We start from the raw sequence: 69,232 nt of genomic DNA, 5'->3' as shown, positions 1-69,232 counted from the left end.
GGGTTGGGAAGGGGTATTGTGCAGGAGACCCGGGGATCATTGAAAAGGAGAGGCGAAGGGAGGAGGGGACAGACAGAGAAGGGAGGGGAGGAGGCAGCAGGGCGAAGAGAGGCAGTCAGGGAACCTTGAAGACAAGGGTACTCAGCCAGAGTCACAGCCATGGGATGGTGGGAGAAGGAGAGAGTGAGGAACAGTCTGAGACTGAGGACCAGAGAGGGGCCTGGGTGGCGGGGAGGGGGGGGGGGGGGGGGGGGGGGGGGGGCCCGAGGGGGCTGCAGCGCTCTCTCTTCATCCCAGGCTCGCAGATATCAGACAGAAATGAGATTCTAGCTGCAGCCCTTCTGGGACCCATCCTGCCTTTTCATTTACGGGGAATAAGTAAAGAAATGACTGGAGGAGGTGCCACCACGATATTATTATTATTTGGCAATTGCAGCAGAAACGTCTCCACTGGGAGCTTAAAGCCCATCAGGATGGGTATGTAATGGCTGGCCACCTTCATCAGGCACAGTGCCTGCAAGCCTTCCCCCCAGGGCCGTATTTCACCCTGGGGCCCTGCGGCCCGGACACGCCCGCAGTCCTGCAGTGAGCTGCAGGGTGGAGGCAAAACACCCGCCACTGGGCGTCTCTCCGGCAAGCCTAGCCCTGGTTCCACCCAGCTCCACAACACAGCCCCAAGAAGAGACACTGAGGCACAGGAGGCTTCTTAACCCCTTTCTGGACCGCCAGATCCCTCATTTGTACCGGCTTTCCCCACCCGCTCAGGGGCTACCTGGGACCCGAGTTGACCTTGGGCTTGTGGAATGACAGTTTCAGGGCCTCCTTGAAGAAGAGAGAAATGGATATCCGTGCCTTCCTGTAGTCCACTCCCCCAGTGAAAACGTTCTCTTTTGATTTTTGTCTGAAATAGTTCTTTGTTGTCTAAGACTAGGAGGGTACAGTGGGGAGCGGGCGGTGGCAGTGGGAGGGGCCAGGGCCCTTGCAGGGAACAGAGGAATGATGTCAACATGCTGCTGAGTGTAGAGGCTGTCATCACCAGCCTTTACAAGGCGCATGGAAGTGAGGTGCAGGGTTACGTAGGGTGCCGTTCATAAGGGCCCAACCCCGGCAGTGCCTCCTGAGCTCAGCCCAGGGGCTGGGTGGCCATGCCCTCCTCCAAGGGGGAGCAGCCGCTGCCACCCTTGGCACACATTGTACCTGGAGTGGCCTCTCCCTCCCGTGCAGTTGTGACCACTCATCCCTCAAGGCCCAGCCCAGATGCCACCTCCTCTCGGAAGCCTGCTCTGAGCCTTCCAGCCCAGGTCTCCCGCCTTCCCTGCATCGCCCGAAGTCCGCTCAGAAATGACCTCCTGTGGTGGAAGAAGTCCTCCATGCCCCCTGACTCTGGCCTCTTCTCCAAACACACTGGAAGCTCCTAAAGGGCAGAGTGGCCTCGTCCTGGTTCCTGTGAAGAGCCCTTGGCCGGTCCCTCTGTTCGTTTCACAGCAGGAGCCTCACGACTCAGCACTTCGCACCCGGCCTCCTGGCCCTGAGCACCCAGAGCCGCTGCCTCATTCCCCTTCATGGCCCTTGGTCCCCAGCACTACATATTTTAGCTCTGTTTTGGTTTATTGTCTGTTTCTCCTGACTATAATGTAAACTCTATCAGGGTGACTATTTTTGTCTGTTTCCTTCTCTGCGGTATCCCCAGCATCTGGAACAGCGTCCAGCACAGAGTAGGTGCTTAGCAAATGTTCATTACACTCAGCTCTTTCCAGAGGGATTTATGCAGTAGAGTCTTTTCTTGCCTTGATCCATACACACGCAGCAACCAAGTGGGTGATTTGTTCTGCACCGGAAAGGGCAGGGGAGGAGGGAGGTCTTTCCTACCGCTTTGGGGCCTTACCTTTTTCCTGGAAAATCTGGAAACTAGTAGCATCTCTCCATAGAATTCTCTTTACCCAGAGCATAAGCCCTCAGAGAGCTCCAAGAACAAATATTTTTTGCTCACATCTTTTTTTGGAGAGCATTCAAAGAACACCCACCTTTCTGAGAGGAGAGAAGTAAGTGACTCCAATGTCGCCATTCAGCAAGTCAGTGGTCCAGCCAGAGCCACCTGGGATGCCAGGCCAGGGCGCTGATGCCCACACTGGCTCTCTCTGCCACCCGCTGAGGCTGAGAGAGGCAAAAGACCAGGAAATGGGCTGACTTTGGAGTTTTGGTCCAAAACTGAGGCTGGGGCTCTGAGGAAGGCCTCAGGCCTGGGAGCTTCTGCACAAATATAACTGGTTCTCAGGCTGGAGCCAGTGCTCTCACCTGGAGGCTTGTGAGCGCCTCGCCTCCTGGGCCCTGGGCATGGGGTTCAGTAGGAATCTGCATTCCTGACACATGCTGATGCGGCCAGGAGGAGGACCCGCTTTGAGAACCACTGGCCTGGAAAAAACACTGCCAGCTCTTCCTCGGCTCACACTGGGAATTAGACTGTATGAGGGACTTTGCTTTTTATTCATCCTTAGGCATCGTTACGAACATTTAAAAACCTGTAGGGATTATTTTTGTAATAGTTTTTAGAGTTTTAAAAGACAATGGACTATGCGTGCATGGTGCGAATGGCAATTATCTACTCAACCTAACAAGCATTTATTATGTGCCTACTGTGTGCAGGCCAAAATGTTCAATGAATAAGAGGCAATCCCCATTGTCTAGACACAGAGCCGTGATGGGGAGTGAGACAATAACACGGCATTAATAGAAAGGAGGAGGAGCCGTGTTAGAGGTGTTTACAGATACAGTGGGGACACAGGTGGTAATTAATTCCACCTGAAGAGTCAGGAAACACAGCCAGAGGAAAGGTAGCATTTTTGCTCAGCCTTGAAGGACCCCAGCCGAGGAGAACAGCATGAACACCGCCTGGAGAAAGGCGGGATCTGCATTTTTAAAGAACTGGACCAAAAAGCTGGGGTGCTGGGTAGCCTCAGTGATGGGGGTTGGAAGACACTGGAGGTGGGCCAGAAAAAGCAGGTGGTAGGCAGGTGCTGGAAGTCCCTGTCTAAGTGGCTGTGACTTCACAGAAGGCCCTCAAAGTCCTGAAGCAGAAAGAGGAGCCGTGAGGCATTCAGAAACAAGGCTAAGGGTGGCTGGGCTGGCAGGACGAGGATCAGGGAGGCTGGAAGCCAGGGAGAACACAGGTGCGGACATCGCAGAGAGGGGTGAGGGGGTCCTGGGTTGGGGACAGTGGAGCAGCAGCACTAGGAACAGACATTATTGACTCCTGGCCTGAGGGAGGAGGAGGAGACGGAGGGGTCGATGCGCCCTGAGCTTCGTGGCTCAGCCACAGGAACATGCCAGCGCCAGGACCTGCATCATGTGGTCCCACCCTATTTCCCCAGCCACAGCGTGTTGGTCCATGTCCAGGCACCTAATCCAATTAGACGGCAAATGGGGGAACAGCACCGAGATTCTGCCGGAGACCTACTCTAGAGGATTCTTTGCAAAATATGTGTCACTAAGGCCTCAGCCTTAATCCCTGCACCCTCTTGGTCCCAGCACAGGACTGGGGACTCAGCCTGGTAGTCAGAGAAAAGGAGGGCAGAAAGGGCTAGTGCAATCCAGGAGGACTGCCTAGAGGAGACAGCTGGATTTAGACAGGCAGAAGGAAGAGCACAAGCCATGCAGGAGCACAGGACCAGGCAGGACCTCAAAGTCCATCTCTTCCTCTGCAGCTCTCTTGGGGGAGGAGCCCCAGTGCAGCCCAGCACCTCTGGGAAGGGGCTCCAACTCCTTCCTCCTCACCCCTCTAGCCTGAGGTCCTGAGAGTAGCTCTGGTAGGGAGTGTGTGGCCTCTCAGCAGATGAGGAAATAAGCTCAGGGAGAGCAGTATCTTAGTTCCTTGTGTGTTGCTGTAACAGAATACCACAGACCTGGTAATTGATGAACAATAGAAGTTTATATGGTTCATGGTGCTAGAGGCTGAGAAGTCCAATATCAAGGTGCTGGCATCTGGTGAGGGTCTCCATGCTGCGTCATCCCATAGCCGAAGATGGAAGGACAGGAGGGCACAAGACAGCAGAGTAAGAGGGGGCTGCCTTTATAACAAGCCCACTCCCAGAATAACTATACCCCTCCTTCGATAATGACATTAATCCGTTCACAAGGGCAGAGCTTTCATGGCCTAAGCACCTCTTAAAGGCCCCACCTTTCAACACCGTTACATTGGTGATTAAGTTTCCAACACATGAACTTTGGGGGACACATTCAAACCCTAGCAAGCAGCAACTCACCTCAGGTCACAGAGCCAGTTAGTGGTCCTGCAGGACCCCACATTCAGGCCTGTTTGTCCTGGGGAAGTGGCCAGGCTGAGCAGACCTCCGTGTGGCAAAATCTCCCAGTCTATATGGGACACAGAGGACTGGCCCAGAAACGCTGACTCAGAGCCCTGTGTGGACTTCCGCGGGCACCGAGCCTGAGAAGCCCAGCACTGCTGGTGCGCCCCTCCTAGAAACTCCTTCCACCCCAGCCTGCGGTAGGGGTCAGGAAGTTAGCAGCACAGCAGTCTCACAGCCTCGGATAACCTTCCTGCTCCCACTTCCAGCTACCCCCCATCTGGCCTGGGGGTGGGTGGGGGTGTTCTCTAAATCCTCCTTCCAGAGTGCCAGGCACAAGCTGCCCAGAAACATGGGGAAAGAGGGAAAGGGGAGAGAAAGGAGGCTCTCCTCGTGCCAGGCCGGTGCCTGTAGACCACTCCTTGGTGGCAGGGAGCCACGGCCATGTCACAGTGGAAGTGACAGCAGTGACAGGGACCTAGTCTGATGCAGTGGGGTGCAGATGCATGGGAGCATGCTGCAGCGGAGGAGCACACAGATGCCCCTACAGCTGGAGTCTCCCTAGCTCAGGACCAACCCCACTCAGGGTCACAGCGGGAAACTCCAGCTCCTCTGTTTCCCGCCTCCCTCTGTACCAAACTCTGTTCTCCTTCCCACCGCACACTCCGTCCTTCTTTCTTTTCTCGTCCTCCCGTCTCTCTCCCACCTCCCTCAGTTCCTCTGCTTCCCTGCCCCTCCCCTCCCCCCCCCCCCATGGATGTTTTTCCTTTGGGTTAAGCATTGCCTCTTTGTAAGTCCCCCTGGGGAAGTCCTCCGCTTGTTTCAGTAACTTCCCTGGAAGGACACAAATGAGAACACAAAATGGGGAGATGAGGAACATCTCCCTCTATTCTCCCATGTGGCCTCTTGAGCCCTGCCTTGGGACTGCAGTGACACAAGAAGAAGCTAGAAAAAAGAAAGTGGAGGCTGGGAAGTGGAGAAAGCGTCAGCACCTGCCCACAGGAAGGGGTGGGGACGGGCAGGGGGAAAACCGGGCTGACTCCAAATTTCAGCCCAAGAAGTGCCCAGAGCCCCACTCTCTGGCAGGGGCAGGGATCTGGGAAAGCCAGCTTCCTCCACACCCCTGGCTCTCCCTTGAGCCTGAAGAATATGTATCACCTGCCTAATGGGGCACAGCAGGTGGAATGGGGTTACAAGGTGTCCATGAAGCCATTCCCCACCATGCACAGCAAGCAGATGTGGCAAGCCTGCGGCGGGAACTGGCCCACGATCCCTGTCACCACACCGTCCCCATCCTGGGGAGCCTGAGGCCACTGCTGTTCATTCCCCAAGGGCTGCTCTCAGTGGCACGCCCAGCCCCAGCCGGCTCAGCTCAGAAACTGTGAAAGATCCCCTATGTCACATGCCAGCTGAACGTGGCCTGCAGGCTGAACGTACTGTCCCGCACACTCGCACTGCCATTTTTCAGATGTCTAAAAATGCTCTTGTGATTAATAAACGCAAATGCATCCAAAACGTTGCTGAACCCATAGTGGATTTTTGTCATTGTGAATTTCCTACACCGTGACTGGTACTGAAAGCGCAGTTCAAAGTTTTTACTTTCCAACAAAGTGATGCTGGGTTTTATTCTTCTTTGGTTTGCTTTTTAACGTTTTTATTCTGGAGAATTTAAACGCACACACGCACAAACAAGAACAGAGAATCGGGGAGCCCCAGACACCCCTCGCCCAGCATCAGCAGCCCTCAGCTCCCGGCTGGGCTCTACACCCCAGCCACATCCCCTCCCTGGTTATTTTGAAGCAAATCCTGGACACCATATCATTTCCTATTTCAATCTTCTACTGTACACCTCTAAAAGATAAAGACTTTATTATTATTTTTAGATGGAGTTTCGCTCTTGTTGCCCAGGTTGGAGTGCAATGGCATGATCTCGGCTCACCACAACCTCCGCCTCCCGGGTTTTAAGTGATTCTCCTGCCTTAGCCTCCCGAGTAGCTGGGATTAGGACATGGGCCACCACATCTGGCTAATTTTTGTATTTTTGATAGAGACAGGGTTTCTCCATGTTGGTCAGGCTGGTCTTGAACGCCTGACTTCAGGTGATCCACCTGCCTAGGCTTCCCAAAGTGCTGGGATTACTTTGGATTACTTCCCAAGGTGAGCCATTGTGCCCGGCCAGGACTTTATTTTTAAACAGAGTCAAAATACCATTATACCACTTCAAAAAAAAATGCTTAATGGTAATTCTTTCACATCCAGTCAGTGTTCAAAGCGGTTGAGACTTTTTTTGTCAACCATGGATCTTCATGCTTGAAAAGGCGGGAGCCACTGGCCTGTGTGTCCCTCTCATTTGGTTGTAACTGTGCCTGCCTCTGATTCCTCACCCAGCCTTCTCCCATCATGGGGTGTAGGAACAATCTTGGGCCAGAATCTGGGTCAGAATCCTCTTCCCTTCCAAAGCCCCAGGAGAGATGTGAGTCAGGGCCGCTGCTGCGGGTTCCATAGGGCCGTTCCATAAACGTGTTCCGTCTAATTGAGCTCCACTTTGACGCTGCAACACAGGCGTTGATCGAAGTCCTCAGCCCAGAGCACAGTGGACAGCAGTGAGTATCCCACCCCCAGCAGGAGCAGACACACAGGGAGAGAGGGTCCAGGTCCAGCCCAGGGGTGGGGACAGTCAGCTTCTCCCTCTAACTGTCCAGAACAAAGCCCACAGCCCCAGCTATTCTGCAGAAGGTCTTTGCCTGCCTGACCTCTGTGCCTAAACAGCCTCCTCTCCACTCTGCATATAAATGCCACCTCCTCCAGGGAGCCCTCCTGGAGCCCATCTACCATGAAAGGCCCACTGACCTTTATCTCCTGTGGCCTCTGGACTTTGTCTGGCCCATCCTTTACTGAGGTTGTGAATCATTTGCTTCTCCTCTGATGTAACTACGAGGCCCTGAAGGGCAGGGACGGGGCCTTGTCCATCTCCATATTCCCCATGGAAAGCTCTCAGCAACTGCTAACAGCTGAACAAACAGCAGACCATCTTTCTACCTGGGGACGTGTCTTCCTTGCTGAGGTATTTCCACCCTTATTGATTTTTCCTACTCCTTTGATCATTTTCTTCCTTTTCAAGCCAGAGCGTCTTGCCCACAAACCCATTTATTTTGTAAGCTCTTATTAAGCATCATTGCGTCCCAGGTGCAGGGCTACGCAGTCACTCCACTGTCGGTGAGGCCGGCAGGGGTGCAGTGACACGAACAGCGTCATGCGTGTGTAGGTATGGGTGCAGGCAGCTTCTCCAGACCCTCCACACATGGATTGGGTCCTGCAAACCCTGGGTTCACACAACCCCAGGCCTGACTCTGCTTCCCATCCAGGTGTTGGCAACTCAAACCCGAATCAGACATGTGGTCCCATCCTTGGTGGAGATGACATTTAGGCTGAAGAAAGATTTTCACATCCGTGTCTCACTCAATTCTCAGGTCAACCCAGGAAGTGAGGGATTGGGCAAGACTAACATGCCCAGTCATCAGAAGATGAAAGTGAAACACAGAGAGGTTATGCCTTGTCCAAAGGGCATGCAGCGCCACAGGGAGGGAGAGCACCTGAACCTGAATCCAGCTTCAACATATTTCAGGGTCCACGAAGCTGGCCTCCAGGAGACCCCACGTCCACAATGCTTGGTCTGGTCCCCTCCCAAGCCCTTTGTCATCACTCAGAAAACTCCCTCCTCCCTGTGTCTGGTGCTAAGAGAGTTGGGAGGGGCCTCCAAATCTCCCAGCATGGCGTACCCCTTCCTTATATTAATATTACAGTTGAAGTAACCGAGTCAAGATGGGGAAACGATCACCTGAGGTTGGGAGTTCGAGACCAGCCTGACCAACATGGAGAAACCCCGTCTCTATGTAAAATACAAAATTAGCTGGGCGTGGTGGCACATGCCTATAATCCCAGCTACTCAGGAGGTTGAGGCAGGAGAATTGCCTGAACCTGGGAGGCGGAGGTTGTGGTGAGCCGAGATCGTACCATTGCACTCCAGCCTGGGCAACAAGAGTGAAACTCCGTCTCAAAAAAAAAAAAAAAAAAGATGGGGAAATGCCTCAGCATGAATTGAGCACCTACTAGACACACCAGGCTCTTGGCATCCATTGTTTATTTAATGCTCACCGTGCCCCAGCAAGGCAGACCTTGGCCCCATGATCTACATGAAAAGGGGCTCCTGCCAAGCCGAGTCCTAGTATTTTTGCAAACTCATTGGCCAGAAATGGGAACGAACTTCTGTGTCAAGGCTGTCAGCACTTCTCTGATTCGTTTTGTGGAAAGACAGCTCTTCTGTTCTGAGAAAAATAATTTAGCAGATTTTTTTGTGTAAACGTGCAGCTAAACTCCTCTTTTGGACTGGAGAGGGTGGATTTGATGAGAAGCACATGATTTTGGAGGCAATGTGTTCTTTCTCTCGCTCTCTCTCAGCTCAGCAGAGGTTGGGGATGTGGACCCTGGCTCACAGGGTTAGGGCCAAAGGCACTCTCACTATAGGTGTAAGTGGCCCCTTGGTATCGGTCCAATCCAAGGTGAGAGCTACCCAGCAGGAGAAGGGTTGGAGAGGTGTCTGTGGAGGCAGGATCAGGGCACCTGCCAGCCAACTTTTCTTTACACTGGCTAAGCCCTAAGTAAAGCTTGTTTAAATCCCAGAGCCTGGTCTTTGCCAGGCTTTCCAAATTAACGGAGTTAGGCTGTGTCGCAGCGTGGAAGGAAGGGGTTGAGGAGGAAGGAATTGACCTGAAAATGTCCACAGTGAAGAGGTGGTAGACAGAGACCAGGAGCAGCTGTCAGTGGGAGCAAGATGCTGGCAGAGCTGCCACCATGGATTTTGGGAGACGTGCAAGAATTCCTTGGGGATCCCCAGAAATGCTTTGGAAAGGAACCTGGAAAAGACTGGACTTGCCACACAGCAGTAATGAGAGGGACTCAGAGTATCATCGCACTGAAAATCGAAGCCCCCATAGACTGGAGAAGCTGGACACATCTGGGTCACTAATGATGAGAAAACTGAGGCCCCTGAGGCCAGATGCATTGCCCAAGACTCTCCCAAAGCCCTTGCTCTTTTGGCTGGAACAAGAAGGCAGCTCTCCTGCCTCAGCCCTGCCAGTTCCTCAGGAGAACCAGTTTCCCCCAGGCTGAGTGGCTGGTTGGCCCAGTTCCCTTGGTCACCATCTCCTTGCCTCTCAATCAGAGGTTCCTCCAACAAAGGAAGGCATGAAGTTCTTAGCGGGGCAGCCCGCCCTGACTCGTGTGTTTGCCCTCCACCCTGGCTCTGATTGACTTTTTACTGCCCTGCCTGTCCAAGCAATAATTAGGAGTCCTTTTTCCATATTAAGCAGCTGCTGTCATCACCACTTCACAGCCCTCCTAATCACATTTCTCCTTCTCTTCATCCTGGAGGCAGGTTTCTGACAAGTGCTGTTTCCATTCCCTGCAAAAAAAAAAAAAAAAATTAGAAGGATGTTGGAGATGGAGCCTGAAAAGGTGGGGATGGAGGTCACAGGTCTGGGGGTGGCTTTCTTGGAATATGAACAAGTCCAGCTCTGACTTCCAAGGCAGACTCAGCCTGGATGGAACAAAAGTCACATCCTGCAGAGGAACTAAGAGGGATGCTCATGAACCCATGGCCCCCAAACTTGCCTGTTCCTAATACCTGAATCTCCTCATTATAGATTTATCCTTTTGAATAGGGATTGTTAGAAATACAGATATTTGGGGGCCAGGCTCAGTGGCTCACGCCTGTAACCCCAGCACTTTGGGAGGCTGAGGTAGGCAGATTTACCTGAGGTCAGGAGTTCAAAACCAACCTGGCCAACACGGTGAAACCCCATCTCCACTAAAAATACAAAAATTAGCTGGGTATGGTAACACACACCTGTAGTCCCAGCTACTCGGCAGGCTGAGGCAGGAGAATCACTTGAACCCAGGAGGCGGAGGTTACAGTGAGCCGAGATTGTGCCATTGCACTTCAGCCTGTTTGACAGAACTGGACCTGTCTCAGAAATAAAAATAAAAATTACAGATACTCCTGGAGGGAGACTCGTCAAACTTAGAATGATTTCTGGTGGCCCCTGTGTGGATCCTGTGTCCTTGCCCACTTCACTGCTCTGCAATGGATCACAGGTGTGCTGTCCCCGCAAACTACATTTCCCAGACTCCCTGCCTGCTGGCTTCCTGTCAGATTAGACCAATAGAAGCCACTGGCTGGAGGCTGGTGGGAGGGAGAAGAGGAGAAGCCAGGACATTTCTTCCCCCTCCTCTGATCTGTGGTATCTCTGCCAGTGGCTGTTTATTGGCTTTCAGAGTTTGTCTCTCCACAGTTCCAGTTCCAGTTCCACTCTGGGAGGCCCCTGAGCAGCCCCTTCTCTGTGTCCCAGCTCCCACTGGGCAGCCCAGCTCCCAGGCCATCCCTGTTCCTCCAGCCTCGGGTGGAACAGGTTGCTGCCATTAGCAATCTTGAGGTCCTTCCCATCTCCTGCTCAGCTCCTCCAGCACCTCTGTAATTCTTTTTGCATATTATATTCCCCGGTTGAACTGCCTGGTGAAAGCTCTGTTTTCCTGCTTGGACTGCCACTGATAGAGCTTCTCACCATTAAAATATTCATCACGGAACTATTGATGCTACCTCCCCTAACATGTGTCTCTTCCTCCATTTTCTCCAGCTCAGTAAACACCACCACCATCCACACCACACTCAAGTAGAAACCTAAACATCACCCTTGATTCTTTCATTACCAAATCTGCTTCCAAGTATATATTCTGAATATTGGGTTTCCATCATCACCATCCTCCCTCCCCTGGACTGCAGCCTCCCGACGGGGGTCCCTGCTTCTCTTGTTTCCTCCCACAATCTGCTTTCCACCCCAACCCAGACCATGTCCTCTCCTCCCCATCTAACGTCCCTGAATGGCATCCCCTTCAAACTATCCAGGGTTAATAAGGATGTGTGCCCCCTGTGGAACACCCCCTGCTCCTGGCTATCTTAGAAAAGAAATGGGAGGGCTCAGAAGTGATGACAGGCGACTCTAGATTTGGAAAACAGTTAAGAGGCATTTATTGGTGGGAACAGCCTGAGCAGAACACCCGCAAAGTCTCCCCCATTACCACTGAGAAGGAACCTGACTTTTTTCCCATTTTTGGCCATTTGAGACTCAAAGTCCAGGTCCAAGCCAGGTTATATGGCAAATCCTAGCTGAGAGAGAGGGAGAAAGGTTGAGCCCAGCCTCTCTGGCTCTCTCCTTCTCCCCCCAGCTGGGAGGAAGGGAGGCTGCAGACGGTCAGGGCATGATAAGTGTCCTCATGTGGCCCTTGGGGACTTGTGGGATCGCTTCTCTCTCCCCTCCCTACAGCTCATCCACCCACCCCACTCCCACCCCGGGCCCACTCCACACCACACAGAATGTCAGTTTCTAGAACACGGCCAAGCTCTTTCCTGCCTGTAGCTTCCCAGCAGGGCTGCTCCTCGTGGAGGAGTGGCGCCTATGGCCCTGGCTGCCCACAGTCCTCTTGCTCACTCCACTGTCCCTGCTGGAGAGAGCAGTAGGGAGAGTGGGAGGGGCAGGCCTTGCCACAGTTTGGCTGTGTGGGGTGACCCTGATCCAGCCTTCCGGCCAGCACACATGAGAACCCTCAGGGTTGTCAGGGCAGCTTAGGGCTCTGGCTGCCCCCGTCAAGGGAGTGTCCTCTGGTGCCAGCCACCATCCCCCAGGCCTGGGATCTGTGGTCAAGGGGCTTCTCCCAGAGCAGGGCTCACCCTGTCCCTGTGTGTCTCATCTCCCAAATGCATCCTGCCCCGCCTCCCCCAACCTCCTTTACCACCCACAACTGCAGAATTTCAGCAGAGAGCATAAGAAACAGGTGCTTGTCTTTGCCTTTGTTCTTTTAAGAAGAAAAACAATGAACAGACAAACCCTAGGAAATCAAGTGGGGGAAAAATCCAATTCTGCCTTCTGAAGAAATGTTAAATCAGCGAATTGAAATGACGACATGAAAGCAGGAAGGCCAGGGGAGCCTGTCATACCCAAGCCAGTGAGTGGGTGGTGGTGGGGTGGGGTGCAGCTGGGGAAGGGACCTCCAGCAGGACAGGCTGATGCCCCAGAGTTCACACCCCCGGCACCCCTTTGGCTCTCTCTGGCCCCTGGACTCTCATAGTCTCTCCCCTTCCAGCAATACCATGTGGTTTAGGAGAACACTCTTGCTTCAGCCTCTCTCATCGCCAAAGTATACTCAAGTCCCCTGCCCGGCCCATCATAGAGAAGAGCGCTCCCTCCTGGTGGCCTTAGTGAGTTTGGCCTCCATGGCCCCCCAGGATTGGCCCCTCAGGCTGCACCTCCTGAGGGGAAGTGGCCCTGTTGCTCTCCATCCCCCTCCCCCCCAGAGTTAGTCCTTGAGGAGGAGACTGCATTCCTGTTTCCTGGGCATCCACCGATGCTCAGCACCCTGGTCAGCACCTTCGGACCTTGGACCCGCAGGACACAGGAGGGTTCTGAGTGAAGCACACAGCGGGCAGTGAGGAAGGAAAAGGTGGCTGGGGTCTGCGAAGAGGGTCCATCAGGGGTAGCCACTCAGTACTAGGCTGTGGAATGGGGTGTGAAGGAGAGCAAAGGACACTTGGAGAGGAGAACAGCAACCAGGGAGGCAGCACTGAGACAGAGCAGGAGCCATGGGAGGAAGAGGAGGCCAGGGCCCCCTCCCTGGTACCTGAGCTGGGCCCAGGCCTGAAGAGAACATACAGGACCTCAGGGAGGGCACCTTGGGGGCGGGAGGGTGAAGGGAAGCCCTGCTGCCCACTCCGCGTGGTTACTGCCATGCCCAGGCTGCTCAGTCCTCTAATGAGCCATCTCCTCCCCAGAGCCGGCCTCTGTGGGAGCCTCCATACACTAAGCCAGCTGGGGGTCTTTTAGGAGTCCTTGGCCCTGTCATCATGAGCTTTTTGGAAAAATACTGGGGGAACAAACTGGACCCCTGTACCAACCTGACAAGGCCAGTGCCTGAGGGGAGGGCTGGGCTTGCCTTTTCAGGGCCCCTCTCCCTAGGGAGCTAATAGCAAGCCCTCACTCACTGCCAGAGGCTAAGCCCGCCCACACCCCTCTCTCTAGCTTCCTGAATCTCTTGTTTTCCTGAGTACCCTTGAATGAGGGGTAATCATTCCAGAGACTCAGCAGGCGATGTTTGTCTGCCCTCAGGGAAAAGAGAAATATGTCCAAGTCTATTTGTTTAACTTATTCAGCCCTCCTTGTTTCAAAGCTGCGTGAAGAGTGGTCAGGGCCATCAGCACCACGGACAGTGCACTCGGGCCCAAGTGGCCACCAGGTGCCTGCAGGCTGGAAGCTGGGGAGGGGCTGGCTTCTAGACCTAAGAAAATCTCACTCTCGAGGCCCTGAGAACATGTCCCTTTGACTGCAGCTTGAAGGGACATCGGATAAGGAATGTCACCGCCAGGCCCAGTTGTCTGGTAATCAACCATTCTCAGTGCCCTGCATGGAAAGGCAATTAAGGCAAGAATTAAAAAGCCATCGCATCATTTAAAATCCAATAACACGGCTGGCCTGAAATGTGTCCCCAGTCTCTGGGGAGGGTGGAGGTGGGGTGTGAGAGATGCTGAGGGCAGAGGGAAGAGAGAGGCGGAAGGGGAGAAGGGGATGGCATGGGCATGGAAGTTCCTGAGGCTGCACACCTTCCCACCACACAGCTGAAGTCTGCTCATCCACCTCTTCTTAAGTGCTCTTTTTGATGACTCTGGCCTTAAGGATATTCTCTTCTCTGGGGTCCTTCAGAGTTGGCTGCCCATGCTAACTGCCATCTCCTGATATTCAGCATTGATTCCTAGCTGTTCGTCTTTCCTACTTGAGCAGAACAAGTGCTCCTGCAGGGCTGAGCTGTGCTTACATCACCCGTGTGCACATCTGCACCCAGTGCCAAGCACAGAGCTCAACACTAGGTGGTAATTACTCACCACTCACCAGTGGGTCCACTGCTGCCCCTTTTATGTATGGCTCTGAACTGAACATAGTCCTACCCCACTCTGCATTACCTCTCTGCAACCCAGCAAGGCCATCCCCCAAATGAAAGTAATAAAACTTGTGGTCCTCACAAGCCTGTGTGTTAAACACGAAGCGAGTGTGGCCATTTTCCTCTTTCATTTCCAGTGTCTAGAAAGGGTTCATGCACATTCCTTCACGTAAAAGCTCTGAATTCGCTTCTCCCTCCTGAGAGAGCCAAAGAATTCTTAATATACTAAGATGATGTTAACCCTTTTCACATCAAATAAAGCCCTCCTGCAGGTAATCTTCCTGTCACAAGCTGACTGCCTTGATGTGACTTAGAAGTGAGTAGGGATACTCCATTCCCTTTCATTTTCCATCCTCCCTAGTAAAACCTGAAAGGAGGAGGATTCAGGTTTGATTGGAGCTGTTCTTGCAATTTATGCCTTCTGTCCCTCGAGGGCTTACACGTGTCTATTTTAAATAAACTCCCCCTTTTTTCTCTCCTTTTTACAAAGAACAACTCAAATCTTCTCTGAGGAGAGCTTTACTTTCTGGTGGATTTCAGTTCTGACAGTCAAACATTCATGAGATAGGCCCTGGGTGAATAATGATTAAATGAATGATCTCTGTGATGGAGTCTTGCTTGAGAGCTGGGGATATTCTCTCAAAGTCCTGCAGTGGTTTTGGCTGTAATTTCCTAATAACTTGGTTGCTCCTTCAAGAAAAATCTTATTCTAAGAAGTGGAGAAGGAAGAAAAGGGATGGCTGCTGTCAGGGGAGGGAAGGGTGAGCTCTCATGCCCCCTGTCTTCAGAACTGCTTTGGGCAGCTCTTTCTCGTTCTAGATCTAGGTAAGAGGTGCTGAGGCTTGCCACTATCTAAACTTCCCTCTCCAAGTTCATCCTGCCTGCGTCCTGGACACTGACGTGTGAACACAGGATCATGCCTCTGGCTCACCCTACTATCCTGCCTGAGATTTCGGGACCTGCCCGTTTGGTGTGTATCTTAGATGTGGCACACCAGAGACCACAGGGATTAGGAACGGAGGATTGTGGTCATTTATGGTGGCGGACCTGGTCTCTACTTAGCCAGACATCTGTGAAGAGCCTGGGGCCTGAGCTCCCCGGGGAATAGAAGGTGTGACTGGCCCCTTACACCAGATCTGACCAGCAAACAATTTCCCGCTCAATTCCTGGGTGTACTCACCCTCCTCCACCAGACTCTCACACTTCCCAAGATCTCACCCAGCCACCCAGCCCTATCCCTGGAACCCAGAGGATACAGAATCCTCCCCTTTCTCCTGCCACTCCAGAGTGGGCTGGTGGAAGGAGACCCTTGTGACTGCCACCCACAGCTGTCAAAGGCAGAGGCTGCATGTGGCCTGCTGGTTCCATTTGCAGCTGCTGGCAGCTCCCCAAATCCAAAAGCCATCAGCCCTGCAGATGTGGGGAAGTCAACAACTGAGGTTTGCTGATGCAATGGAAGAAAAAAAAATTGGACAGTTTGCGTCCTTTACCTGAATCCACCCTGAATAAGGCTGACATTGGAAGCAACTTTGGCTCCCATCCCTGTGGCATAAAACCTCTACCAAGACTTCTTTCCTTCTTAAACATGAAAGTGCAAACTTTTCTCAGCCACAGACTTCAGACTTCCTTAATCATTTATGAAAATGTGTCAGCTGTCCCTGCCTCCTGTTCTAGTGCCCGGTGCCCTCAGGTCAGGGAGCCAGGAGCTGCCCGCCCTGCAGGGGTTGAAGAGAAAGAAGAGGCTTTGGCTTATGAGAGGCCAACCCTTCCTTAGAGTTAATTCATCACTTCCAAAGTGATCTGCTTTCTCTTCACACACATCTATCATTGCCATAAAAATATAAGTATATATATTTAAAACTTGATTAAAAGGAGATCTGGTCCCACAAGCTCGATTCACAGAAGAAACAGGAAAAAAGAACAAATCCCACAGAAGTCCAGAGCACAGACCCTGCCCTTAGCACCCACACCCCGTCCTTGGAAAAAAAATTATGTGAGCTCTCATTGAAGTTTTATAGCAGCAGCTTTGGCAATAAACCCCCATAAATAGAAAGGAAACCCAGAAGCACGTTGGTGATGGGGACATTTCTAGGAGTATTTTAACCCCCGGAGAAATATTGACCAGGAAATCAGCAGGGATGCTATTATAAAACCCGGCCGAATCCCCAAGTTGTGTGCACACTGTCAATAGTCCATGAGGCTGAACCGAAAAGAAAAGCATTTTATTGGATTGTTTCGGGTCCATGTTGTCAGCGCGCATTGAATGGACTCAACAGGAAATTGGAGATGCAGGAATGTTAATTCAAGTAGCAGATGTAACACACAAACAAGAAGCTCAGCACATTGGAAGTTAATTCTGGCCGGACCCTCTCTGTGTCAGTGTTTTCCTCTCCACTTGCACTATGTCTGTATCATGGGGTTCTTGGCGTATGGTTTCTGTTGTGTATCATTTCTCAGTAAATCATTTGTGAGTTCTGAAAAAAAGACCCTGAGCCAGAAGGAAAAGAATAAAAATACCCCGCAGGTCACCAAGGCCCGAGTCCCCTGGGCCAGGGCACAGTTGTTGCCCAAAATTCATCTCTCACTGTTTTGCTTGGCCCAGTTTTAAACATCGTCACCGTCCACTCGTATTTTTGCTCGTGAGTCCAGTCGCACACTTCTGGCTCTGTAAGGGGCATCCAGGACTTTAGATGCGCAGGCTTGGCAGCAACTCTCTCTCCTCCTGCGCTCCCTCCCATACCTGGGTTCTTTGCCTCGCCTTGGCCTTTGCTTAACATGAACGATGCACATTTAATTCTTACCAGCGTTCTGGGCAAGCCAACCTTTTGAAACCTTTCATTTTTCATTATTATTCCTTCAGCTTTGGCACTGCTGCAATCCTCAGGCTGTGTCGGCTCCTCTGAACTCTGCCTTGGTCTGGCCACTGTCCTCTGGCTCTCTGAGGAACCCACCTGGAGAACAAGGCACTGTTCAAGCTGCCGTGCCCCCACAGCCTCCAGGAACCCCCAGGAGCACCTTTTCTTCTTGGCTGGTCCCTCCCTCTCACCCATATCCTCCATCCTGTGTCCTCAGGGCCTTGGGGACATGTGTCCAGCAGCCCACTGGGCCATTTCCAGCACGCAGTTCTAGCTCCCGACGTCTTCTGGTATTAGATCCCTGTCCTCCCTGATGTTTGCTACATCTCCCAATTTAGTATCATCTGCAAATTTAATTAACATGCCGTTGCCTCCCTGTTCCAGACCATTAATGAAGATGTTACGGCAGTACCCGGCAAACAATATTTTCAAGGTCACGAGGAGAGGAGAGCTAAACTGCTAATACCTCTGCCCGCTGTGGGAGAAAAAGGCAATCAAGCGCTCACATGTGGTTTGAGCCATTTCCTCTGAGTTTTGTCAACTCCTTTCCCAGACGTGGGTTAGGTTTCTACGCCTCCCCTCTGCCTGAGTTGCTGCATATCCGTGGCAATTCCCACTTGGAAAATGAAGAACATCAGATCACGCCTTCCTTTTATTTTTGTCCAGTTTCTAGCAGGAGAGAAACAGCCACTAATTGAGCATTTATAGGGAGAGCCAAGGTACATGGTAAAGACAAAGTCGTGCTTATTAGGCTTGTTATCCATCCAGCTCCATTTCCAAAGCACTAACCGCGGCAGTGGAAAATGCCCAGGGAGGACCAACGCACAAAGGGGAGAGAAGTCGTATTCCGGGCCAGACAGTTCCCAAAGGGCTGGCCCACATGGTCTGCAGCCCAGAGGAGTATGTGGGAAGGCCACTGCCTCCTAGCAGCTTGAGACCCCAAAGGAGCCCCGGAGCCCCCGTGAGTCTACATTCCCCTTGTGCATCAGCAGGCGTAGCTCATCGTGAAACCTGGTTTGCCTTCCACACCAAACCGCAGATGTCACACTGTAATACTGCAAATTACTTGGGTCAGAAACACTGAATCATGGGAGAGATCCAGGTTAGTGCTATTCACACCCAGAAAATTGATCCCGGGTTATTTACTGTCCCCAGCACTTCCCTTCTCCCCATCTCTCACTACAGGCCTGTCTCGGGCTTGGAGGCTCCTAATCATTTCTCAGACAGAATGTCTTAGAGGCGTCTCTGGACCAGAGCCCAGACTGGCCCAGCAGAGTCAGGGCACGGATCTCAGAGCCCTACCGTGGAGGGGCCCTGGGGAAGTGGCCTCAGATGTCTCCTTGTGTTCAGTGGATAGGCCTGCTCTGCCATCTGCAGTCCTCCTCCCAGCCCAGGCCTGGCCTCTCCAAACCCAAGAACAGACAAGCGCAATGGTCAGCTCGGACTGCACCGTGCTCAGAGGCCTCGTGGGGACAGCTGGAGGAGAGGCTGGCAGGTCTGCAGAACTGCACCAGGCCACTGTTTTCTGTCTTCCCTGACTATAAACATCCTTATGTGTACTCACCAAACAATGAGGGGCAGAAGAGCACAGCAACTTAAAAAAATCAATAGATAACAAAAATAAAAACAAAACCAAGCTCGATTCTGAAGCCATACTCCCTGCATTTGAATCCTGGCCTGGCTATTTGAATAGCTGTGTGACCTCGGGTCCGTTGTTCCACCTCAGTTTCCCCACATGTGGTTTGGGATAATAACCACACCAACCTCAGGGCTGTATGAGGTTTAAAAAAGCAGATACGTGTAACATCTGGCTGTTATTTATCACATGCTCCAGACACTGTCGAGGTCAGGCACCAGCAAACACTTTCTATAAAGGTCCATATAATAAATATGTTCAGCTTTGTGAGCTGTAGGTCCCTGCCATGGCTACTTCAACTCTGCTGTTACAGCCCAAAAGCAGCCATAGGTAACACATAAATGAATAATGGCTCTGTTCCCATAAAACTGTATTTATGAGCATGGAAATTAAATTCACGTTACTAAATACCATTCTTTTGATATTTTGATTATTAAAAAATGTGCTGGGCATGGTGGCTCATGCCTGTAATCCCAGCACTTTGGGAGGTGGAGGTGGGCAGATCACCTGAGGTTGGGAGTTCAAGACCAGCCTGACCAACATGGAGAAACCTCGTCTCTACTAAAAATACAAAATTAGCTGGGCCTAGTGGCGCATGCCTATAATCCCAGCTACTTGAGAGGCTGAGGCAGGAGAATTGCTTGGACCCGGGAGGTGGAGGTTGCGGTGAGCTCAGATAGCGCCATTGCACTCCAGCCTGGGTAACAAGAGCAAAACTCTGTCTCAAAAAAAAATTAATAAAAATAAATTTAAAATGTGAAAACTGTTTTTAGCTCACAGGCTTTAAAGAAAAAAACAAAAAATGAGTGGCAGGCTGGTTTGGACTGTGAGCTTTATTCTGCCTATCCAGGTCTAGATGCTAGAGAGGCAGGTGTGACATCACCACAGCAGCCCATGCTTATGGACGGAGCCCCCCAGGGCATCCCCGAGCCTGAGAAGCTGACAGGTTACTTCCAGATCCTCAAGGGACTACTCTGCCCCCACCAAGGTCTGTGACTTTGTCTTTTGGTTTTGTTTTGTTTTGTTAAGAGACAGGGTCTCACTCTGTTGCCCACGCTGGAGAGCAGTGGGATAATCGCGGCTCACTCTATCTTTCACCTCCCAGGCTCAAATGATCCTCCCACGTCAGCCTGCCGAGTAGCTGAGACCACAGTGCACGCCACCGTATCTAGCTAATTGTTTTTATTTCTTTTAGAGATGAGGTCTTGCTATGTTTCCCAAATTGGTCTTGAACTCCTGGGCTTCAAGCAATCCTCCTGCCTCAGCCTCCAAATGCTGGGATTACAGGTGTCGGCTGCCTCACCTGGCCCAGTGACCTCTTCCTAAAAGCCCCTCTTGAAACAGGGACAGTAAGACTCCAACAAGGCCCGAGGTTAAGGGCTGGCAACTCCGCTGCAAATTCCAGCATTTGGAGCTCTCATTCCTGAAATAAGTCTCAGACTTCAGAGCCACACTGTGCATCTCACAACAGCCGCTAGTCCAATGTGCTGAGTTCTAACTGTGGGTGCAGAGTGGACTACTGCACACAGAGGCCCTGCTGGCGGGAAGCGAGGAGGTCAGGACACCAGCTGCCATCTGTTTTCATTAACCCTCACTGAGCGGGGAAGGTAGAAGTTATCTGTGTCAAGTATAAAGCACTGCAAACATTTACTTCTGAATGGAAGAGCCAGAGCAGACCCAAGGACCAGCTGCGCAGGGGCTCCTGGACAAGAAGCAGTGCCCCTCTGGATGTGTGGAGCAGCCTTTCTGCAAGGCGCTACTGGCCAGTGTAGGTCTCCTGGGAAAATGGCCACTGCCCACCCAGACCCTCGGGATTCCACACCAAGACTGTACCCCACCTCTGCCTCTGGTACCCAGGTACCCGGAAAAGTAGAGGTCTTCCAGAGTTATATTGTCAAGGTATCATGAGGACTCCCGATACTCCATTCACAGTATCATGAGGTCCCCCAATACTCCATTCACAGTAGCATGAGGACCCCAATACTCTATTCCCTCCATCAAATCTAAATCCTTCTGCTTGGTTGCTAAGGGCCCTCACACTCAGACCTGACTGAGCGGCTCCCAGCCCACACAGGGGACCTCCTGTGACAATACCGCTCCATTCTAAGCCTGTGCATGCCCCAGATCCCCAGAGGCCCTCACTCCTGCCCTCTGCTGCACCTGGCCACGTCTGGCCTTGCCCCTTGTATGAAGAAGGCTTGCAGGGGAGTCACAGATGAGCTATCTAACAGTGCCTCGGTTTCCTTATCTGCTTAATGGGGGAAATAAACACACCCACCTCACGGGGTTGCTGCATTTAAACAGAACGCTCGTGTCAAGCATTTTCTGAGTAATGTTGCACTCCAGAAACGGCCCTGGCCAGCCCCAGCAGCAGCAAGCCAGGTCTGACCCCAGATCATAGTCACCTCTTCCCTCTTCCCGCTTTGAAGCTTTATACGTACTGTTGGAATTGCATGATTCCCATGAAACATTGCCCAGTGGGTGTCCATCTCCCCGTTTAGGCTGCAGCGTCCTGAACTTCCACACCATCACCCCTATGCATTTCCTCGGCTCTCCCGTGGCGTCTGGCCCCACACAGCCCTGGGTTTGGACACAGTCGTTTTCTTTTCATTAATCCACTGAAATGTTGTCACAAACTCCTGAACACTTTCTTTCACGAGGGGCTTCAGGGGGAAGACTGAAGAGAAGTTATCTTTCTAATATAGAGTTCTGACAAGACAGCAGAAAATCTGATCACTAGAGCGTTGGCCTGCAGACGCTCACCAATGTCATATATTTAAGGCACAAAAAAACAAAAGGCTTTTGTTAAAATGACCTCTGAGAGACAGCTGAGTTGTCAGTGGACGGGAGAATGCCACCTGGGTGTGGGCCAGCTTCCACTGAACTCCGGCTGCCGCTGTTTCTTCCAGGAAAGCCCTGGAAACCCTTAGCATGGCTGGCCCTGCCTGGGGTTTCCACGAGCTTCAAGAATCCAGGCTCCCCCACCGAGGGCCCCCAAAGCTGTGGTCAAAGGTTAATGGGCTCCAAGGCTAGCTCCCAGGGTTGCGAGGTATATAAGAGCCCGTCAGACCAGCCCCGGCGCCAGAAGACAAGCAGAGAGAGACTCCTCCAGACCCACTCAGACCACGCGCACGCCGTAAGTAGCCCTCGGAGAAGGTGGGTGGGGAGTGGTCAGCATCAGCCCTAAAGCAGAATGGTGGGGCTAGCCAGAGCCAGCCTGGTCCAGGGCCCTCCTGTCGCCTTCCAATGCCCAGCTGGGCTTCGCACTGAGTGCCCGAGCTGATTCCCAGAGCCTCAGTGAGCAGAGATAGGGCCGAGGCACGGAGGCTGGAGGGAATCAGGTGGGTGCAATGCCTGGCAAGGGAGAGACTGTTGTGAGTGGGTCTGGTACATACACGGTGGGCTGAGAACCCAAGCCAGAGCTCATCACGGGCGTAGGGCCCCTCTTGGCATGGCGGCTTTGCTCTGGAAAGGTAAGAAAAAGCTGGTCCCAAGGGAGAGCACATGGGGAGGCCAGGCTAGTCCAGCCAGGACTGCTGCAGGGGAGGGCGGCCAGGCACAGCCTCCTGCAGAGCTGAGCACTTGAAGGCTGAAGCCCCCACCTCTAATGATGGGAAAGGAAAGACAGCTTCTCACTGTGCAATGATAAGCTCCCCCTCCCACCCCCAGCTCACCAGAACACATGAGAATGTAGGTGACATGCCGACTGCCAGGTGGATCAAGAAAATGAGCAGCAATTGGATTTTGCCTTTTTTTATTTAAAGTTTTATTGATTCCTATGGAGTGAATTAAATACAAACAACAGAATGAAACAGGATCTATAGCATCTCTGTGAAGGAAATGGGACGCCATAAATGTGACACATCCATCTCCGCTGGGGGGAAGAGTGGGCCCCGGAGACTCTTCAGGGAAAGGACAGGAAGGAGAAGGGAGGAAAAGTGGTGGGGCCCACCCCACCCACACCCACCCATTCTCTGTTCAGCTCAAGCTCCTCTGGGGCTCCGCACAGGACCTCTGCCTCCTGGGAGGTGGTCTTGAGTGGGTGGGTGGTCCCTTCAGCCCACTGAGAATTTGCATACAGCTGGGGTGGGAGGCTTTGGCTGTCTGAGCTCTCTTGTTCTTGTTCATGGCATTTGAACAAAATGGAGAGAAAATAGGAAGTGGGAGGAAGAGAGGGCAGGAACAGCACGAAGGCAAAGGGAGCATCCGGCTTGGTAGGGGTAGTTTCAGATGACTGAGACAGGTCCTGGCTGAGAGGCAGGAGGCAAGCCTACAGCCTTGGAAGGTTCTATTCAAAGGGGGAGCCAGGCTGACACCTGCCGAGGGGCCCAGAGGCCTTTCTGGAGCAGACTCTGTCCTGCCGACAGAAGCCAGGCTGCCCAAGGACTGGGGGAGCGCTTTATCTGAAGCCTTGTAACCACTTTCGCCCCTGCCCCTACTGCTGCAGGGGCTGTCCCGCTCTCCCCTCCCTGCTCGGAGGCTTGGTCCCCGCACTCAGCAGTCCACCCAGCGCAGGAAAGTGGTGCCCACAATGCATTCCACAGGCCTGCCCCTGTGCCTTCCTCTGCCTTCTTATGGGCAGAGGCATCGTGGAGTGGGGTATTGGGAAAAGCACTGGGCTTCAAAAGGCCAAGGTTCCAGCCCCTGCTGCCTTTGGATAAGTCAACTGAGGCTGGCACTCAGCCAGGCTGCACCACCCTCACCCCAGGACCACCCTGTCCCTGCTTGAAGTCTGCCCAGTGGACCTTTTCTCAAGGCTCCGCACCCCTGCAGTCACCATGCCCCACCTGCTCCCCGGCAGGACCTGAGCTCCAAAAGCCCACCACAGCCCAATGTCCTGCCAGCCATTCCACACATTCCCACTTCCCGATCAGCAATTATCCGGCTCGTGGGTCTACTTCTTTTGTCATTCTAATAGGCACTGGAGCAGGGAGGTATCCCTGGGTCTTGGGGCATAGTTCTGCTGATAATCTAGGAGTTCCTTCTCTGAAGATGAGGTTCCTCCTGCCCTATGAGCCCAGCTGACCCCAGAAGCCCTCACCTGTAACAAAGAGAAGAGTGGACAAGTGAAATGATTCCTCCCTGGTGTGTGGCAGCGGGCTGGATGGCCTTTCCCCTGAGCTTGGTCAACTGCCCCCACTCTGGGGCAGAAAGGTGCTCAGAGCTCGTCTGCTAAAGCTCTGCTACCAGGCCCACGTCCAGAGAGGCTGAACTCTGGCTCAAGATGACACGGCTAGAGGTGGAGCATGGGCCAGAACTGAGGGCCCCTGCCTCGGATGCAGCAGTCTGCCACTGCACCCCAAATTTGGTGACAAGAGTTCCTTGTCATTGTCCAGCTCCAAGATGGTATCCCGTAAGGCTGTGGCTGCTCTGCTGGTGGTGCACGCAGCTGCCATGCTGGCCACGCAGACGGAAGCCTTCGTCCCCATCTTCACCTATGGTGAACTCCAGAGGATGCAGGTAAGAGCCCCCTGCTGCCCGCCTTGCTAGCAAGGCTGAGGTCACTTGCAGCCCTGCCCAGCCCTGAAGTGGTGCTAGTCTCTCTGAAGCACTGTGCTCCTTTGGTAAACCATGCCTAATGATCTATGCCAGCGATACCAAGGAAAGTGTGCAGGATCAGGACCCAAGATAACCCCCAGTCCCAGCCGCCTCTCTGGCCACCTTCGCGCCTGCACTGGCATCACTCAGAGATGTCAGTGGCTCAAATGAGCAACATCTTTCCCACCCCTGCCTGTCCTTTGGAGGGAATTTTAAATTAACAAGCCAATAAATATTTACTGAGCTGCTCTGCAGTACAAGAGGCCACCCTGGGCAATGGGCCCGAGCATGCAAAAGAATCTCAGCACCTCCCCGTCTCCAGGGAGCAGGCTGGGGTGCCAAGACATGAACATATGAAAAATTAACTAACAGTTGAAGACAAAAGAGAGATGTCACAGGCAGGACATGATGAATCGCCTGTCAGCGGTGCTGATGCTAAGTGCTCAGATTCAGAGGAGGGAGAGTCATCAAGGGCTGCAGTGTGCTTGGAAGCCTGCAGAGAAAAGGTGGAACTCAGCTGGGGGCTTTGAGAGATCAGGAGTGAGGGACCAATGGGAGCCGGCGCCCAGAGGTGGGAAGCACGGCTTCGGTCCATGTAGCAGTGGCCAAAGCCTCCTCCTCTGTAGGGCCCAGAAGAGAGCCAGGCAGGTCTCATGGAACTCAGGCAGCAGAGCCTAAGGAAAACAGAACTGCTGGCTCTGCCTCCCTGCTGCCTTTACTTTAGACCTCTGGGGATGCTGAGTGTCTATGCAGACATTTGGTTCCCTTTAACCCAGGGAGATGAAGAGAGGACTTTCATGCTCCACCCTGTCTGAGACTGAGACTCCAATAAGGGATGAAAACAGGAGTCGGTGCCCAGAGGGGTCTTGAGGCTCTGGGGCACAGCCTGTCTGCAACTGCACACTCTGTGGGGGAGGTGTGGGGGGAGGTTCGGGGGAGGTGTGGGGGGAGGTGCGGGGGAGGTGTGGGAGAGGTGTGGGGGGAAGTGCGGGGGAGGTGTGGGGGGAGGTGTGGGGGAGGTGCGAGGGGAATGTGGGGGGAATGTAGGGGGATCCACATTCCCAGTGGACAGGGCTCTTTTCAGAGGCAAGGCTGAATCCAGCCCCCTCTTCAAGCAGACATGGAAAACTGGTAGGTACAGCAGCACGCCCCAACACACCTTCCGCTACGCGGGCATGCTCTCCCCAGGGTGACCCTGTGTTCTAGAATCACCACATCTCAGGGCAGGCCAACAGCAGAGTCCCGAGAGTGTCGTTAGAGAAAGCCAAGGAATGCAGATCTCAGCACTTGGGGACCCGGCCAGCAGTACGATGGGCAAGACTGGTGGCTGGACAGGAACAGTCAAACTCGGTGGAACATAAAGTAGCAAAATGGCAACAAAGGACACTGTGCATTAATCTGCTCCATGGTTTTTCTCCTCATAATTGTCAGGCACCAGGATTTTATGAAGAAGCTGCAAACTCCCTCCTCCATAATTTATACCCTGCCTTGCCTCTTATAAATCACCTCCCAGGGACTCTGAGTTCCTGGGCTACCCCATGGCGCCCTCCCAGGCTAGGCTGTCTCGCTACCTTTTTTATAGGCTCTCTGCTAAGAAAGACACATTTTCCCACTTAATATGCATGAAGGGCAGCCATTATTTCCAGCTTTTTAAGTTAATTAACAGTAACAATCTGGGTGCAGTGTTTTAACTACAAAGGAGTGGATTCCTCTCCAAGTTGGCCTGTGGGTGGACAACCCCAAGGGCCATCCATGGGCCACCTAGTTAGTATATGAGATTCCTCATGCAGGACGCTCCTGGGGGAAGGGGTTCTTTCCGTCTGTAGCAGCTTGGGGCGGTTAGCACCCTGGGCAGAAGGAGACAGGCGAGGGGTCATCAGGGTGGATTGAGGGAGGGTGGTTTTGTGCAATTTTCTGCTCTGCCCCTAGGAAAGGGAACGGAATAAAGGGCAAAAGAAATCCCTGAGTATATGGCAGAGGTCTGGGGAGGAAGGTCCTGTAGACCCCACGGAGCCCATCGAGGAAGAAGAAAACAAAATGATCAAGGTGAGCAGACAATGGGGATGACGGAGAGAAGCTCAGAGCAGGCATGCCTTCCCCTGCCTGGCGAGGAGGCAGGGCCCACGAGCCACAGTGAGCCACAGAATGTCCCAGGATGCAGCAGTGAACAAGACATCCATCCTCACAGGGAGAGACAGACTCCAAAAACTAAATTAGATAAATCAACCATTTTAGGCACCAGATAAGGAAGTAGGAGGGAGAGTGACTGAGTAGGGTTTGGGGGGCTGCTTTGTCCCCAAGATGGGTCAGGGAAGGCCTCCTGGAGGAGATGACATTTGATTTGAAACCTGAATGAAAGGAAGGAGCCACTTGTGCAAAGAGCTGGAGCAAGGGCCTCGCAGAAGAAGGAACAGCAAGTGCAAAGGCGGAGGAGTGCTGGTGGGCTCCAAGCCCTTGTGGCAGGAGTGAGCTGAGAGGGCGAGAGGGCCAGAGGGCAGCGAGCCCGCCCAAGCAAGGCCTGCCTGCAGCGCCACTGGGGATTCAACGCAGGGAAGTCACCAGAGCCCACTTAGAGCCAGGGCAGCACAAGTGGAGGCCAGAGGCCAGCAGGAGACGCTACGGTCCTCAGGAGAGAGGTGATGAGGGCGCCAGTTCCTCCCCTCCCAGACAGACACCCAGGAGCCAGCCCTGGGCCTCAACACCCAGGGCCGATCGTGGGGGCTGTTGAGTTTGTCCTGTGAGCTATTTTATTTCAGACTCGTTTATTTGGGTGATCAAGAAATGAGCCCCTACAAGGTGTGAGGCACCGTTCCAGGCACTGGCGACAGGGTAGTAAACAGACAAAATCCCCGCCCTTTGGAGCTCACACTCCATAGGGAAGCAGAAACAAGATCCTAGGACGACTGAAACAGACCACAAACAAGGTAAAGACAGCAAGCAAACTCGGGAGTGTGGCAGGCAGCGACACATGCCACTGAGGGAAACAGAGCCGCCAGGAAATGCAGCGGGTTATGAGTCCATGGGGAACAGCAGGCTTCTTAGGAGAGGGCAGCAGCACAAAGACTGAAGAGAGCAAGGCAGTGACCACAGGGATTTGGGGGGAAGAGCCTTCCAGGCGGAAGGAGCAGCCAGCACAAGGTCCTGAGACAGGAAAGGGCCTGGTGCATTAAGGAAGAGTAAGGAGGCCAGAGACTGGTGCGGGGGTGGGGGACGACTGTGGACTTCACAGGCCACTGGACCGTCCATTCACTCTGCTGAAGTGGGAGCCCTGGGGGGCTTTGGAACAGAGGGACAGGATCTGATTTACATTTTAAAGGGGTCTCTCCAGCTGCGGAGAACAGGCTGAAGGGACAGGACAAAGGCAGAATTAGAGAGGCCGCTGAGGAGGCTGCTACAGCATAAGAGAGACAGAGAAAAAGAGAAGGAGAGTTGGCCGCACGTGGTCTAGGTGAAGGCAGGGCAAAGAGGTTGGATTTGGGAATTTTTTTTTTTTTTGACACAGAGTCTTTTACTGTTGCTGCCAGGCTGGAGCAATGGCACAACCTCGGCTCACCGACACCTCCACCTCCTGGATTCAAGCAATTCTCCTGCCTCAGCCTCCCTAGTAGCTGGGATTATAGGCATGCACCACCACGCCCAGCTAATTTTGTATTTTTAGTAGAGATGGGGTTTCTTCATGTTGGTTTGTCTGGTTTCGAACTCCTGACCTCAGGTGATCCACCTGCCTCCACCTCCCAAAGTACTGAGATTACAGGCGTGAGCCACTGTGCCGGCTGGGTTTTAGAAATATTTTAGAGGTAGAAGCCCACAGGATTTGCTGAAAGAATAGATATAGGACGTAAGGAAAAAGTGAAAACTGACTTCAAGGGTTTGGGCCAGAATACCTGAAAGGCAGATTTGCCAGTCACGGAGACAGTGAAGTCTGTGGTTGGCTGCAGGATGGCAGGAGGAAGGTCAGGAAGTCAGACCGAGCCTGAAAACTCTGAGAAGCTCTCGGGCATCCAAGCAGCGACACTGCCCGGGCAAGGGGACATACAAGTTTGCAGCTCAGGAGCCAGGTGTGGGCTGGAGGCACACAATGCAGGAGTCATCCATGGCTACAGGGCATTTCAAGCTCAGTGTGGGTGAGCCATTCGAGGGGCAGGTGTGGAGGGAGGAGGAGAGGCCCAGGCCTGAGGGTGGGTTGCTTCCACATAAAGGAGCCTGAGGGGGAGAAGACTGAGATCCAGAGAGCAGGGGTCTTGTCACCGCCACACAGGAGTCAGGGCAGAACCCAGCTGGACTTCCACCTCTACCAGATACAGGCAGTGACCTTTCCAGATGCTATCGGGCCCAGAAAACAACCTGGTGCCATCACCACACTCGGCACTCAGTGAGGTGGGGCTCCTTTCCCCACATCCACTCCCAGCTCCTTGGGCTCCCTCGGAGGGAGCTGGGAGGGGGTCCAGCAGCTGGCAAACGGGCAGCACACTCAGAATCGCCTCCTGCACCTGAGTCAGAGTCTGAGGCACTAACGCTAAGGTTGCCCAGAGATATGGTATGTCCATTGCAGACTTCCTGGGAGGGTTGGGTGAGGCACCTCTCACCTCTTTCCATCTCCCAGAACCACGACATGCAGAGCTGGGAGGACCCTTTGGGATTGCCCAGTCCAGGCTCCTCATGTTCAAGTGAGACCCTGTGAGAGGGTCTAGAGGGAGAGGCAGAACCACAGCCAGGGATGGCATAGGCAGGACCCACTGGAGCCCTTCAGATGCCCTTCAGGTGCCCTGAGCCCCCAAGGGTCTAGGAAGCCCATTCCTCCACCCCAGGGGGCCCGGTGGGGGGCAGGAGGCAGGGTAAGGGGTGCTGGGGCTCCTCCAGGGCAACTCTCCCGAGAGGCCAGGAGTCTCCCAGTCTGCCAGCTACTTTGTGCAGCAAAGCCATTGACCCGGGAAGCTCTGGGGGGCTGTGGAGAGATCCATCAGCACCCTAGGCTCTGCCTCAAGGCTGCAGCTGCCCCTTTGGTGGAGAGCCTCCAGACAGCACGAGGAAAGGGAGCTAGAGATCCTGGGCACAGACCCTGGAGCCAGGCCCCTTGGGTGTAACGTCTTCGTCCTCTGCTCCTTACCACTTGTGTGGCCTTGAGCACATGACTCAACCTCATTGTCGTCAGTTTCCTCATCTGCAAAATGGGAACACTAACCATCCCTGCCCCACAGAGCTATTGAGAGGTTAATATACATAAAGCGCTTAGAATGGCAGATGGGTGAGGCTCCATGATGTTGGCTATTATCGTTGAGGGGGGAGTGAATTCCCTCCCCCTAAGAAAAGACTGCTGGGATTCCTGCTGACCCCACGCCTCCTGTCCCAACTTCCCCATTAGGGAAGGTGTGATGATCCTCTCAGCAGGACTCAGCGACCTTCCGGATCCAACCCTCTGGTTAGAATTAGGGGAAGGTGGCAGAACTCCCAGCCATCCCTAGGAGGGTCCACAGGCTGGCGTGGCTCCCATGGGTCCCTCCTGCCACCTGTAGGACACCCAGGGGTTACGGGCCCTCTCCACACTTCTCCCTTGTTGTTAACACTGCCTTATTTCACAGCTGACTGCTCCTGTGGAAATTGGAATAAGGATGAACTCCAGGCAGCTGGAAAAGTACCGGGCCACCCTGGAAGGGCTGCTGAGCGAGAAGCGGCCCCAGCACGGTACAGGGAGGGCGGGCGTCTCTGCGGCTAGGCCGGCCTCCGCCCGCCCTGGCATTAATACTCCAGAGGCAGGGTTTCAGGGCGGGATTTGCTTGGCTGCTTTGCACTTGAGAATGTGAAGCTGTCTTCTCCCTGCGCTATGCTGCAATACCTGCTGGTGGCTGTGGAGTCCCAGTTCTCCAGGGAGGGGGTTCTCAGGCGGGGTTCCCATTAACCCACCCCACTCCCTGCTCCAGATATTTTCACTCACTCCCAAAATACCACCACAGGGTGATTGCTCCGAAGGAAACCTTGGTGCAGTTTTCCTCCGCCCATTCGTTCTGCAAATTAAAGTCCTGAGCCCCATTTGGCCTTGCCCAGTTCAAGGTCTGCCCGAGTTACTTGAGCAAGGCTAGATCTCCTCTGACAAACAGCCACTAATTACTTCTCGTAGTCCCCAGGAGAGGAGAGACTCGAGGAAGTGCTGTTAGAGATGGAGAAACTGGGAGGTTAAATGACTTGCTCCAGGCTACAGACAGCTTCCAGGCTCCCTGCAAAACCTCCCACCCACCTTCCTGCCCAGCCTGCCCTGCTGCCCCCTCCTCCCTCCAACCTGCAGCCAGGTTGGAGAGGGCGGTTTCATAAGCAGACCTGCTGACGGTACTGAGCTGCAAACCTCTGCTTTTCCCCAGCAACCAAGTGACAGCCACGCTGGGAAGAAGGTGGACAGATTTGGGAGGCCCCTCCCACCTGAGTGAGGCCCTGGGAATTTGCACAGCCTGCCAGCTGGGCCTGGAAGGAAAACACCCTTTCCAAAGCAAATCCCCCTCCAGCAAATAAAGCATGAAATATACAGAAATGACTCTTATTTAATATTTTAATTTCCAAAGGGCAAACTCAGGTCTCGAGAAAAAGGGGGGAAAGTGAAGCTCAGAGAAAGTGGGCCACAAACGATGCTTTGCATTAGCATTCTGTGCTTTTGTGAGTTCTAAGTTCAAATAGTAACTCACATCCAAACAACTGGAAGACTCTCACTGGCCCTTCCATGACAGGTGAGGAAACTGATCATTTTTTGCCCACACATGGAGTCAGTGACAGAGTGAGGACTGGAATTCAGGTCTCCCAGGTCTCGGTCCATTTGTAGTTTACTGACACGCTCAAGGTCTAATGGGTCAGAGAATTTTAGGGCCTCTGCACTCAACCCCTTGCTGAGTAACTTCCAGCCAGCCCTTTAACCTCAATGAGCCTGTGCAAAACCAAGGTGGTAATATCCACCTTGAGATCTGGGATGGAGGCACGGGCAGAGAGCAAATCACTGTTATTATCACCTTGTGACTACCAGCTCCAGCATCCGCAGCAAAATTACACAGCCAACCCACTTATTTCTGCCTTCTCAACAAAACTGGATGGGAAATTTCATTCTAATTTAATTTTACATTAATGAATGCTCATTTATTTATAAACTAGGGCCACATCAGAACTGCAGCTCCCCCCATCCATAGGTTATCAGCAATTAGACACGGTGTCCATTCTGCATTTCCACCTGGGCTTAGCCACAGAAAGAGTCACCAGAAGAACTCCAATGCTAAACAAGGGATCCTCGTTTGAGGTACTCTGAATTCTCCTGAGAAACACCCAAACTTTGCATGGGCCCCCACCCCGGTCATGCTGCACATTCACACACACTTCCAGCACATATCCTGATCAACCCCGGAGCGGCCACCCGTTCCCAGGAAATGCTGCCAAGACGCCCTGTAATAGAGAGAGAGAGAGAGAGAGAGAGGGCTGCGGCGGCAGGAGGGCATGCAGGGGAGACACGGAAATCTATAAAGCCTGCTGCTGGGAAGTTCTGGATCCAAGACTCCTCCCTGCCTTTCCAAGCTCCATGCCAGTTCACCCCATGTTCTGTAACATACTCCAAGACGCAGAGAAACGAGATTGCTCACGGCGGTCCCTTTCCCTGGGGAAAACCTCACCCTCAGCTGGAATCTGTCCCTGTAGCAAGACCGCCTTCCCCCATCACCAGCAGGAGGTGCCCATTTCTGGGGCGTAGCCCCAACACCGGCTGGGAAATTTTCCCTGAGATTCTGGGTGTGGAAGAGCCTCTCGTTGAAACAGACACCCACCTCGGAGGGACATGGAGCCCCCAGGAGACTCTGCCCAGGCGGTCTGAGTGGAACTGGTTCCACAGCTACAGCACAGGGAAGGGAGAGGGTACTGTCCTTTCTGCAGAAAAGCCCCGTTCAAAGCTCAGCGCTGCCTCCCAACAGCCCCGACCCTCACCCCGCGGCCTCTGATGTGCTTCTTGGTAATGAGCTGCAACAGGGACCCCGCTACCACCTACATCTGTATGCACAGTGCCCTGGCCGCTTGTTTAGATGTGTCGGCTCCTTTCTTCTCTCCTTTTCCTCCTCCTGCCACTGTTCGATTTCTCGCAATCGGCTCAAATAATTCTTTTTTCACCAACAAGCCCTCCAGTTTCCAGGACAGCCGACTCAATTGCTTATGGGATATCCACAGCCTTGGAAGAAATTAAAACTGGGAGTAGATTGGGGAGGATTCTGTGAGCTGAGTATAAAGAAAATGACCATGTTTTCAGAAAACAGAAGAAAAGAGACATGCTCCTGCTTAAAGCAAGAGAATAAGTAGGACTGGAGACCAGCCAGGATCAGAGACAGGGAGGGTGCCCAGAGTAACCAGGAGATTACTGGCAAAGATGCCATTCCTGCAGAAAAGCCCCCGGAGGTCGGGATTAGCCCGTATTCATCTGGAATGCCCCTTACACTTAACAGTACCACAGGTCTTGACAGCACAACTTAAACCTAGCTTCACAAAATGGAGATGATGAGGTATTTTCTGGGTAACCACATCAGTGTGACTTTAGCATTACTGAGCTATGTGGATTTGCCATGAAATTGAATAGTTAAAAGCAAAGAGTAGGCTGGGCGCTATGGCTCAAGCCTGTAATCCCAGCACTTTGGGAGGCTGAGGTGGGCGGATCACCTGAGGTCAGGAGTTCAAGACCAGCCTGACCAACATGGTGAAACCCTTTCTCTACTAAAAATGCAAAAATTAGCCAGGTCTAGGGGCTCATGCCTGTAATCCCAGCTACCCAGGAGGCTGAGACAGGAGAATCGCTTGAACGGGGGAGGCGGAGGTTGCAGTGAGCTGAGATTGCTCCACTGTACTCCAGCCTGGGCAACAAAGAATGAAACTCCATCCAAAGAAAAAAAAAAAGTAAAAAAAGCAAAGAGTAATTGCCTGCTATCTGTAAGCTGTAATTTAATCTAATCATGGACAAAGCCCCAAAGAAAATATTCTCAAAGCATTACATTTTTCTTCATACACAATTTGTTATTGACATTGGGTAATGTATTCCATGCCTTTAAAGGAACTCTTACTCATGGATATCAAAGTGTGAGAGCAGTCAGAAGAGTGAGAGATTTGTTTAATTTTCAACAGCGTATGAAATACCATTCTGGCAATGCTCTGTGACTCCATTTCCTCCCTTAGCTGACGCACCCCCAGACCTAGAGAGAGACAAAAAGAGTACCCTCCTCTTCCATAAGGCACTGAGATGGAGCAACAAGAAGCTGGGTGCTCCTGGGGTCATTCCAGTCCAAATCTGAGACCCAGATGGCCCCCCCTTTTCAAACACAGTCTCCCAGTGCCCTGCCCCCACTATAATGCCACCTATGAAGTAGTTTGAAGGAAGCCCTGGGTAGCTGAGGTGATATATGAGGCCCTTGATGAGGCGGATCAAGGACGAGTCCCTGGTCCCTGAGTATCTTTGAGGACCTGATAAATGCGTGCAGGGCTTTTTGCAGGAGGAGGAGAATGGAACCCACTAAAAGATTTATAGCTGTAATTATTATAAGGCTCTGCCAAGACAGAGAGAGGTCAGCGGGACGGAGGGGAGCGTGGCAGCCCTCCGGGAATCCAGAGCGTGCTCCGAGCAGCCCTTCACCTCTGCTAAATGTGTGGATGTGGTTACTAAGCAGATTTAGACATTGGAGCTTCTTTTTCCTCCTCCACCTTTAATACATCAGGAAGACCGACCACAGCCTGAGCTGCTGCTCACCTTAAAAAAAAAACACCCCACAGCAAAATGTCGAGAAAGGAGGGCATGCAGAGCAGCCTCTGACTTTGCAATACTGCCCTTTTCTTTACAATATGCCTTCCCATGGTGGACAGGCCCAGCAGGAGAGCCAGGCTGAAGGCACAGAAAGGCTGGCTCCTAGAAGCCCCAGCGGGCTTCGTGGGCAGCTCCTGAAGGGGCAGCGGTGGCAAAGAAGAGCGGAGGGGAGCGTGTGGATGGTTGTGCGGAGGAAAGCAAAAAGCAACACGCCAACTTCACTAAACCAAAGAGGCTATAAATCTGAGCAGGAACGTGACTGCAGCGGCGAGTTCAGGATGAACTGGGAGGAACGCCTGGCTAACTTGCGAGGTTCCTTCTCAGAGACAGCAGGGAAGGGAAGCATTGATCAGCAAATTCACTGTTAAGTGGCCACTGGGTGCCCCTTGGTGCACGCCCACACGCTTGCCTGTAAGATCCTGCCAAACAAGACCATCAACAGCCAGAAGCCACCGTGGAGGTAGGAGAGCTGGCCATGGGTGGCCAAGGCTCACAACTGCAAGCACAGTGGTTCTGTGCCGGAGGGAAGACAACAGCTTCCTGGGGGAGGGACTGTGGGCCACCTGACCCTGGATGTGTGGAGCGACAGCAGTGTCCCCAAACACAAGGAAGCCGACAAAGCCCACACTGCGTGCCACCACTGGGGTGGCTCCAGCTCAGTCCGTATTTTTAAATCGCCCTGAGATGCATTGTGATAAAATAGACCATAACTCTGTGAAATGGTGTAACGATAACTTTGTTTAAGCATTAGTTTCAAGCCCTCTTAGAATACGTGGGGCCAGTACTGATGCTGAAAGGCTCATTCTTTATATATTGAACCACACAGCTGCCAGGAGTTGCACAAATGTTACCAACTCATTTGTCATGCAAACAGTGCTTCAGAAAGAAATAAAATACTATTATGTGGTATATGTGTTAGGCAATCACTATATCAAATTCATGGCATTCCGTGCAAACACAGGCAGAGAAAAGGAAAACAACACTTGGTGAGAGAAATCACACCACATGGGAGCAGCTAAGTCGGGGGAGATGGGGAGGCTAACAGCAGAAGCTGACCAAGCCGAGGCTGTAATTTTCCCAGCAATTGTGGCCGGTGTTGAACACCCTTGAAGTGGAGCAAGTGGCAGGAATGCAAAACCTGGACAGAGCATAGCAGTGCCCAGGGTGCCAGGGAGGGGAGGGATCTAGTGGGGAGTGGGCAAGGGGGCTGTTGGGACAGGGATTCCAGGGAGGAGGGGCCTGGGGGAAAGGGAGATTGGAACCGCAGGGGTAGAAATGGATGGAACCTATTGGGCCAGCAATAAACGTTTGGGAATGGGAGTGGAAGGAAGATTATAAACTGGCTCTATTTCCAGTTGCCACAGCTTCCCTTGCTTCCCTTAGGGGATTCCTGCTAAGAGCCTTCATGTAACCAAATCACCTGCCCTGTGGGAGGCTCTACACAACACCGGAGACTGCAAAGATGTGGGTTCAGTATAAACACACACGAGCGTGTGCCAGGCACTGTCCCAAGCACCTTAGCCAAACTACCTGTTCTAATCCTCACAGCGACTCCTTGAGGTTTACGGGAAAACAGGTAGCAATGTTAACAGTATGCTCACACATCTAATAGTTGTGAATAGGGATTTGAAATCAAAGTGTCTGGCTCCAAAACCCACATCCTAAACCCTCAGTGAGGCTACAAGACCGTGGATCTCTGGAGTCTTCTATTACCCACATCTCCTTGTGAAAATCTCATTACGCAGACACAGGCCTCCGCAGAGAAGCCTCAACTGCCCACTCGAGCCCAAGGGCATTTGGCTTCTCTGCCTCCACCATGGAAGCTGCCTCCTCTCCAGGCTGGCACTCCTCAGAGGCGAGTGTCTGTCCTAAGGCAGGGATCGCACCTACTTGGTGCTCAGTGTCGCCCAGTTAACACACCCGAAGTCGGAATAGGGTCTCGGAGCATGCCTGGAGTGTACTGTACAGCCCAAATAAAACCGGATCGCACATCAGTCCCCAAGCCCAGAGAGAGGCGCATGATTCTGTCTCTCCATTCGTGGCAGTGACTTCTTTCACCATTAAGCAATTCATCCATTAAATTAACACGACTTTATTGAATGCTTACCACGTGCCAGAGGCAAAGCTAGGGTCGGAGGGCTCAGAGAGTAATACTGCTTGATCTAACAAACAAAGGGAAGTGGAAGATCGGAGAGGGAAAAACAAAACAAAACAAAAATGTAATCCCTCTTGGACCTTCCCATCATGGCGGCTCCGAAAGCCACGTCAGACCTACTTATCATGGCCGATACACGGACGGACTCGACCTTCCCAACATGGCGACCGACCTTCCCAACATGGCGCGGGGCCCCGCCCGCTCCGCCGTGACTGCGGGAGGGAGCAGTTCCGGGTGCGGTGCGCGCTGGGGGCGGGCGGGGGGCGGCGTCCTGGCCATGGCCGGCCTGTCGGACCTGGAACTGCGGCGGGAGCTGCAGGCCCTGGGCTTCCAGCCAGGACCCATCACCGACACCACCCGGGATGTCTACCGCAACAAGCTGCGCCGCTTGCGGGGCGAGGCCCGGCTGCGCGACGAGGAGCGGCTGCGGGAGGAGGCCCGGCCGCGGGGCGAGGAGCGGCCGCGGGAAGAGGCCCGGCTGCGGGAAGAGGCCAGGCTACGCGAGGATGGGCCGCTGCGCGCCCGGCCCGCCGCGGCCTCTCTGCGGGCGGAGCCCTGGCTCTCCCAGCCGACCTCCAGCTTGGCCTACGCGACTCCTGGGGCCTACGGCGATATCCGGCCCTCCGCGGCTTCCTGGGTAGGGAGCCGCGGCCTCGCCTATCCTGCCCGCCCGGCGCAGCTCAGGCGCCGCGCCTCGGTCCGGGGCAGCTCCGAGGAGGACGAGGACGCCCGGACGCCCGACAGGGCCGCGCAGGGCCCGGGTCTCGCGGCCCGCCGCTGGTGGGCAGCATCTCCGGCCCCGGCGCGGCTGCCTTCCGGCCTCCTCGGCCCCGACCCGCGCCCGGGCCTAAGGGCTACTCGAGCGGGCCCTGCTGGCACGGCGAGGGCCCGGCCCGAGGTGGGGCGCCGGCTGGAGCGCTGGCTGTCTCGGCTGCTGCTCTGGGCCAGCCTGGGGCTGCTGCTCGTCTTCCTGGGCATCCTCTGGGTGAAGATGGGCAAGCCCTCGGCGCCGCAGGAGGCGGAGGACAACAGTACGTCCCGGGCCGGCGCAGGGGAGGGCCCTGGGGGCGCGTGTGTCTGCCAGACGACCACCCGTTCCTGTCGGCGCCAGGCCGCGCACTCCCCGCCTTGTCAGCTGCCTGTGTCTTCTCATTTCCAGGCCTTCCTTTTTCCAGCTGTGGGAAGAGAGGGCCAAGGCTTCTCTGCCTCTGCAATAATTTCTGCCTTCACTTTCTCCTGTTCCCCTTTTCTGCCCCAGCCCTCCCTTCTAACGTCTCCCTTTCAATCACAAGCTGGGAGCAGTCCTCATTTGTAGTCACTGCTCCCCTAGCCTCTGGTTTTCTCCCTGGAGAGGAAGCAACACCTCCTCTAACAGATTCACTTCATCCTTTTCGGTTCTTCCCTTTTGACCTCTGGCTTACTCACACATTTAGTGCATATCTGAAGGCACGCCAGATTTCACTGGCCCACAGATGGGATCTGGTTGGGGGTCCCAGCTTTGCAGCACCAAAAAGTCCACTCTCCACTTCTTTGAACCACAGGGACCCCCTTTGTCAACTGATAGCAGCGGGAGGCGCTTACCATTGCTTGTAGCACCCTCATGAAGTGTGTGAAGAGAAAGACTGACTTAAGGATGCTCGCCGCCATCCTTCTGTCCACACTTAAGTTACGTGATTAGACATGCCAGTGAGAGGTCTGCAGGATACAGGCTTGGAATAGCTGAAGATTGTGTTTCTTAAAATGAAACATAGAGATCATTTCATTATACATTTAGGTATAAAGGGCCTCGGTAGTTCACCAATTTTTTTTTTTTTTTGAGACGGAGTTCCGCTCTTGTTCCGCAGGCTGGAGTGCAATGGCACGATCTCGGCTCACTGCAGCCTCTGTCTCCTGGATTGCAGCGATTCTCCTGCCTCAACCTCCTGGGTAGCTGGGAGTACGGGTGCATGCCAACACGCCCAGCTAATTTTTGTATTTTTAGTAGAGACAGAGTTTCACCATGTTGGTCAGGCTGATCTCAAACTCCTGACCTCGTGATCCGCCCACCTCGGCCTCCCAAAGTGCTGGGATTACAGGCGTGAGCCACCAGACCCGGCCAAGTTTTAATCCTCTTTACAAAGCATGAGTGTGACTAATACTGTTCCCAGCTTCCAGCCAAGACTGCATCCTTCCATGCCTAGCAGGAACTGCCGAAATACAGGAAAAAGCTACAGTGTGTGTTAGCTGGTGTGGCGCACGGATGTTTGGGAGTGTGCAGGTCTGTGGGCAAGGGTATCACAGACTTGTGCGCAGACACCCAAATGATTTCCCCGCTACCAGAGCAGTTTATCAACTATGTGAATAGTCTGTCGACCTGCTAGAGAAATTAAGCAGACTTGGGAGTGTCGTGGTACTGTATCTACACTGGGGATGTCAAACAGTATCACGCAGCTGCTGCTCACTGCTGAGATGCTTTAAGACAACAGCGCTAGAATATATGCTGGTGTTTACCTGGACTTCCCCTCCCGTTATGGTGTTAATCTCTGTTTAATATATCATTGTTTACAGTTTACAAAACTGTCCTGTATTTTGTTTTGTTTGGGCCTAACTCCCTGAGTTAAGCCGGGAAGGCCCATTTGATCCCATTTTACAAGCGAGGAAACAGAGGTTCACAGTGGCTGAGTTGCCCAAGAACCTTTAGCTGGTCATTTTCAGCTGGGACAAGGGCCCCGCTCTCTTAATTCTTAATCTAGGGTTTGGATACCCTTACGTTTTACTGTCTGCATTTTAAAAGTGCCTTCCTTAGATGACATCTTTTTAATACCCACCCTTGGCTTGGCGATGCTTCCCACCCCCTGAATGTTTTAAGTAGTCTCTTTTTGTATTCCTTTCTCAACCCACACTTAATTTCCTTTGTGTTTCTTTTCTTGGTCTCAGTGAAGTTATTGCCAGTGGACTGTGAGAGAAAAACAGATGAGGTGAGTTTGAGTTTCTCTGGCTTTTATTATTCCTCCTGAGGATATTAGCATCCATCAGGAGGTAAACTGCCCCAGAAAAAGAATAGGACCATTTTCAGGGAGTGCTTCCTGTAATGTACCAGAATCATATCGTGTTCTGTGATGTTTGTGTCAGGCTCAATTGTGGCAGTGAAGGAATACTTGAAATAGAACTGAGCTCCCAAAATCCAACCTTGGGCTTGTTATGGACACTTTCCCATCAAATGTAGCATCGGGGACTTTGATCTTCTGCCTGAGTCAATCTAGGAGGATGTAGTAGGTTGTTGTTAAGGACCTCTCAAGCTCCCTGGCGCTGGGAGGAACGGCTGGCATTTCTAAGCATCAGGAGGCCAGGTTCTCAATTCCACATTCTCTCTGGTGGTGCAGCTGTGGCTCTGAAAATGCTGTTCTGATTTGAAACATAGGGAGTTTGTTTGAAACACATCTTTAGTGGAATTAGCCCTCTTAGTCTACATTTAGATTTGTTTTATGAAGCTCTAATATTCCCTACAAATAATATTTGGGGAAGGCGAGCAGCCCCATTCATTTATGAATCATGAAAGCAGCGTTATCAAGGAGCTGGGATGCTGGTTCTGGTGACAGTCTGGGGAAGATACAGGGCAATAAATTTTCAGGTCATAAATCTTACCAGGAGGAGTCTTGTGCTGCCAGAGGGCATGACTTAGTAGTCTAATTATTAAGCGTGCAATGCCCGGCCTCCCAAGCCCTTAGGTAACATCTCTAGAAGCCCAGGGTCTGGGAAAGAAAATGACGCATGGTCCTCTGGCCGCCCCTGCATTTACTCTCTTACCCATGTTAATGAGGGGCATCCTGGTGCAGATAACCGTTTTTAATTTCTCTTTGGCTTCTGCTGTGTCATAGTTGGGGGTGTTTTATTATATCCATTTATTGCATTCATCCACCAAATATCTTTGCTTCCCAATTGTTTTGTAAAAACAGAATCATAACAAGTTTAATCAGCCTTCTATCATAAAAACGATAGTTGATGATGAGAGGAAGTAGCCCAGAAACACAGGCAGCCAGAGGGAAGCTGGAATTTGAAGACTTAAAACCAGGAGAAAATAATTTTCTGTAAGACTTCTCAATGCAGTTAGTTTTGTTTGTCTTTTTTATTTTTATTTTTATTTTATTTTTTTGAGACAGAGTTTCACTCTTGTTACCCAGGCTGGAGTGCAATGACGTGATCTCGGCTCACCGCAACCTCTGCCTCCTGGGTTCAGGCAATTCTCCTGCATCAACCTCCCGAGTAGCTGGGATTACAGGCACGTGCCACCATGCCCAGCTAATTTTTTGTATTTTTAGTAGAGATGGGGTTTCACCATGTCGACCAGGATGGTCTTGATCTCTTGACCTCGTGATCCACCTGCCTCGGCCCCCCAAAGTGCTGGGATTTCAGGCTTGAGCCACTGCGCCTGGCTTGTTTGTCTTTTAATGAAGAAAAGGTTCCATGGCTTCTATTTCTTGGTCCTTCACATCTCTAAATGAATCAGACCCACAAGTGAATGGCACATTTGTTCCCTGGCTGCTTCTGATCTGGACACACTCACACCCCACTTGAGTGAGCCCAGACAGGCACCCTCTAGGTCCTCACTACAGTTGTGCTCCGTGGGCAGATGACATTCCACACCTGCCAGCGAGGGCTTCAGATGCAGATATTCCATATTTGTACCATTGAAATCTTCATCAGAGCATCAAAAAGCAGGGGCTGGGCCATCTCAGTGCAGGCTTTGTGGCACTGAGATTTCATGGGGCACCTTTCTGGAGAGTGTACACAAGAGCAAGCAGGTCGGGACATGTTTCTTGGCTTTGGTGAGGATCTTGCTGAAAGTTTTATTCTTTGCATAGCTCCAGGCTCACTGAGATTGCAGACGGGCATTTGAATTTCAGATTCGTGTTCTTTCCCTTTTGGGCCGTTGAAGATTGTGACACTTTGTGTTTTTCTTTCTGCCTTTGTGCTGTCGAATATGTGGGGACAGGCTGGGAGTGGGTGTGTTGTCTTCATCAGGCCGTCTCGTTGTCTGGTACCGTCTGTCCTCCTGTTTCCTTTAGGTGGTAGCAGCCTCTGCTGAGTGGTTTGAGTTCTCACTGAATCCTACCACAATCCTTACTCAGATGAGGGCCCTGAGATTCCACCTAAAGGGAAACGAAATAGCAGCTGCAGACATTCTGCCCTGTCCCCACCCAGCTCGGCAGTTGCTCTTCCGTCTCAGGCAGCCGAGCGACTGCATCATCCCCCCACCACGTTGCCTCTGCTCAGTCCTCTTGCTGGTCATCATTCCAAGGGGAAGGCAGGAGCCAGGAGCCTCTGGGATGCAGCTCCTTGGTTACAGTGTCTGCTTTTCAGCTCTGCCTCTGCTTCTCCAAGGTCTTTCTCAGGCAGTTGAACCAATATTTATCAACTCTCTCCCTGGCCCCAGCACTTGGCAGAATTTGTTTCTATTTTGTAAAGGTAGTAGATGTTCCTTGACAGTGTGGCTGGAGAGGTAAAGACAGACCCCTCCCACCCACCCCTCCTTGTTGACCACTTGTCCCGTGCCTTTTCAGTTCTGTCAGGCCAAGCAGAAGGCAGCCTTGCTGGAGCTGCTGCACGAACTCTACAACTTCCTGGCCATCCAAGCTGGTGAGTAAGTCACGTAAGTCCTAAGATTCCCCTTGCAAGAGCTATGGGCTGCTGTCCTGGTTCGCCAGGCTGATTAGCTACACTGAGGCTGGCTGGGGAAGACACTCCCTGGTTGTCTCCCAGAAGGCATATTCAGAAGCTGAGTCTCACCTTCTCGCTTCCCCAGTCAGGCACATCTTTTATAAGCCTTGTGTTAGAACAAAACAGTTTTGATTCTTGCCCCTCTTTAAGGGAGGTCCTGGCACATGCACAGGCCTTCCTGCAGATGCCCAATACCTAATGCTTTGGGGGGTCTGTTTGGCATTGGAAGGGGCCAGGCCCCAAGTGTTGTCAGAATCTGTATCCTCCATCCTAGAGGGACCCTCTGAACCAGATGGTTGGCTGGTCCGTGGAGAGGCCTCTTGCCTGTGCAGATAGCAGTCAGTCTGTGTGGTGGGCCCCGGTGTCACATCTGGTCCTGACAACCATCTGGCTGTGGGACCTTGGACAGAGTCCCTGGTCCTCTCAGGGTCTTTGTTTCCCTGTCCCACCAAGGGCTCTTGGGTCTATCTGTTCTCTACAAATGAGAGTCAAGTGCTATCCTCTAAAGGAGGGCATTCTCTGCTCCTCTTTGAAATGCCCCTGAAAATGCATACTCTACTGTCTTATTTGGTGAACTTACTCCTTGAGGCCAGAGACGTCACCTGCATTATTGTGTCCTCCCCAATACCTGGCATCCAGGAGGCTCTCAGAATCACTCGCAGCTGACACAGGTGAATATCAGCGCATGCGCCTTGTGTTACATATGCTGGACAGAAGAACCAGACAGAGCAGTTCCATCTTAAGGGGTATTCAAGAGGCACCTCTTACCTGTGGGGTAAGAGGACAGGTCTTAGGATTGTGAAGTCAACCCTTGTCTAAGGTTTCACTGGGAAATTGGGGCCGGGTAGACTTGACCTGGGCCCTCAGTCCTCAGGGTCAATCTCATGAGCATCAGCTCTTCTGCCTCCTCTCTTGAAAGTGGGAGATTGAGATGGTAGGGGAGGCATCCGTGAGCACCTGGAGGAGAGACAGGTACTGGGGCACCTGCTCATAGCATCACAGTCATCATAGGACTTCCTCTATATGGCCCAGGTCCTTGGAATGTCAGTTCTGGCCTAAGAGGGTATTCCAAACCTTTGTGTCTCAATTGTGGTCCAAGGACTTCATAGCATCCGCATCACGTGGGAGCTCACTGGAAATTCAGAATCACAGGTCTCATGCCAAACCCAGTGAATCAGAGTCTGTCTCTTCAGATCCCCAGGGGATTTGAGTGCACCTTAAAGTTGAGAAGCTCTGCTTGAAATTGGGTCCTAGTAGATATTTCTCTTCCATTCCACCCTCCCTGTGTGGTCCTGCCTTATGCCCTCAAGAGCACTGCCACCTGTTGCCCTCTGACAAGCCTGGGGGGCAGCCTTGGCAGGAGTGTGCCATGCCTGGCAGAAGCTCTCTAGTAGTCTTCAGCCCCTCCCCTCATCTCCTGTAGGGATCTGCCGTGGGCTGGGCAGTGTGCTCGCCCTTGCAGGATGTGAGATAACTAAGCTCCAGGTCCTGCCTGCAAGGTGCTTGGGGTCTAGAAGAAGAGACAGGCCACCTACTTCCCTGACCACTAGGTAACTTAAAATGTAATTAGACAAGAACCAAGAGGCCGGAAGTTCTAGGGGGCACAACGCCTTTTAGCTGGAGCAGTCAGGAGAGTGTCACAGGGGAGGTAGCATCTGTGCCAGGCCCTGAAACCCAGGTAAGACTGGTTATGTGTATGTGGGGAAGGGCAAGCCAAAGCGGCAGGGAATGACATGTCGCGTGGGAAACAGCACCTTCATGGAGGAAGGGGAGAATGAGGGAATGAAGTTTGGAAGTGTTGGTTGCACCCCCCATAGATGGCCTTGGATGCCAGGCCACCAGAGCTTGATCTGGCAGGCAGTGAGGGCCAGAGAGGCTTTGAGCGAGGGAGTATCATGCTGAGAGCCAGGTGCCAGGAAGGCAAATACAGTGGCAGCCTGAGTGGTGCAGTGTCATTTAAACAGAATCATTTTCAAGCATTATCGACAAAACAACTGGATTGGAAAGGGGAGAGGAGGAACCGAATTAGGAAGCCATCTAGGTGGTCCAGGCAGGCTTGGCAAGGGCAGGAAGAGTCCTGGTGGGAACAGGAGGATGCTAGAAGACAACTCCATCTCAGGGGACCCCTGGGGTCAAGATCAACTTTGAAGTAGGAGGATTTGGCTGTGTTGGGGGCGGGGGACAGGTTCAGTTCAGTTTCAAGATTTTAAAATGTGACCTTCAGCTGTTCACTCCCCTCAGCATGCAGACACACAGACACCGGCCACCCGAAGCCTCTCAGGCTGTGCAGTCAAGGCAGTCAGGCCACGCACATGTGTTAAGGAGAGTGTGCGTGCTTGGCCCTGTGCCCTCCCTGCTGTCAGGGAGTCAGGCAAACCACAGCACGGGAGCAAGAGCTGAGGGCTGTGGCAGGCCACCATGTCTGGGGTCATTTCACCAAACAAAAGGCCCCCAAGGGCTGAAGGCTTCCCAGAAGAGATGACCCCTGCACTGGACCGGAGAGGTTGGGCAGGATTAAGCGGGAGGCTGCCAGCTCCATCCTATGGGAGCAGGCCTCCAGAGCCGCTCAGGGGAGCTGCCCCTTGGTGTGCCACGCTGAGGCCCCACTGCCCAGCACACAGACATCCTCTTCCTCCAAGGGGCCCCTCAAGACAATAGGCCTGGAATTCTAGGTTGCCTGCCCGTGTCATGAGTCAGAATCCCCATGGTGCCCACACCCTCCCTGCCTTTCTTTTTTCTCAGGCTCTGTTTATTTATAGTGCCATTCCAGTACCTTCCGAAGCTATCTGTCTGATCCTTTTAGGGATCAATTGCAAAGAGACCTTGATATTGGGCAGCTTTTTAGTCATTTAATGCAAATCGCCACACTGCTTTGCAGGTCAGGTTTTAATGATCTGGAATCGATCCAAGCTAAGTGGCTTTTGATCTTGCTGCAGAGTGAAGATGCCCCACAGAAGCCAGGGAGCCGCCAGGCCACATGCTCCTTATTAGAGCTGATGGCTTGATTCTTGCTGCATTTTTTAGTCTGTTTCAGAGTGATTTTTTTTCACTTCCTCTTTGTGTTTGAATGTGTGGGTTTTTTTTTCCTAGGTAATTTTGAGTGTGGAAATCCAGAGAAGCTAAAAAGCAAATGCATTCCTGTTATGGAAGCCCAGGAATATATAGCCGTAAGTAGGCTTCAGCGCTTATCCATTCCTAGGGGGGCCAGGTGCTTTCCTATTGCTCTTTCAAGCCCTGCAGGGGTTTTTGTTTTTTGTTTGCTTTGTGGCTTTTGTACTAGGCTACCTTTAGTTAAGGTTTGCTTTATGGCTTTTTGTGCCTTAAGTTAAGGCAGCTGTGGTAGTGACTGCCCCAGAGCCAGGCCGCTGTGCGCAGGGGGTGGCTCACTCCTGCCACACTGTAGGTGGGCCTGTTACTTGCTTCTCCCCTTGCCCTCTCCTTTCAGGAGAAACATGCTGTCCATTCTCTCCCTTATGATTACCATTCAGACTGCCTAGGGGCCGTTTGATTTCCTGTGTGGCCTCAGGATGGTAGATTATAGAACCATGGAACTGGCATTCCAGGTTGCCTGCCTGTCCAGGAACTTAGGGGTCATCTGGTTCCATTTGCATTCACAGATGAAGAAACAGGCCTGGAGAGGTTCAGGGACTTGCCTGAGGTCAGACAGGTTGTACCAGCCACTGGGCTCACCCACCCCCAACCCCCAAAACCGTTTTATTCACTTTACCCCAAGATGAGCTGCCAGCTCTCTGGTCTCGTGCGTCTGCCCTTGAGAGAATCATATTCTTTTGGCCGCCTCAGACCAGAACTGTTTTCCTGTGTATGCTTCCGTATCACCTCCTCTGGTTATAGCCTCTTCCTTGGCTTTCATCAACCCCAAATTTCTTGCCAGTCTGCTGTGCTTTTAGCAGAACGGGGTTTTCAGGCTGTGGAGGACACGAGAGAGGGCTTCCTTAATCCAGCAGCAGAATAATGTTGCAGCTGCTCTGCCCAGACACAGAACTAATCTTCTCCCGCGCTCTCCCACAGAATGTGACCAGCAGCTCCTCCGCCAAGTTTGAAGCCGCACTGACCTGGATTCTGAGCAGTAACAAGGATGTGGGCATCTGGTGAGTATGGGCAGGGTGGTGGTGCAGCATGGGTGCCTGCAGCCACTGTCCTTGCTCATCAACTGACACCTGTGCTCCGACAGAGCTGTCTCAGGTCTGAAGCTGAAGGCTGGGTCTCCCAGCTGAGTCGTGTGGGCTAGGATGGAAGTGGGGCAACAGAAGCAAGCAGCATTTGGAATGCAGTGTAAGGAGTAGCTTCAAGATGAGACACAAAGTCCAGGTGTTAGGGTGTTAGCCTGGTGTTCCAGCTAAATCCTGTCTCAAGTAACTCAGTCTGTGCCTTTCTCATTCACAAACCCCACATGGTTTGCTGGGGAATGCATTTTTCTGCACTTCCTTTCCTCAGGAGCTAGTTTTTATTTGTAGGTGAAATGATTCTTCCTATATGTTGGTTTTATTCACTATGGAAATCACATAAGGAAATACTGGATTATATTCTGACCAGGCGGTTTCTGCTTCATTTTTATCACTGGTGAGGGCTGTTAGGAAAGATAGCAAACCCTTTCATGAGGCTGAAAGGCTCTATCTGGCGGCCCAGCCCAGGGGGAGGGCCGTGCCAGCCAAACATCTGGGCAGCCTCGAGAGACCCGTCCCCTGCTGGAAGAGCTGCGTCACCTACCCGATTCCCACTCTCTGTGTTTGTGGGGTCTCTGTTTAGGTTTCGACTCTTGATATTAAAAACGCTCTCTAGAGTTTTGTTCTCTTTCTCTCTAATCCACCCAAATTACTAATTCCATCAGTACTGCATCCAGTAGAAGCCCCTCAGGCAGCTCAGCCTCAAGCTGGATAACTGGATGCATGGCACGATTAAAATTCGTTGACTTAAAAAAAAAAAAGCTGCCTTGAGTAGCTGAGCAATTTTCCTGTGTTAGAAAAGGTGGAGAAGAATACGGATTTTATCCTCAGCAGCAGTGCTCACTGAAGCTGCTAACACAGAAGAATGATGACACTCGCCTTTTCATGTTGGGGAAGGCAGCCTGGAGGGCGGCTGAGCCGCTCAGGATGACCATGTTGAAAGTGCATCCTGAGAAATCAGGACACTTGGGATGCCAGCCCTTCTAGCCTGCAATATCAGGAGCATGATATTCTCACCCTGGGCCACTTAGCTGGAAGAAGGCCCTGGTGTCCACATCTCTGCAGGTCCTGACACCACCTGGCCGGAGACCATGGTGGCGCTGTGGCTGGGGTCTGGCCTCGGAGAGCCTGGTGGTTTTCATTCCCCATGAGCCTCATGGATGCCCTGTGATCTTTACACTTAAACAGCTTCCGTGCCTCCTTGTCAAGGAGGAAAAGCGCAACCTCCCAGATTCTTTCAGTTCTTGCCATGCAATTGCAAAGCTAGTGATTCAGTAAACATTTCCATTTCTCTATGCTGGGAGGTGGGAATCCAATTTACAGTTTAATCTCCTGCATGCTGAGAGAGGCTGTCAAAGACCCCACAGAGGGGGACGTCGCTTTAGCGGTAGGGGTTCAAACCTGCTGCCGTCTTTAAAGCTTTATTCATTCTAAGTAGCCAGTGTGGGAAATTTCTGGAAAGAGTGCAGCCAGGATACCAAGACTATTCTATAAGCAAGTAGAGGCCTTGCGTCCCCTCCTTCCTTCCATTCCTCCTGTTTGAAGCGCCTCTCTTTGGACCTTTTGAACATGTTTAGAGCCCTGTGTCCTTTGCAGGTTGAAAGGAGAAGACCAGTCTGAATTGGTGACGACCGTGGACAAGGTGGTCTGCCTGGAATCTGCCCGTCCCCGCATGGGCGTCGGCTGCCGCCTGAGCCGCGCCCTGCTCACTGCTGTTACCAACGTGCTCATCTTCTTCTGGTGTAAGTCTTCGGTCACTTTCCCTCCCCTTCTGTGCAGTCAGGTGCACTCCTGGGCATGAGTGATGAGCTATAGAAATTCCAGGCCCGGAGGGTTCATTTCTGTCTAGTGAACCTGAGGTCTGTCTCAAAACAGAGGAGATGAACAAGTCAGCCTCTGCCCTGGGTTGTCTTTACCTTTGGAGATTGGTGGCAGGAACGTGAGGATAAGTAGAAAATGTCCTTGATTCAGGGCAGGGGACTGTCAGATTTCCTGAGTGGGAGCCGGGCCCCACCCCTTCTGGGCTCTGCAGGAATCCCAGTGTGAACCAGCTTCCAGCAGGATGCACAGTGGGGGCTTGGCCTAATTTTACTCCTTGAAAAATGTAAACATCTCCTGGAGAGCTACAGATACCTGATGAAAGCAAGAAGGACTCAGGGTGCTGAGCTGAAAGGAGAGCACCAGTCTTATCTCCTGACATCAGGGGCCGCCTTTGAGCAGAGACCTCAGGGCGTCTCTGAAGGCGAAAGGCCAAGTCACAGAAACCACTGCTCTCCAGAGCTAGTCGGAGCTGCAAATCACAGACCGCCTCGGTGTACACACAGCTCCCTCCCCCACGCCATCAGGCACAGAAATCATTATCGGCAGCAGCATCTCGGAATACAAAGGGCCCCGGCATGTATATATGTATGAAACACCGTGTTCTGGTTCACAAGGGAGGAGATGAAAGCTCCGGAATGAGGCTGGGAGGAGCCGAGATCTGGACGGCTGGGGATGCCGCTGTGGTGACAGCCGGCGGGAGGAAGATGATCACTTAATAGTCTGTGCTCCTTCTGCATTTCTGCGTCCTTTGTTTCCTGCATGCTGGCCCTGAGCCTGACACCTAGTAGGCACCCAAACCCATGTGGCGGGTCCCCGATGGCCTCCATCACAGCGTCTTGTCCGTGGTGAGACCCACTGCCAAAGGAGGTGTGAGGGAGTAATGGTGTTTTGTTCTCTCACAGGCTTGGCTTTTTTGTGGGGGCTCCTAATTCTCCTGAAATATCGGTGGCGGAAGTTAGAAGAAGAGGAACAGGCCATGTATGAGATGGTGAAGAAGATTATAGGTGCGTGGCCCCCTAGTGAAAAAAGGGCTGCCAGTGCCCGCTGGAAGGTCCTTGCCCTAAACGGTGTGCTCTCTCCTGCAGACGTGGTCCAGGACCATTATGTGGACTGGGAGCAGGACATGGAGCGCTACCCGTACGTAGGCATCCTGCATGTGCGCGACACCTTGATCCCTCCACAGAGCCGGTGAGTCCCTGGCTGGGGCACTGGGCATGGGGTGAGGCGGGGTCTGACCCCAGTGAGCTCTACAGAAGGAAGCCCAGAGCCTCGCATCAGATGTCGACCAACAGCAGCACATCCCCCAGGGCCAAGAGTGGCACTGCTCCCCCTCCTGCTGCTCCCCAGCGTGCTCAGCTCTTTATGGAACGATGAGCTAGAGAAGACGTATGAGAGCACAATCCCGCACCTCTGTAGACAGAACGCTAGCAGTGGTGGTACCTGTTGGGAGGCCTTGGGCTCCACGTAGTAGCAGCACACTCCCCCCAGGGCGCAAGTAGTGAAGGATCTCCCAGGTCTCTGCAAGTGGAAGCTCAGAGCTTTATGGGCACCAGGCACAGAACAGTCAGGTCTCCGGTTCCACTGCTCTGTGATTCTCATCGTCCCACATTCCTCTGTGGATATTATCAGCAGGCTGGAGTCCCTCATGGTTGCAGATGGTGGCCAACAGCAGTTAGGGCACTGTCTGCCTTGTCACAGCCAGCAGGGGACAAGTGGGCCTCCTGTTGCTCTCTTAGAAGCAAGAGAAAATGTTCCCAGTAGCCTCCAGTGACACGCTCCTTGAGGCTCTGTTGACCAGAATTAGTTACTTGTCTGTTTATGAGTCAGTCACTGGCAAGGAGGAGGAGATTGTTTTTCAAACTTTTTAAACCATGACCCTCGGTCAGAAACACCTGTTACCTGCAAGTTTGTGGTCCAGTTCCCACACACGCATGTGCACACTCATACATATACATGTAATTGAAAGCAAAGTTTCACACCAGTGAATGGGGTCAGCTTCCAGGGCACATGGCTTCATGGGAAAGGGTGGCAGGGCCATTGTCATGCACAGCTGCAGGGCACCTTCCACAAGGGCTGTGACTGCCAGAGTTGTACGCTGGGGTCTGACAAAACCAGGGTGGAGAAGGGGACAGAGTCGCAGGAGATAGCCAGCAGGGCCCCTAGCGTTAGCTCTGGTTGGGGTCCCTCCCCAGCAGACTCTGCTGTGTTTTCTGGCCAGATGCTGTCATCTGCTGGGTGGTGCTGAGAGCTCACCCTTGCTGAGTGGTGCTGAGAGCTCACCCTTGCTGAGTGCTTGCTGGGAGCCGGGAGACAGGCGCCGCTTGGAGCTCTCCACAGGTGGCGACTCACCATGGCTCACGCACATAACAACAGGAGTGCCCCCATTTGATATATAAGGAAATTGAGGCACAGGGAAGTGAAAGAACATGCTCATGTGATCATGAGCATCTCAGTCACTCTGTGCCACAGTTTTCTTATTCCAAAATGCAGGTGATCCTGCTGCCTTGCAGAGGGCTATGATGAAGAGAGACTTATTCATTCATTCACTTTCTCCACAAATGTTTATTGAGCACCTACTATATGCCAGATATTCTACTGGGTTACAGGGAGACAGCAGGAAGTGGAAGAAACAAAAATCCCTGCCCAGCTGGATCATTTGTTCTCAGGAAGGAGACAGATGACTAGATGCATAAGGAAAAGATGTGATATTAGGTAGTGATGAGCCCTATTAGGTAGTGATAAGCCCTAAGGGTTAGTACCAAGGAGGTGGCCTCGAAGTTCATTAAGTCAGTGCCTGGCAGCCAGGGGCGGTGGCTCACATCTGTAATCCCAGTACTTTGGGAGGCTGAGATGGGTGGATCACATGAGGCTAGGAGTTCAAGACCAGCCTGGGAAACATGGTGAAACCCCGTCTTTACTAAAAATACAAAAATTAGCCAGGCATGGTGGTATGCGCCTGTAATGCTAGCTACTTGGGAGGCCAAGACATGAGAATCGCTTGAACCCGGAAAGCAGAGGTTGCAGTGAGCCGAGATCGTGCCATTGCATTCCAGCCTGGTGGCAGAGTGAGAGCCTGTCTCAAAAAAAAAAAAAAAAAAAAAAGTCAGTGTCTAGCACATGAGCATCATCCAAGGGCAGCATCCATTACGGCTTGGGCTTAAATGGTATTCCACACACACATTCGCTTAAATAAGAGCCTGAGACGGCATTGCAGCTTGCCTGCAGCTGGAGCCACCACCCAAGCCTTTGTGCATTAGCATAGATGCCCCAGAGCTGCGACCACTCAAGTAGCTGGCCCTCAGGGTCAGAGCCCCATGAACCCCAGACACCCACGCCCTGTTTGCCCTGTCTCTTGACTCACCTCCCAAGCCACCCAGTCGATCCAGGCCAAGCTACCCATGTCAGGAGACATTGGCTAGCCAGTCAGGTCTGCCCTATAGATGAGGGCCTGCTTGGGAATGACTGAGGGAGATGGGAAGAGCTGCTTCCTTGGGAAAAGCGTGCAGCTGATTGGAGCAGCTGGCCTGGGAAGGAGGGGCTGGAGTGAGGCACTGCCCACTCAGTGCAGGCCACCTGCTCAGGGAGCCAGTACCTTGGAGCTCAGTCTCCAGGGAGTGTGTGGCCTCAGCTAGACCAGCCAAGTGGGGGCTGCTGAATAGGCCCATGGGGTTTGGTTGATGGCAGGGCCTGACCCCTGGGGAAGCCCTAGCCCCCGCCCTGCCTCCTGACTCACTGGCCACCTCCATTTGTCCTCCCCTTCTGCTCCATGCATACACGCTCACATTCACTCTCTCCACATGTGGGGTTGTGGGGCTGTGCAGTACCATGCTTCACAAAGGGAAAAGATCGAAATGACCTTCCCTCATGGCTTGGGAACCTTCCTGTCTAGTCTGGAAGGAGCGAAGAAGGGGTGAGGGAGAGGCTGTCCAGCAGGGTACAAGGCCCTAGAGACCCACTAGAGAATGGACTCTGGCCACTGAAGGGGCCCTCCCTGTGGCCCTGGTTCCCTAGAGCAGCTCCAGCTTCTTGGCCTCCCCCGTCTGATGCTTAGCTCAGACCATCTCCTGGTGTGCTGTGGAGCGTAGATGCAGCAGCCCAGTGCTCACTCTTTAATGAACCCACCTGGAGCATCCAGATGCAGTGGTGGGGGTAGTGGCACTGGCCTGGCAAGGAGCCCTGCACAGCTGGAGACCTGGGGGTGCTCCAGACACCTCGGCCCGTTAGCTCCCTTTAATTGAATGTGTTTGGATCAGCAAAGGTTGAAGAATCGGTTCCTCATGGCCCAAGACGTTTTTCTCCTCTGCAGTTGTCATGTTAGTACCTGCCAGCTTTTCCTCCCCTCCATAAATTCTATGCTGGAGCTTAGAAATGGGTCCCCTTTGTAGGAAGGGCATCCACAGGCCGGCTTACCTCGGCAGTGCCAGGCAGAGCCCCGTCCCTGTCGTTGCAGGAGGCGCATGAAGCGTGTCTGGGATCGAGCTGTGGAGTTCCTGGCCTCCAACGAATCCCGGATCCAGACGGAGTCCCACCGCGTGGCCGGAGAGGACATGTTGGTGTGGAGATGGACTAAGCCCTCTTCCTTCTCCGACTCAGAGCGATAAGCCCCGGGCAGGGACTTGTTCCCGGTCAGCCTGTCCCAGGACAGTCCACTCCAGGGATGCAAGAGGGTCACCAGGCCTGCTGGTGCTGAATTCACACTTGCCTTGACTTTCGGCCTCATCCTGACACGATTCCAAAGGTCTGCTAGACTCTTAAAGGAGCTCGGCTTGCTAGGAAAATGTGGGCTTCCTTTAAAGGGAGGGGGAGAAGCCAGGGTGATGGCCCAGACTCTCTGCCCTGTTTTGCTGGCAGAAGAGGGGAGAAGGGTTTGCTTTTGGTGAACAGAAAACAAGCAGCAGCTGGCAGGCCCAGCAGACAAGCGTGGGGCTGGTGGGCTGGGGCATGGCCATACCCGGCTTGTCGCCTGACAGGGATGGCAGTTTGGGTAGCAGGGGATGGGGAGCAGCTTGGTCCATGTGCCTTCAGGGGATGTTACCTGGGAGCTCAAGGGTGAAGGGAGAAAGCCTGTGCTCTGGCTGGCCTCTTTATCCTGAAGGGGGAAGGTGCTAGAAATTAGAACAGTGACTGTAGGGGTACCACCTGGAAACACCACGCCCTGACACAGGGCCCCCAGGTCAGGAGGAGTGAGCAGCCCGTGCAGCCTCCTGGGAGGAACCCTTAGTATGGACGGGCTGAGAGCCAAGAGGAGGGCCGGGCAGCCCCAGGGTGGGCACGCCTCAGTGTTGCTTCTCACAGAAGCTGCGACTCTAGACCAGGTCTGCAACCAGAACTCCGATTCAGGGAGCTTGGGAGCCCTGCGTCAGGGCCGAGAGCCCCGCACGTGCTGTGTGCGAAGATCGCCTTGCTTTACTGTGACCACAGCCCCCACCCGGGGCTGTTTAACCAGAACTTCAGCAGCGCAGCCGTCATATCTGTTACCCCAGCCGCAGCTCCTGGCTCGGGCGAGGCGCAGTGGCGGCAGGCTGCCCCCTGCCGGCCACACGGGAGCAGCGCCCGCACCGCCGCCCACCGGCCCTGCCGCCATCTCAGCCCGCTCCCGGGGAGGCAGGCTTCAGAAACACCCTGGCAGGGGGCCTTATTAGTTAAGTTCAAGAGCCCTCTCCAGCGAGTCTCTTCCCCGTGTGTCGTCATCTGCAGGAAGCAGGAGAGGGGGAGCAAACAGGAGATGCCACAGCTGCCTCCAGAAACATTAACCACCCCCTCTCTGGTCGTATTGGTATTTTTTGTTTCCTTAATAAAGCGCCAGTCTCCCTCATTTGAGCAATACTCCCTCATTTCCTCTGATGTCTGGATGATCAGCAGGGCTGGAATCTGAGCGCTGGCCCCGTGGTGAGGCCATGTTCTCATAATCAGGCTCCAGCCAGAAAAATAAGAAACACCGCAACAGGCTTCAGTATCAGGGTTGAAACTGCTGGATGAATAAACTATTTATTAAAAATGGATGTTTCTTGTCCATGGTTCTTTCCCTTCCCCCCAAAGCTATGTCGAAGGAATGGCAATGTGTGGACTTCTCGAGCACCAGCTCTGGGAGAGAGGGCTGGAAGGGAAGGTGGGAGAGGCAGCAGGACGTGGGCTCTGCAGCTCCTCGCAGACCTCTGGCCTCTGCCACTCAGTGACTAGTTCTCCAGCAGGCTGCATAACTCTCACAGCCTCAGTTTCCACTTTTGTAACAGTGTAATCACCCTGCCCTACAGAGTGGCTATGAGGATTGCAACAAGCAGGGCAGGGTGCCTGCCTGGTCTCAGTGGGTGGCCAGAAGTGAGTGCCTTTTTCCTGTGGCTCCATTTCTGCCTCCCCTCAAGACCCAGAGGTTCCCCTCGGGCACCCACCACCAGCACTGGGAGGAGGAGGAAGAAAGAGCAGGGTGAGACATCCTGTCTCCTCTGAAGCCCAACCATTGGGAAGACCGCTCGTTGCCCACCCATGCAGTCTGGCAGGCACATGGGGGCTCCCTTGCCTGGGCTGCTGAGTGTGCTTTGGGATCCCACTGCTCTTCCTTTTGCAGAGGCCCCAAGGTCAGTCACTCCGAGAAGGCAGCCAGTGCTGCCATGCCCCCCAGGACTTGCAGCCTATGGTGGTCACCTCTCCCGTTCACAGTGAGCACCCGCCTGTTACCCTCTGCTAGAGTCAAACAGTTGGGTCCATAGTCAAACAAAGGACCTGGAGGCGCAACTCGGGAAAAAGGGAGCCTGTCTTTCCCTTTTCTCTTCTTCATGGCAGACTTTCCCTCTGCCACGTTTTGTCTTAAGCCAAGAACGGAGCTAATGCAGGACTCTATTTCTGTGAAGCTGTTTGGAGAGCAGGAATGAGATCAAAATAAACTAAATAACAAAAGGCCCCCGCCAGCCCGGCTCCTTCCTTTCTGGAACACGGAGCGCCTTGGCACAGAGGCCCCGAGGTGTGTCCTTGGCTTCGTCAGGCTGCAGACATTTCAGAGCAGGCTCTCCACCTTCCTCAGCTTCTCAGGGCCAAGTCCGCCTTTCAGGCAGCTCTTATTTCACAAGGGACAGTGCGGGGCAGTTCCCAGGTGGGTTTCCCAGGGCATCTTTGGGCTGAAGCAATTGCCGAGAAGTCCCAGTTGCTCTGCCCAGATCCCTTCCGAGCGCTCCCTGGGCTGCAGACCTGTCTTTCCTTGGTGACAAACAGCCCTCTCCCGCCACAGTGGACACTGATAAGCTTTAGGGCCAGGAAAGGGGAGGCTGTACCCCACAAATCTCAGCCATGGACAGCCACCCAGGAGCTCCTGGCCACCTTCCGGAGTCTTGACTCAGGAAGATGGTAAACATGGCCATTTGTCACTGACTTATCATAAGAACTGCGGTAGCAGCTGTTCCCCCTTAATTAATACACCATTGACTTTGAGCCTCAAAAGAAAAAAATCCCTTTGTTGAGGCAGGTGTGTGGACTCAAATCCATTATCCTGTCAGCCTCCCCCAAAAGGAGAGTGGTTATACAGTAAGTCACCCAGCTTTTCCAAAACAGTCCTCCTGGGCATCCAGGCCAGCCTCTCCACCTGTCCCCAGAGAAAGTTCTAGAGACAAGCAGAGAGTCTGAACAGAGGGTCCCATGACGTTCAGGGACAGAGAGGCAGGGGATGAGGGCAGGCAGGAGGACTCTGTGGGCACCGTGCCACCTGGCGTCCCCATGTTTTCCCAGAGGTGACGTTGCACCCAGGTGGGGGTGGAGGCCTGGGGCTCAGCATCCTCAGTTCTGCCCTTCAGTGGCTGGGGATCTAGGGCAAACCACTTTATCCCTATATCTAGGCAAGTTACTACATGAGGCTTTGTCTGGCTCATTCACTGCTGTGTCCCCAGCAATCAGAACACTGCCAGGCCCACAGGAGGCACTCAATAAATAGTCAAGAAATAGATGAATGGAAACCTCGATCCCAGAAGGAGGAGAGCCTGGTACTGAGGTTTTCTGTTTTGTTTTTGAGACAGACTCGCTCTGTTGCACAGGCTGGAGTGCAGTGGTGCAATCACGGCTCACTGCAGCCTCCACTCCATGGCTCAAGTGATCCTCCCACCCACCTCAGCTGCCTGGATAGCTGGGACCACAGGCACACGCCACCTGCCTGACTAATGTCTTTTTGTAGAGACGGGGTTTCGCCACACTTCCCAGGCTGGTCTCAACTCCGGGGCTCAAGTAATCGTCCCGCCTTGGCCTCCCAAAGTGCTAGAATTGCAGAAGTGAGCCACCATGCCCGGCCTGGCACTGGGTTTCTAAGTTCTGGATTCTTCCGGTTTCCTTTCAGGCTGGTTTTGTTTGCTCATGTTTCTTTTTCCAATCTGAGTGCGTCTGATCTGCCACAGCCCCAGCCCTCCGACTGCCTTGCAGCACGCACCCCCACTGCAGGCTGCCTCTGGGAAGGCAGCCTTGTTCCGGACACAGAGGGGACGAGGCTGGACTGTCTGATATGGGACGAGGCTCCCAGCCTGGCCAGACAAATCGGCCAGGGGCAGCTGTGTTTACTTGCATTTCCTCGAGCGGGACAACCAGGGGAGCACCGAGGACCTGCCCAGCCCCCAGCATCACATGACAGAAGCAGCTGTGAAGATGGTCTAGAGGCCAGGCGGAAGATGCCCCTCTGCCAGGCACAGAACCACACAATCCCCAGAGTTTGTATAAGACGCTGGCCGGGAGGCCCTCCAAAACATGACTTCTCACCAGACCCATGAGTGACAGCTGAAGGCAGGTTTAACTTGGTTTCTAAAGAAAGCGATGGGATGTTTCTTCCTGCCAAAAGTGTGGCCCAGTTCATCACCGAGGCTCCTCCACGCAGGATGATGACTGTCTCAGCATCGCAAGCGTGTGGTGAAACTCCAGGTATGGATGGCTACTTTGCAAACCATGAAAGTGCTGCCCACTAAGGGACCAGGACTGGGCTGCCCCGGCCAGGCAGATAGGCAGGAACAGTCCCGAGCAGAGTCTCAGAACGGGGAAAGAACTGAACGACAAGCTCTGAGAAGAGGTAGGGGAGGTATCACTGGTGATTACAGCCCAATCTCTAAGCTGCTGCTGTTAGTAAGGAGACAGGGGAAAGTACAGTAATTTTCTTCAATGAAAACAGGCAACAGAATTCCCTTTGCCTCGTTCCCCTTGCAATTAAGCCCTTCTCTGCAAATGAAATGATTTGGTTTTCATGGGACTAATTTGAGCACGTTGGAAGGACCGCTGAACTTTTTGATTGCAAACACCAGCATGTGCAAAACAGAATCCGGCAGCTACGCCAGGCTGGTGAGGCTGCCCTGCCGGTGGAGCTGAGGGCTTGAACAGGGCGAGGGTGGATAAACCCTGGCTGGGAGTCCAGCTCTGTCCCTAAGTCCACAACACTCTTCATGTGGCTGACCCTCTTCCTGTCTCCAGCTGCCATCTCCTCATCCAAACTGGGAAAGTTGGACTAGATCTGAGCTGACAGACTCAGAGGTCTCTGACATGCTTGGTGATGGAAGTGGGTTGAAGATGCCACACACTCCTTGCCACTCCTTTCATCAGAAAGTGGAGTCTACTTCGTCTCCCTCAAGTCTGCACTGGCCTCATGACTGCGTTGACCAGTGGAATATGGTGAGAAGGACACTGGCCAGGTCAGGTCTTGCTGCCACCCCTTTTGCCCTCTTAGGCCCTGAGCCTCCACAGAAAGAGGTCCAGCCGCCCTGCTGGAAAGACCTAGCGGGGAGAGATGCCGGGCCAGCCCCCCGGTTCCAGCATCCCAGCTGACACACCAGATGCATGAATGCAGGCACTTTGTACCAGCCCAGCTGCACCGTGTGAACAGAGAAGGTGCTCCCACCACATGCTGCCCAAAGGGTAGACGCATGAGTAGATGATGGCGTCTTATGCCACCAAATTGCTGTTATTATAACTTTTTAACTTGAAATCGTTGAAGACTCACAAGATGATACAAAAATAGTACAGAGAGTTCATGTGTACCCTTCACCCAGCTTCCCCCAGTGATATATCCCACATAACCACAACACAGTATCGAAACAAGGAAACTGACCTTGATACAATCCTATTAACTTAGGTGGAGGCTGTATTTGGGTTTTACCAATTTTATGTGTGTGTGTGTGTGTGTGCGTGTGTGTGTGTGTGTGTGTGTGTGTGTGTGTGTGTGTGCGCGCGCGCGCACTTTTACGAAATGTCAGGGTGGCAGGCCTCAGAGTAGCTCCACCTAGGGGCAGGGGAAGCATCAGGTCCTGGGTGTGGGCCACATTTTCTAAAGGGCCTCTCCAGAGGACATATCTGAGAGGAAGAAGGGACCCACCTCCCAACCAATCCCTGGGAGGGAGCACCATGGTGGGGCAGGGGCGGGGAGGGGGGGCGGAGCCCCATGCCCCCGTTGGGTCAGGGCACAGAACCATGCTTGGCGGCTGGTCAGAATCACAAGGGCGCAGGGAAGAGGAGCAACCCTCAAAGGAAGGGATGGCCACTAGAAGCAGAAGAAGAGAGGAGAGACATACATTGCAGAGCAAAGGAGAGCAGCCAGGGCAAACCCCGGGCACACAGACCCTAGGTGGGAGGGGAAGGACATTCCACACTGGACCCAGAATGAGCATCCAAGAGGTACTATGGGAACTGGGGGTGGCCCTGAGGGATAAGAGCCACTCATACAAAGAGTAGTCACTGAGGCCAAAATTCTGCTGCCAGAAAAGATCAGACTTCCCTACCCCTTTGAAAGTAGGCATGGCCATATGACTTGCTTTAGCCAATGAAATGTGAATGGAAGTGGCAAATGGCACTTCAAAACAGAACCAGCAAGAGCCCCTTCTTTTCCTCCGCCATGGTGTGGGGCTGCAGCTGGGGCTGCCCCTCAGCCTGGGTCCCAGAGCAACAGTGATGTGGAGCAGAAGCTCCAGCTGCCCCACAATGTGCAGTGTGACCGAGAAACCAACAGATGCCACACGTTCCTTGCCACTCCTTTCATCAAGAAGTGGAGTCTATTTCGTCTCCCTCAAATCTGCGCTGGCCCCATGACTGCATTGACCAGTGGAATATGGTGAGTAGGACACTGGCCAGATCTGGTCTGAGGCCTCGGAACATAAGCCACCAAGAATCGGGGGTCTCGCTGCAGCACCTGCTAGCCTGTGCTGACTGGTACAGGTAACAGCCATCGCCATCTTCCCTGAGGGGAGGACACACCCTCGCATTGCGGTAGGGGAGGCAACGGAACACCTGAGTCCTTTACCCTCCAACATCCAGCGCCTGGAAGGTGGGGAATGGATGAGAAGGCTCTGGAAGGTCTATCCAGGCCCTGGGATATTCTGGCTCTGCTAAGCTTTGGTGCAGACACCCGAGCAGTGTCTGGCAGACTCTGTAGTGAGGCGCTGCAGCCGATCTCTCCAAGCTGGCTACCCCTGCTGTGCAGTTACCACCTAGGCAAGGTCTGGTGTTCCCTGAAGAGAAGGATGAAGGAAGCGGTGCGCAGTAGGTGCACAGGCAAGGAGTCCTCATGCCACACAGACACGCCGGCTCCACCAGCAGCAGCCAGAGCCACAGCAGACAGGATGAGGTGCACATTCAGGCGCTGCATGGGCAGGGTAACAGTGCGGGGAGGTCCACACAGCAGTACCCGGAGGGCCAGGGCCCATGCCCGCTAGTCAGCCTTGAACAAAGTTTGGTGGAAGAAGCCAGCAGGGCCCAACCAAGTCAGAGACTGTATAAAGGGGGAGGTGGAGTGGACACCCCAGAGGGGCCCATCTCACACAGGGACTCATGTGCAGAGCGCTGCTGCTGAGCACAGGCCCTGTGTGAGGCAGGTGCCCATGATCCCCACCGGGATCTTGAAGGTGACTGGACAGGAGTGATGAGCCTGGGCCAGAGAGAGGGCAGTGCGTGTGTGTGCGCATGTGGGTGTGTGCTCGCATGTGTGCGTGCTGCCACGCACGCGCAGCTTGTGCTCCAGCCACCCAGTGGGGGGAGGGGCTTCCTCTGAGACAAACACGCTCCATGTACCTTATCAAATTTGCAGATGCCACACAGCTGGGGGGAATGATGGCAAATATTCCAGATGACAGAGCTGGGATCTAAAGAGAAGCTGACAGGCCAGAGTGATGGGGTAGATCTAACGAGATGAAACTTAATAGGGACAAATGTGTTTATTTCACCTTATTTATTTTTTTGTGTCCTGCCTCCACGTGCCGAGGAATTGGGAGGAACGAGGCTCACAGAAGATAAAAAGGGAAAGAACCACTGCCATGGGGGCCGCAGGGGCCTGGGGTGGGGAGGGCCGGGGGTCTGAGGTCCCGCGTGGGCTTAGGGGTTTAATGATGATGGTCAGGTCTATGGGCAACAGTGGCTGGCGGGGGCAGGGTTGGTTTGCAATATTAATAAAGGTGTAGCATCCAAGCTGGGGAGGGCAGTAGGGGCTCAGGAGCCAGGGCACCAGGGTTTGAAGCCCAGGGCCTGTTGGGCAGGGACCCAGCCTCCTCCACACCCTGTCTCTCCTTCCCTGTGACCAGGGCACCGCCAGCCCCTCCCTTTACACATCTCCCAGTGTGGCCGGGGCCTCTGAGATCCCCCAAAGTGCAGGGAAAACAGGTCAGCTTTGCAAGAACTCTCTCTCCACTCTCTCACCAAAGCTGACAGGGCCGGGCTTGGAGTTTCAGCAGCAGCTGAGGGTTGGCAGTTAGGGACCTCTCTCCCTTCTGGAAAGCACCTCCCAGTGCTCCAAGGGGGTTCTTACTGGGCCTCTCTCTGGGCTCTGGTTGGGAAGAAGATTCAGCAGGAAGTCAGTCACTTGCTCTAAACATCATAGGAGGGAGGGCTAGGCTGGTTCTGAGGACACGTAAGCGGGCAGCACTGGGCTTTGTGAGTGGAGCCTCTGAAAACAAACCCCAGCTCTACAAGAGGAGGAAGGCCTTGGGCTGCCCCAAGAGGTAGTGAGGCTTCTGTCCCTGGAGGTATGTAAGCAGAGGCTACATGGCCACTGAGCAGGAATGCTAGCCCTGAACGGGCGGACAGAGCTGGCTGTGCTGGTCTTGCCCCACGCCGAGACGGTGTGGTTCTGGGCAAGCTTTGGTGAAAGCTGGCCTGGGCTTCTCACCCAGAGGAATCCAAATCCTCCTGAACGTGGTTCCTCTCCCTGCGGAGCTGTTTGCTGGGTCTCCGTAAAATGAGAAATGGAAGGAGTTTGAGTAGCAGCCAGGGCTGGGGTTCCTGAGCATGACTGGGGCACTGTGGCCCTGGAGTGTGGCCAAGGGTCACAAAAGGGGGACTCCAGACCTCTGGGAACCAGAACAGCCCTGAGTCCCGCCCCTCATGCTCCTGCACAGCTCCTCACCCCGCATGTGGCCTTGTGCCCTAGGAAGCCCTGCCATGCTCTTCCCTGCTCCTTGTCCTTTGAGGGGCAATGAAGCCTGAACCCCAGCCCTGCCTCTCAGCACTACTGAGAACCCAACAGAGCTGGGTATCTGCTGGGCAGGGCTGGGCACAAACCCGCAGGAAGATGTCACCGCCACTCCCCCAAGGGTCAGTGTGAGACTAGGCCCAGACCAGCCCCCCAAATGCAGACTCCTGAGGCCCTGTCAGGCTCTGAGTGAGGGCCTCAGATCTGGAGGGGAGGGGCGCAATGGGATCAGACCCGTCTGCACTGAAGCCCCACTCACGCCACACGCAGATATTTTCACACCCCATTATCCCCTTCCCTCCTTTCCCCTCCCCGTCAGAAGATAAGGCGGGAGGGGGCAGGTGGCTCACTCCTCACCCTTTGCTATCCCTGGAGGGCTTCCAGGAGGCGGAGTTAATCCAACTGCAGAGTCTGGAGGAGAAGGAGTGTGTCCATGTGGGGCCGCAGGGCCTGGTGGGGAAATAAGAACCAGCCAGAGAGGGATGAGCAGGTGGTGGGGGGCGGATGGCAGCACCTTTCACAGCATAGCTGGCAAGGCCTGGGCCCTGCATTCCAGTCCCAGGCTCAGGGGCTTCCTGACTTCCCGGCTGGTTGGTCTTAGATGACACACTTTCTCTGAGCCTCCCATTCACATCTGTATAATGGGAATGACACAGGCACCAACCTCGAAACTGTTGGACGGATTAAATGGCGTAGTGGACCAAGCCTGGCCCCAGCGGTATCTGTTGTTCTCATTATGATGAAAATGTGTGGCTGCAGAGAGTATAACTAAGAATAAACAGATGGAAGTAACCAGCATTCAGACTGCAGGTAATGCTAAGGAACTTTCAGAGGCAGAAGCGTCTCCGCCTGGAGCAGCCCCTGCAAGGTGCTGAGCCCCCTGTGCCGGGAGCATTCAAGCACCAGGTCGTGGTAGGGAAATGCCTGTGGGGGAGGGTGTTCGAGGGCGGCCAGCAGGGGTCAGTGGTGCAGCAGGAGGGGAGCAAGGCCAACCTCCCCACCAGTTCTGGGGACAGGGGTGACACCAGGACCAGGCTGCCTTGCTTCAGGGCAGAGTCCCCAGCCACTGGCCCTAAGCCCAGGCTGGGAGCTCTGACGAGTGTCTTGCAGGGGTCAGGCCAGGGCACAGACAGCAGCCAGGCTGGGCTGGGGCCACGGGAGAGGGGAGCTCTGAGGCCTCCAGTGAGGAGCCCCAGGCTGAACACAAGGGGCTCCAGGCAGGCTGTGGGGCTGGAGCAGGGGTGCTGGAGTCCCAGAAGACAGAGCTCTGGTACAAACCGTCAGAAGGGTCACTTGCACGGCCAGCATGGGGCCTGCTGATCAGGTTCTCTGTGCCTGAGTCTCCCAGGCCTTGTGTGTGAGGGTGGAGATTGTCTTCCCCTCCTGAGCACCACAGAGCAGCCTGCCAGGGTCCATCGAGCCCCACCCCCAGCACTGAGCCCTCTCAGCTCCACTGGGGGCCTCGTGGGGCCAGGAGACTGAGGATGAGGAGACCGGGCCCTGGGAAGGCCAGGGATGCAGCCCTGTCCCCAGACCTTCGTCCCAGCTGACACAGCCAAACAGAGACACCCAGGCTTCTCCCTCTTTGGCCCTCCAGGGCCACAGAGCATGGGGCCCGAGACCAGGCTGCCCTGGAGAGAAGGGGGTGTGGCGGGCAGAGCATGCAGCTGTCCCCCACTCTGGAGAGGAGGGGAGCGCCTGATGCATTCCTGCAGCCTGCCCTGGTGCACAAAGCTCCCGGAGCCGGCTGTTGGGGGTCCCAGAAGGAGATGAGGGACTTACTACTGCATCTGACTCTCTGAGGCTCCCATTCAGAGAGGGCAGCTGCAGCCCCAGGGACTGAGGCAGGGAAGCTAGGTCCAGGTAAGAGCGGGCACTGTCTCACAGCTGTGGAGTCAGACACAGAGGCGGCTGGGATGCCCTCTGCCCACTGGGGCCTGGCCAACCCAGCCCCTCAGGAATGGGGGTAGGTCTCTCCTGGCCTCCCCTGGAGGAGACTGAGTCAGAGCAGGGCAGCCAGGAGGGAAGGGGGCAGGCTGAAGGCTGAGCAGAAAGGGCACGGGTCCCTGGCAGGTGGACTATTTTGGAGCTAAAGGAAGCTGATGTCCCCCACCTCCACTCCCACCCCAGGAAAGGCTCTGCTGAAAGGGGAGAGTGACCCAGCTGACAGTGCTCAGGAGGGATCTTGGGGCTTCAGGGTGGCTCCAGGGACATGGGGAAGGTTCCCTGCCAAAACCAAGCCAGAGCCAAAACAAACAAAACCTCTCCTAAGAGGAAGAGCCTGAAATCCCACCATTACAGATCCACTCTTTTAGCTTAACACTTTGTCCTTTTTAAAAATGCAAACCTCTCAGAGTCTCACCTACAAGTAAGTTTGTCAAAGGAGAGAAGAGAGAGGTTGCGTAGCCTCGTGGTGAAGAAAAATGGCAGAGGTGCAGCGAGAGAGCGGGCGGGGCTCCCAGGACTTCCTTGCGGGCTACACAGCTCTGGCTAACGGCCAGCTCTAAAAACACCTGCAGGAGAAGGGGGTTCTGAGTCTCCCCGTTCTGCTCCTGTGTGCAGGGAGTGAACAGACTCCTGCCACTCCACTGAAGACAGCATGCACACAGGCACATGCCCTCACATACATGGAAACGTGCACACCTGTGCACACACATGCATATGAGAAACTATATATGCAAAACTGCACCCTCACCCTTCAAGTCATGCATTAACAGGGAACCCAAGAAACATAAGACCCTGAGGCCAGATGACCCATGGGGGAAGGGAGGGGGCAGAGTCTCCACTGCATGCTCCTAATACCTCTCTGGAGTGGCTGCTGTGAGCTACGTCCCGTCCAGGGTTTGCTTTCTAACGTAGGGTCAAAGCTTCCAGCCAGTGAATATTTGCGGAGCGTCAGGAAGCTGCTGAAGGGCCTTGTGGTAGCTGAGAGGTGGCGCAATTAACCCTTAGCGAGAATTTTTATCTCATCAGCATCTGTCTCTGACTCCCGCAGGCTCGGTCCCTCTCTGAGCCCTTAGCCATGCCACCTGTGCTGATCCACCTGCGTCCTTTGGCGCTTCAGCAGGGCAAGGTGGGGGGTCCACACTGGTGCATGAGCCCATATACTAGGGGCTTCCTTTTTTCCTTCCCCGCTACTTTTTTTTTTTTTTTTTTTTTTTGAGACAGAGTCTCACTCTGTCATCCAGGCTGGAGTGCAGTGGCAAAATCTTGGCTCACCGCAACCTCCACCTCCCAGGTTCAAGCAATTCTCCTGCCTCAGCCTTCTGCATAGCTGGGATTACAGGCACGTGCCACCACACCCAGCTAATTTTCTGTATTTTTACTAGAGATGGGGTTTCACCGTGTTAGCCAGGATAGTCTCGATCTCCTGACCTTGTGATCCTCCCATCTTGGCTTCCCAAAGTGCTGGGATTACAGGGGTGAGCCACTGCGCCTGGCCCCTTCTTTTTTTAAAAGGTAAGTTTGTTATAAAAGTGACACATGGCTGGGCGCGGTGACTCACACCTGTAATTCCCACACTTTAGGAGGCCAAGGCGGGTGGATTGCTTGAGCTCAGGAGTTCAATACCAGGTCAACATGGCAAAAACCCATCTCTACAAAAAATTAGTCAGGCGTGGTGGTGTAAGCCTGTAGTCTCTCTGCAGGAGGCAGAGGAGGCGGTGAGCCAAGATCACACCACTGCACTTCAGCCTGGGTGACAGAGCGAGACTCTGTCTCAAAAAACAAAAAAGTGACATGGACATAATTTTTAAAAGTCAAATAGGATCTCATGGCTGCGGAGAAAGAACATCCGTCCCAGCCCCATCCCCAGGCCTACTTCCACCTCTGTTGGCTGACTGGGCTCTGCGTAGCATGCATACACAACAAATTCATGGTTCTTTCATTTTGGGTTTTATCTATTGACTTATCAAAGATTGTATTTTAACGTCCCATTAGGAGGATTTAACTGGCCCATTGCCCACTCCCCTCCCCATCCTGCCTCTATGCTCACCCTACAATTTTTATTCACTCAGCATCCCATGCTTACATTAGTGTCACAACATGTAAATATTATTCTAGCTACACCGTACAGCATATTAGGGGTATAGTCCTTTAATGTAAAACTTTCTGGGCCGGGCGCAGTGGCTCACGCCTGTAATCCCAGCACTTTGGGAGGCTGAGGTGGGCAGACCACGAGGTTAGGAGTTCAAAACCAGCCTGACCAACATGGTGAAACTTCATCTCTACTAAAAATACAAAAATTAGCCAGGTATGGTGGCACATGCCTGTAATCCCAACTACTCAGGAGGCTTAGGCAGGAGAATCGCTTGAACCCAGAAGGCTGAGGTTAGTGTGAGCCAAGATGGTGCCACGGCACTCCAGCCTGGGTGACAGAGTGAGACTCCATCTCAAAAAAAAAAAAAAAAATGGTTCTTAAAGTTAATTTTCACTTGGTTGGTTGTTTATTCCCTGAGGTTTTTTGTTTGTTTGTTTTTGAGACAGGGTCTCACTCTGTCACCTAGGTTGGAGTGCGGTGGCGCCATCATGGTTTATTACAGCCTCAACCTCTCGGGCTGGAGAGATTCTCCCAAGTAGCTGGGACTACAGGTGCGCACCACCACACCTGGCCAGTTTTTTGTTGTTGTTGTTGTTGTTGTTTGAAGAGATGGGTCTCCTTAAATTGCCCAGGCTGGTCTCAAACTCCTAGGCTCAAGTGACCCTCCCACCTTGGCCTCCCAAAGTGTTGGGATTTACAGTCCTGATCCACTAAGCTCGGCCCCTGAGATTTCTATGCACCTTCATCAGTTTATCCTCAAACTCTCGGACCAGACTTTAAACCTCCTCTCTAGGCAGTCACATACCTCTGGTAATCTGATCAGTCTGTTGTTCCTTTGTTCTTCCCTCCCTGGAGCACTGTGTAGGCCTGCAGAGCCCTTAGGCCCTGGGACTCCCCTCCACCACTCCCCAGCATCGGACTCCCTGCCTCCCAAACGTCATGCCATTCTCTTTCTTGGCTTATGTCCTCATTTTGGTGGAGGGCATTACCTGAGATCTTTCACCTGATCCCCCTGCCTTGGATGTTCATGGAACCTCCAGTTTCAGAGACTTTTGCCTTGTTCCTTGTTGGATCCCTTGGCGGTCGGCCCGTCCCTAAGTGGAGAGGGAGCTAGTCCCCACCTGCCTGTCACTCTTTACCTCTCTGCGCTGCGCTTTCTTGTCTGTGGTCCTCTCTGGCTCGTTCTCCCTGCGTTTGCAGGCACACACCTTTTCCCCCTTTGCTATCATTTAGCTGGGTTCTTGGATACGGTGCTTAGGTCGCAGTGGGGATGAACTGGAAGCACGTCTCTGATTTCTTATTATAAATCCCACGAGACCTAGTGCAGTGCCTGGTACCTAGCAGGCGCAGCATGGATGGATAAATGAACAAATGAAGAAATGACAAAGAGACAATCCTCTACCCTCAAAAGGCTCACAGCCCAGTTGGGTGGCGGATGCAGGTTGGAAGGAAGGGGAAACAAATGTGCAGAGAACCTTGCCAGAACTCAGTGTGGGGCGGGTGCCGTAGGTGGCTGTGGCACCAAGGCACTTTTGGAACTCAGCAGAGGGCACGTACATCGGCTGCACAAGCAGGGAGGGCTTCCTGAAGGAGACGGCCTGCTGATCAGGGTAAGATATGGGAATGCCAAGAAGAGGAGATTGGTAGATGGAGGGAGTCGCTGGGCAAGGTTATCTGGGCAGCCAAGCTCAGGGAGCAGGTGGAGAGGTGAGGGAGGAGGGGCTCTCAGACTAGGTCAGACTCGCCCCATCGCTAGGGGAACTCCCACAGCCTGGGTAGGAGCATGCAGAAGGCTGTGCCTGAGAGGCCAGGTGTGCAAAGGAAAAGGGTGTCCTCCACATGAGAGGTGAAGGCTGAGCAGTGGCCGGAGGGACCCCACAGCAGGCGAGCAGCAGTGCAGTGAAGACCAGGAAAGAGAGGTTAGAAGAGGATGAGCTGGGGGTACTAGTGGACCCCGTACTGGGAAAGGGCAGCCAGCATGGACCCATAGAGCCCCACAGAGGGCAGTGGGACTGGAGACCAAAATGGTGCTGCAAACACAGCAGGGGACATGCCTTGAACTGGGTTTTCTTCCTGGTTTGGTCACTGACTAGCTGTGCGCTCTTAGGCTAGTGACTCATGGTCCTTAGGACTCAGTTTCTCCATTTATAAAATGGGGATAGTGTAGCCACATCTCTCTACCTCCACCATCTGTACCGTCACCTCCAGCCTGACAAATGCAAAACATCCTCACTGGCCTCGTTCCCTTCCTTGACCCCAAGGCTGGCTTCATGATACACAAAATCAGTCCCATGCTCAGAAAGGCCCTAGTATTTCATTTTGCACAAGGCTTCATAGATTGTTTAGATTAGGATTAACCCCTATCCACTCAAAGGAGAAGCCAGAGTCTTTCTCTCTCTCTCTCTCACTCTCTCTCTCTCTGTCTCTCTCATTCTCTCTCTCTCTCTGTCTCTCTCATTCTCTCTTTCTCTCTCTGTCACACACACACACACACGACACACAGACACACACACTTCTGACCCTCTTCTCCGCCTCTCTCCCCTGGCTCCCTCTGCTCCAGCCACACTGGCCTCCTGGCTCCTGCCCCAGGGCCTTTGCACTCACAGCGCCTCTTTCTGGCTTCCTCTTCCCACATCTACACACTGGCAATCCCACCTCCTCAAGCCTCTGCTCAAAAGACACCTCAGTCAGGCCTTCCCCGACCCGCTTCTTTAACACCGAAACCCCCAACACACCCCACCATTAATTTGCTGTATTTTTTTCTCTACCACACTACCATCTACCTTCTACTTGTTTTACTTTTCAAAAAATTTTTAGGCCGGGCATGATGACTCACTCCTGTAATTCCAGCACTTTGGGAGGCCAGGGCAGGTGGATCACCTGAAGTCAGGAGTTCGAGACCAGCCTGACCAACATGGCGAAACCCCGTCTCTACTAAAAAATACAAAATTAGCAGGGCGTGGTGGCGCATGCCTGTAATCCCAGCTACTCGGGAGGCTGAGGAAGAATTGCTTGAACCTGGGAGGCGGAGGTTGCAATGAGAGCCGAGATCGCGCCATTGCACTGCAGCCTGAGCGACAAGAGTGAGACTCCGTCTCAAAAAATAAAAGATAAAAAAATGTTAGCTGTCTATCCGTTACCATCAAGGGTTTTTGTTGGTTTTGCTCCCTGCTTCACCCCACTAGCCAGGTCTGTGCCTGGCCCAGAGCGGGAGCGCAGCCATGTGTGTGGAATGAGTGAGGCGGTGATGTCTCCCCAGAGCCTCACAGCAGGGGGACCCTCCAGTGAATGTGGCAGGCAGCATGTACACCCGGCTTGACAGGTGAAGAAACAGGCCTGGAGCTGCAGGGAGGGCTGCCACACAAAACACAGGACCCCACTGAGACTTGAGTCATGTGGGGTTAAATTCAAATGTAACTGGCCATCTGGTATTTCATTTGCTCTCTGGCCACCTTAACGACGGGGACTTGCCTGAGGTCACCTACAATTCAGCCTAGACGATTCAGTCTAGACCCAGCCCCCCACCTCTGACCCCAGCTCCCCATCTGCTTGGGGCTGCCCTTCCCAGCACTGCCTTGGGGCCACTGTCACTGCCCCAGTCTGGGAAGGTGAACTGGCTTCTCGCCTTCCAGGCCTAATTTTATCTGCATCTGCAGGGGCTGGAAACAGCGCCAGAGGAGCTCTGGGGACTGAGCAGGCCCAGGCCTGCAGGCGGCCTCAGAATTTAGGCCGGGTGTGGTAACTCACACCTGTAATCCCAGCCC

At 53.4% G+C, this 69,232-nt stretch overlaps 2 protein-coding genes across 4 annotated transcripts; both read left to right on the top strand.

The window, feature by feature from the left end:
- The first annotated feature begins 21,861 nt into the window (after positions 1-21,861).
- On the top strand, positions 21,862-30,891 carry MLN (motilin). 3 transcript variants are annotated; one of them, XR_004261374.1, is made up of 5 exons: positions 21,862-21,969; positions 24,170-24,293; positions 26,301-26,417; positions 28,975-29,132; positions 29,951-30,037. XR_004261374.1 is itself a non-coding variant. In XM_032253428.1 (5 exons), the coding sequence occupies exons 2-5, from the start codon at positions 24,177-24,179 to the stop codon at positions 30,733-30,735; spliced, it is 348 nt and encodes a 115-aa protein (XP_032109319.1). In that variant the 5' UTR covers positions 21,862-21,969; positions 24,170-24,176; the 3' UTR covers positions 30,736-30,891. The 3 variants fall into 3 exon arrangements, 2 of the variants coding, with proteins under 2 accessions (XP_032109319.1, XP_032109320.1); XM_032253428.1 differs by lacking the exon at positions 28,975-29,132 and adding an exon at positions 30,725-30,891 and having other exon boundaries at positions 29,951-30,053; XM_032253429.1 differs by lacking the exons at positions 28,975-29,132; positions 29,951-30,037 and adding an exon at positions 27,248-27,364.
- Positions 30,892-36,553: 5,662 nt separating this feature from the next.
- Positions 36,554-54,026, top strand: LEMD2 (LEM domain nuclear envelope protein 2). Its single transcript, XM_032253427.1, has 9 exons — positions 36,554-37,353; positions 39,239-39,279; positions 41,863-41,938; positions 45,110-45,186; positions 46,049-46,128; positions 47,800-47,945; positions 48,927-49,028; positions 49,110-49,212; positions 52,475-54,026. The coding sequence occupies exons 1-9, from the start codon at positions 36,600-36,602 to the stop codon at positions 52,623-52,625; spliced, it is 1,530 nt and encodes a 509-aa protein (XP_032109318.1). The 5' UTR covers positions 36,554-36,599; the 3' UTR covers positions 52,626-54,026.
- Positions 54,027-69,232: the final 15,206 nt, after the last annotated feature.

Source organism: Sapajus apella, unplaced genomic scaffold, assembly GCF_009761245.1.
Source record: "Sapajus apella isolate SASKATOON/1434 unplaced genomic scaffold, GSC_monkey_1.0 scaffold83, whole genome shotgun sequence".
NCBI classification, from domain to species: Eukaryota; Metazoa; Chordata; class Mammalia; order Primates; family Cebidae; genus Sapajus; species Sapajus apella.
This window is presented reverse-complemented; position numbering and strand designations above follow the sequence as displayed.

Coding starts and splice junctions, on each gene's coding strand:
- MLN (XM_032253428.1), top strand. CDS start 24,177: ATGGTATCCCGTAAGGCTGTGGCTGCTCTGCTGGTGGTGCACGCAGCT. Junction 24,294..26,300: donor GTGAACTCCAGAGGATGCAG/GTAAGAGCCCCC, acceptor CTCTGCCCCTAG/GAAAGGGAACGGAATAAAGG. Junction 26,418..29,950: donor AAGAAAACAAAATGATCAAG/GTGAGCAGACAA, acceptor CTTATTTCACAG/CTGACTGCTCCTGTGGAAAT.
- LEMD2 (XM_032253427.1), top strand. CDS start 36,600: ATGGCCGGCCTGTCGGACCTGGAACTGCGGCGGGAGCTGCAGGCCCTG. Junction 49,029..49,109: donor GATGGTGAAGAAGATTATAG/GTGCGTGGCCCC, acceptor TCTCTCCTGCAG/ACGTGGTCCAGGACCATTAT. Junction 49,213..52,474: donor TTGATCCCTCCACAGAGCCG/GTGAGTCCCTGG, acceptor CTGTCGTTGCAG/GAGGCGCATGAAGCGTGTCT.